The sequence below is a fragment of the Mustela nivalis genome (assembly GCF_964662115.1).
Source record: "Mustela nivalis genome assembly, chromosome: 8".
NCBI lineage: Eukaryota > Metazoa > Chordata > Mammalia > Carnivora > Mustelidae > Mustela > Mustela nivalis.
In genome coordinates this window covers 102,724,735-102,796,511 of record NC_139027.1, presented here as the reverse complement: position 1 = coordinate 102,796,511, position 71,777 = coordinate 102,724,735, and the positions used below count along the sequence as shown (strand labels likewise).

At 46.0% G+C, this 71,777-nt stretch overlaps 2 protein-coding genes across 7 annotated transcripts in view; one reads left to right on the top strand and one right to left on the bottom strand.

Annotated features, from left to right (window-relative positions):
- The window catches only part of RRBP1 (ribosome binding protein 1), a 61,882-nt gene extending 60,869 nt beyond the window's left edge, over nt 1-1,013 (bottom strand). For 3 of the 6 annotated variants that reach the window (XM_082743206.1, XM_082743208.1, XM_082743210.1), the window contains exon 1: nt 637-918. The gene's annotated coding sequence lies outside the window, so the exon portion shown is untranslated. Of the gene's footprint in view, nt 1-636 lie in introns of all 6 variants that reach the window. The other 3 variants (XM_082743209.1, XM_082743211.1, XM_082743207.1) reach the window with 3 other exon arrangements.
- Nucleotides 1,014-15,872: 14,859 nt separating this feature from the next.
- BANF2 (BANF family member 2) lies at nt 15,873-49,091 on the top strand. The gene is made up of 3 exons (XM_082743213.1): nt 15,873-15,982; nt 41,028-41,156; nt 48,728-49,091. The coding sequence occupies exons 2-3, from the start codon at nt 41,031-41,033 to the stop codon at nt 48,872-48,874; spliced, it is 273 nt and encodes a 90-aa protein (XP_082599339.1). The 5' UTR covers nt 15,873-15,982; nt 41,028-41,030; the 3' UTR covers nt 48,875-49,091.
- Nucleotides 49,092-71,777: the final 22,686 nt, after the last annotated feature.

Sequence of the window (71,777 nt, the reverse complement as noted above, 5' to 3'; positions counted from 1 at the left end):
AGCCCCGAGTCCTAGGCCCGCCCTGCCGGGGGCCGCCCGTCCCCCCGCCGGAAGCGCCTCCAGGCCGCAGCCCGCAGGCGGGCGAGCTCGGCCCGCGGGCCCCCCATTCAATCCCGCCCTCCTCCCCCCGGCCGGCCCCCGCCGCCTTCCGCCCGCCCCCCCCCACCCCTCCAGCCCTGACTCCAGCCCGGCAACGTCATCCAGCCGCTTCCCGAAACTTAACCCCTTCCTCCGCCAGCTGTACGCCGCCCCGCCCCGCCGCCAACTTTCTTAGCCCAACTTCGGAGCGTGCGGGCCGCCCCGACGGCCCGCAGGGAGGGAGGCGTCGCCACGTCGCGCCGCGGAGCCGCCGCAGGTCCCCCCCCCTCACCCGACGGCGAGGGCTGTGAGGTCCACACCGCGGGGCGCGCTCGGCCGCCGCCCCTGCACGGGGTTCGCCCGGCACACGCCCCCCGGGGCCCGGCCCGACCCCGAGGGTCGGCGGCCGCAGCGACTGCAGGCGGCAGGCGGCGCCGCCGGGGGAGGGGCCGCCAATGAGACGTGTCACTCGCGGCGCGGCCGGCTCCGGCCCCGGCGCCCCGACGGCCCGGCCCGCGCGCCGCCGCCGCCGCTGCAGGGCCCGGCCAAGTTTCTTACCTGCAGCCGGAGACGCGGGAGGAAGAGCGAAAAGGCAGCAGCCGCCGCCGCCGCGGAACAGGGAGAGAGGAGCCGGCCGAGCCTCCGCCGAGAAGCCGCCTCCGAGCAGCTGCAGGCGCCGCGACCCCGACGCCGTCCGCCCCGTCCGCCGTCCGCTCCGGCCGGTCGCTGGCTGCGTGCGCGCGTGTGGAGTCGTGGCACTTTCTGCCTCGGAGCTGGCGAACGGCCCCCTCCACCGGGATCGCCGCCTCCTGCCTTCCCCACCCGGGCCAGCCATTCATCGAGCCGCCTCTCCCCATTGGCCTGCGCCCCGCCACTCCGCGGGTCGCTGGCCAGTCAGAGAGCAGGCGGCCCAGCCGCGGCGGCGGCCATTGGGCAGAGAGGAGGGTCTCCGCCTCGGCCAATGGGAGAGGGGAGGAGCTGCGGGGAGCCGCGGGGGGCGGGGCCGGGGAGGGGCGGGGTCGCGCGGTGCGGCGCCCGGCCCTGCGCGGGGGCGGGGCGGGACCGAAACGCCCCGCCAAAGGGGGAGGGGGGCGCCGGTCGGCCCCGCCCACTCCAGGCTCGCGGCGCCTCTCGCTGTGGCTGCCTTGGGGCTGCCCAGGCAGGCTGAGGAAGGTTTGAATCCAGGCGATGCCGAGGCTGCGCCGGTGAATCTCGGCCGGCCGAGGTCGCGGTGGGTGTTACCCTGAGCGCGGTTGCGCAACCCGCCAACAGCCAGGAGGGAGGAATGCCTTATTTAAACCCACTGACTTCCCCCAAGCAGTGGCGCCTCCAGGCCCCGGGGTGTGAGGGCAAGTTCAGCTGGGTGTCAGCCCCGAGAGAACGAACTCTAATCTTCGAACAGATGGCATTCAGTACCAGAAAGGATTTTCTTGAGCAAATGGAGGAATTGGGATTGAAAGGCCAGAAGGTGCTCAAGGAGTCAATGGTGAATGTGATTGTACCCATTTTTAGGGGTGGTACAACAGAGTACAGTCTATTTGAGTTACTTGTACAGAGAGCACAGTGGGCAGAGCAATACATATGATCCACCCTGTGGCATTTTACTCCTTGTAAGGAAGAGGGTGAGAGGCTCTGACCCAAGCAAACTCACCCGTTTCCCAGAAAACTGAGCAAATAGTATTTTTTGTTATATGGTCTCCTCCCCTCAGTATAAGCCAACACTGTCTTTTCATAACCAAATAAGTCTTTTACTTAAGATAATTTTTGGCCTGGTTTTTAACCATTATATCAGGGTCTCTTAAGCCCAACTCTTTGGACTTGAGCCAAAGCCAGCTTCTTTCAAAGTAAGGTTTCCAAAAAGCCAACAGCGCTGCTACAGCCTGATCTGCTTCACACCATCCCGGGCCCCCTGGCTACAGAGTCCTGTTCCTAATATGTATTTGTTGGACAATTTCACATTATCATTACCCCCACCCCCATCACTGGTACTGTACTAGTGGTTGTTAGAAAGATGTGGAAAATACAGGCTGTGGTGAGGGAGTAGAGGGGCTGAGCTGAAGTTAAACCGCTCATTCCTATTTTTAATCTCAGCAGTTCCTTAACACATTAATGATTAATCAATGGGAATTAACCTGGATTAACTTTCAACACACAGTCTTTTTCCAGTGGTGATTCTCCACTTGAAATAAAAATCCAGAATCTCAGCCTCTGGCTGGTGTATCAACTAGTTCTAATTGACCACAGGTAAACTAGTTAACTTCTCTGAACATGGGTGTACCCCTCTAGGACTATCTGGGTTTTAGAGAGGGAATTCATTCGTTCGTCATTCATTCATTCACTGGTGTTTGTTGAGTGCCTGGTATTCACCAGCAGGCTGAACAAGCAGCCTAGAGTGATAGGCAGACCCAGTAAAGACTGAACTGCCCTCGAGGACCTTGCTGTGGGCAGAGACCCTCATCTTATTCACTACTTAGGTATTGCTAGAAAACGTGCCTGGAGGGTCTGGAGGGCTCGCAGTCATATCTTCTATGCAACTGTGACCCAGAGCCTGTCATGGCACCTACGCAGAGTAGAGGTTCAGTAAACACCTGGTCTGTAAATATGTTAAATAAATTACAGGATAGCAAAGTTCCTAGACGTGAGGGGTACTTACAAAAAAGGGGCTCTCTATTCCTTCCCATAATCTAACGTTGGGTTTGGCCTCAACACAATATATGTTTCAGTATGGAGACGTGGCCTGGCCTAACCCTTCGCCTCTTTCCTCCCTCCCTGCTCCTTGTCCTCCCTCTACCAGGCTCTGCTAGGGCCAAAGCAGGTCCCCACCCTGCCACCTGGCCTGGCCTGACTCTCACAGCCACTGATGTGCCCACGGACCCCCATCCTTGGTCATGCTCAGCCTCATCAGCGAGTTTTGGCCTTGCACTCTCCTAAGGTGTGTCTGGGAAAAACAGGAACCACCCCAGGTTTAGGAGGACAGGGGTCCTGTGGGGGAGATGAAGTGGCATAGTGGGTTTTAGTTGTGAACAAACAGAATGTTTTTTATTTTATTTTATTTTATTTATTTATTTGACAGAGACACAGCGAGAGAGGAAACACAAGCAGGGGAAGTGGGAGAGGGAGAAGCAGGCTTCTGCTGAGCAGGGAGCCCGATATGGGGCTTGATCCCAGGACCCTGGGATCATGACCTGAGCCGAAGGCAGATGCTTAACTGACTGAGCCACCCAGGCACCCCACAAATGAATGTTCTTCATAGGAAAACCTGAATATACAAGAAGAATCACTTAGTGTGGTCCGTTCACTCATGACCGTGCTTTGTGTTCTATTACTAAACACAGATAGTATTTTAAAAGAGTAGGCTGCAAAGATGAGAATCTCTTACAGTGTAAAAAGAGCTTTTGCTTTATCAACAACTAGGAAAGGGTGATAAATGACACACAGAATAGAATGTCGTCAAGTGGAAACAAAGCCATCGTGACAATAAATAACATTTTTACATCCTGTCACGCACCAGGCACTGTTCGAGATGCTCTATGAGTAGGTAAAACTATAAATAGTTAAAACACTCAGAACAACTCAGTAGGAGCACAGTTATTATCTCCATTTTAGGGATGAGGAAACTGAGGCACAAGAAGGTTGTTGTCTTGCACTATTCAGAGGAGGAACACTGGGCTTCAGGGTGCATGCACAGAACGCCTGCACTTGGTGCTAGATACCGAAAGGCACGCTGGATTGGGGCAGGGGATGGTGACTTCAGGGAGAGGTTTGTGATCTGACATCACTCTCTCAGCACTCTCTTTCCAGTAATAGTGATGCTCAGCTTGGTTGGCGACCCACTGGGTTAGGAAAACCATCATAACCGGCTTGAGAACGGGGCTATGGCAGAAGAGAGAGTGCAGTGATACTTCGTGAGGGGTGAATAGGAGGTGAAGTAGGAGAGGGTTGGTGACCATGGGTTGTGAGGGACAGGGATCTGCCTCCTATGAGCCCCTGTTCCTGGCCCGAGTGACACCACTGGGGCAGGACCCACAGGAGAATGAACACGTAGGGGACAGGAATTGGGGAGGATGTTGCATGTTTATTGAGGTGGAATTTGAGGAGCCTGAAGGAAGTCAGATTAGAGATACTGTTTCTGTGACGCTCAGGTGCTGAGGCCAGTGTGGGTAACACAGACTGGAAAGCTAAGCCCATGAATGGAGGTTTGAACCTTAAGGACAGAGATGATCGCACCCAGCATATAGAGCTGAAAGCTGCATGTGGACAAGGACAAGAGAAAGCCAGTACTGGAGTCCTGGACAGAGAAAGGAAAACCCACAAAAGAATCTCTATCAATCAGCTATTGTTGCGTAACAAGCCACTCCAAAACTCAGTGGCTTAAAACAAGGCTTGAGGCTCAGCTGATCTTGGCTGGCCCACGCATTGGTCTTTGGGTGGCCTGGGGTTGACCTCAGCTCAGGACCTACTATGTTTCAGACCCTATTCCAGGTGATGGTGAGACAGCCAGGAACAGGGCAAAGGATTTCCTTTGATGGAGCTCACTTTATAGTGAGAGACAGAAAGTAGAGAAGTCAACGAATAAATAAACAAGATGAATCAAAATGGTGCGAAGGGCTACAAGGAAGAGAACAGCCTCTAGCGATAGAGACAGGCAGGGATCTGGGAATGAGGAGGGATGTGGTTGTAAAGAATGTAATCAGAGAAAACCTCTCTGGGGAGGTGACGGTTGAGTTGACACTTGAACATGAGAAAAAGCTGATCTTGTCTTGGAAAGGAGTAAGAAGAATTAGCCAAAAAAAAAAAAAAAAAAAAAAAAAAAAAAAATCCTGTGGTGGGGAGGAGCTTAAGAGGTGGTTCAAGGACCGAAAGAAAGGCAAGAGGTGAGCAAGGCAGGAAGGTACCTACATGCCACCCACACTCCCTAGGAGGTATTAGGAAGCCAATGGGGTTGAGGAGCTTTAAGCAGGAAAGTCTTACAATCTGATTTACATTTTTAAAAAATTAACATTAGTTAAGATAGCAGAATGGTGCATCCCCACACCAGCTGGGAGGGTTTTGCAAGATTCCAGGCTAGATAAAACCAGTATGCAGGTAAATATTTAATATTTGGTTCTGGAGGTAGAGGCGAGGAAGTGTTCTTAATTTGCAGCAGTTGCCAATTTCCATGGTGTCAATACTCCTATCATAGCTGGTTTTAAGCTGCTGAGTCACTGAACATAAAGGTGGGAAGAAATTTGCAGTAATATGCTATTATATACCACAGAGATAAGCTCATAAATAATCTCCAGTGTGTATGTAATAATAAAATGTAGTGAAATAATTGGAAAGAGATGATGTTGAGTATTTATTACTTTTGTTCTTCACACAATCTGTTTCTTTTTTAAAATTTTTAAGAGTTGGGGCTCCTGGGTGGCTCAGTGGGCGCCTCTGCTTTCGGCTCAGTTCATGATCCCAGGGTCCTGGGATCGAGCCCCGCATTGGGCTCCCTGCTCCACAGAGGAGCCTGCTTTCCTTCCTCTCTCTCTGCCTGCCTCTCTGCCTACTTGTGATCTTTGTCTGTCAAATAAATTAAAAAAAATAAAAATTAAAAAAATAAAAATAAAATTTTTAAGAGTTTATTTATTTGAGAGAGGAAGACAGAGCGAGCACGTGCACGAGTAGGGGGAGGGACAGAGAGAGAGGGAGAAGCAGACTCCTCGCTGACCAGGGACTGCCCCCCCGCCCCGCCCCAGGATCATGACCTGAGCCAAAGGCAGATGCTCAACCGATTGAGCCCCCCAGGAGCCCCTCGTACAATCTATTTCATTGTAAGTTTATATCATTACATCTTTAATAATGGCTATGTTTAATGAACTACTTGAAAAATTCTTAAAAATGTAACAATCAGCTATCACAAGCCAGCTGGCTCCACACCACTAAATATAATAGTCTTCTGGACTGGAGTGAAAGGTGTGTGTCTATGTGTGTACATGAGAGAGAGAAAGTGAGAGACCCAACAGGATGGGAAATTGTACATGTTCCTGTTGACATTTCTGGACTGTTGACATTACTTGTCTGGATTTCTGACTCATTGGGGTCGGGAGCTCAGTCTGATACCTCATGTTCCCTGAACACCTACCCCACTGCCTTGATTCAGGTATGCACTTGGCTTAGGTTGGGTCTCCCCAAAAGAAGACATTGAGGAAAAAAAAATTTGAGTGAAGGCAGTTTTTCTTCGGAAGGCGATCCCTGGAATCACGAGGAAGGGAGAAAAGAAGTGAGACCAGGAGAGAAGACAGCTGACAAGCAATGTGTCTTCAGCAAGTGTCCTCTGTAGGCAACTGAAGCCCTATTCCATCAGAGAACTCTGGGCGATGGTGTAGAATATGTCTCAGCATCATCGGAACTGAAAAGCCAGGAAGCTTGAATACTTATTCACTAACACCCCACCATCACTGGTGGGAGGCTGCTTCCGGTATTTCCAACCCACAAAGTCCACAGGGCCCTGAGGAAGAAGATCACTGTGGAGCTGCATAGGAATAGAGGACTGGATGTTAACAGACCACCAATAGCCTTGGTCCGAAACTCATGAACACTTCTTGAATGAATGAATGAAGAATGAATGAATGAACAAACGAATGAATGAATGTAGGGCTCTTTGAGCTCCTTCAAACACAAATTTAAGATCTAGAAGTTTTAAAAGAGAATGCAGCTTCTTCTCCTCCACAGGTAGCATATTTAAACTTTTACCAAATCTAGAGCAGAAGCCCTATGATACATCCCAGACAGTTTAAGTTTTGCAGTAGTGTCACTAAAGATCAAAGTAATTTTATTATACACTTGAAGAAAAATTGCTATAGACAGACTATAACCAGTGTCAAAAGGAAAATCAAATTTATGCAAAGAAATCGGACAGTAAGTGTGAACCTAAAACCAATTTTTAAAAAAGTTTTATTTATGTATTTATATGACAGAGAGAGTGAGAGAGCATAAGCGGGGGGAACCCAGCTGAGCCGGGAGCCTGATGCGGGGCTCAATCCCAGGACCCTGGGATCATGACCTGAGCTGAAGGCTGAGGCTTAACCATCTGAGCCACCCAGGTGCCCCCCAAAGTACCAGTTTTTATGGTTGCTGGTAGAGGTAACAGCTCGGAGTTAGGAGTCTTGCAAAAATGAGTACTAACCCAGTGGCTGGCTCTGAGTCCCCAAAGAAAGCAAGTGGAAAAAAATAGATGAAAATAAAAAATAAAAATTTTTAAAAAATAGATTCATGTTATATATCCAGTGCTTTTACTATTTCTAAAGTGCCTTGCAGATGATCCTTACCAGAACCAGAAGAAGAAAGTATTATTATTGTACCCTTCGTAGCAGATGAGGCAAGGGACTTTACACTTTTGACAAAGTTAAATAAACCTTGGAGACTCCAGAAAGGGCATCTTTCCTTAACACACTCCTCTGGGCTCTGGAATCACACTCGTCCATCTCAGAAGGGAAGTACCAGTCATGAATAACATATTGAGGTCCTGAGGTCAGCTTAGCAGCTCTCGCAGGACCTCTCGGGACAAGGTCTGAGAGCCGCAGAGTCAGAAGCACAATGGGGCTTCATTTTTCCAGCCCTGAGTGGAAAGCACCCCTCACCGGCCTAGCTCGTTAGACATCTTGACTCTTCTCTGTAATTACCAGAGATGAAGAACTCAGGACTCCAGAACTTTGTCCCCCATTCCTGATTTACTTCTCTCATTCGATAAATATTTATGGAGCATTACCGCACGCTAGAGTCTATGCTAGGTGCTGAGAATTCAGCAGAGAAGGAGCCCATAGGACCCTATGCTCAGTGAGCTTACAGTCTGGTAGAGATGGGGGCAAGCAATCAATAATTCATTAGACTAACGTTCAGCTTGTGGCAAGTGCTCCAAAGTAAATAGAGTGAAATGGTATACAGCAACTGTGAAAGACCTGACTGTCTCCCTTTTTGCTCTTTTTCTTTCCAATCCATCCTGCTTACTTTTAGCAAACTTAACCTTCGCCAATGACGACTCCCGGCCTGTCTTGCCTCCCCCTCACGAGCCTGAAACCATTCCCCACACATCAAATCTCCATTTCTCTGCCTGACTTTTGTGGAATTCCATCGCCTGGCGTCCCTCTCCCTTCGCCAAGCTCTGCCTTTCTCTGTCTGTGCCCACCCTATGCCTCTGCCCAGAGCAGGCTCTCCCCAGCTTTAATCATTCCCTCCCGATGCACCTTTCAAGAGCTGCCCTGGGTCGTTCATTCCAGAATCAGGCACTAAGTTTGCCCAGTGGAAGGCACAAAGCTGGATGGGACTTGCTTTCTCTCTGTCCCTGTAGAGCCCATGGAGATGCTTCCTCCACAAAACCTCCGAATGCATATTTCCCCCATTACCAACTCCACGTAGAGGTCACTCTGACACGAATGGCCCCAGAGTTCACGGTCAAAATCTGTGCACAGGAATGACGACTCTTCAACAAAGATAAAAACTTACGAAAGGCCTGAGTCATACATTTTCCTTCTGAATTCCCTGTGATTTTGGAAGTCCTTTATTCTGTCTTAAATCACTCCTACCTCACCGTGTCCTCGTGTACTCATTTCTTAAAGCCTTACTCTCCCTGGCTCTAGGGCAGAGCAAAGGCTCCTCGGCTCAATGCACCATGTCTGCTAAGAGTTCGCCTATCGGTTGATTAGTAAGTGCCTGGCACTTAAAAATTATTATTCTAGACCCTCCTCTGGGTTCTTCCCTCCAGACTTAAAAAGTGCAGCTCCTTCAGCCTTTCTTCCACGTCTTTTTCCAACCACTTAATCATCTTGTGGCTCTTCTCAAACTCTGTTAATCAGTTTTTTTTTTTTTTTGAATCATTAGTGAGACTTCTGAAGGTCTTTAACCAGAAGCCAAAAAAGTATAATAAAATTCAGAAGGAGCCCGCTAGGGCGGTTGGGTTCAGCTCTCAGGTTTGGCTTTGGCAGGCCCCCTAACCAGCTCGTGGATCAAACAAACTGGCTCAGCCCAGCACGACACCTGGCCTCTGATCTGAATGTGCACTGCAGAAAAACTAGATTTGGTGGGACGAGAACATTGCCTGTAGCTCCATTGACACGTTTCTTCAGACTGTTATGGTCACTGTGGTCCAAAAAATCCAGGCCTGCTCAGAGACTTGTAAGCCAGTTTAAATCAGACAACTTTGGTTTCTTCCTCTAGTGTCATCTTATTGTGAGTCCATGAATTCTTGTAGAGTTTAGGGGCTATCTGTGGTCTGCTGTCTGTCTGTGTGTGTGTGTGTGTGTGTGTGTGAGAGAGAGAGAGAGAGAGAGAAAGAGAGAGAGTGCAATGAACTCAGACTAATTCTCACTAAAGTATTACTGACTTACCATGTAATGTCCCTCAGATATTTGCATCAAACTGCCTCTAAAGACAAGGAAGAGTGAAGGCAGATATTGTGGATGGGGTGTTTTGGCCTCTAAACCATCTATATCAGGAAGGCTTTCAGGTTTAAATTAATATCCATATAATTATTGCATTTTTTCCAAAATATATCCACAGGAACAGACTTTCTAAAAATGGGAATCATTGTATTGTTATTTTTATCAGCACTATACACACACACACACACACACGTGTGTGTGTGTGTGTGTGACTACCTTACATGATGCAGATAATATAGGAAAAAGTGTCATGAAAAATATTTTAAAAATTATCTGAAGTCCCAGCCTCATAGGTAACATTTTTTCACCTTTTTCCTTCTGTGCTATTTTCTACTTGTAAGTATATATTGTTTGTTTTCATATAAGCTTTTAAATGATCTACCACTCTGTAAAAAGATTCTGGTTATTTATCCGGTGACATGGAGATCCACGGCACTGGGGACAACCCATCTATTTTCCAGTTTGAAAAACAGGACCTCAGGAGTGACCCCTTCAGAAATCAGGCACATTTCAGAAGAGGGAGGAAAAGAGAGGCCAGAAGAACTTTCTGGAAATGTATGGGGTGGGCACTTTAAGGGGAAGTGGGGGTGCATTCCTGCCTCTGTTAAGGTCTCCCAGGGCCCTGGCCTGCTCTCAGCTGGTGGGCAGCGGGGGGCCATCGGTGTAGGCAACCCCCAGAGGTCTTTGCAGGCCAGTGGGTGCTGTGCAGTGGGCTGGTTTTCCCCTAAATGACCCACCTAAAAACCAACATTAAACTTCTTTGCAGGCAGTCCTCACCCTTCTTCAGCAGAACGCTAAACACACCAATTCCTAAAGAAGTGTTTTCTTTCTTTCAGGCAGGAAAACTAATGAGCTCCATCTTTGGCATGGATCAAAAAATTCCACTGTGACGCTGGCAGAGCTTACACCAGCACTAGCACTTTACAGAAACCTCATATTGAGAGCTACGAGGAACAAAGGTAAGGTTGATTGGCCTGATTTCCTTGCTCACAGTCAGGGAAAGAAAAAGGGAGAGTAGAAAGGAACAAAGTACCTGGCAGGGAGAGGTGTGTCCGGTCGGAGGGAGGTACTTTCCCGAGCTGTTCTTAGAACCATCCATCTCCGTGAGCGACACAATGCCCTCCTTATTCCCCGCGTCCTCACAACACGGTGGCTGACTTGGAGCCTTCTCCAGCACAGGTCGGTGGCAAAAGTTCAGACCTGTGGCCGCCGGGCACACCTTGGGCAGATTCCTCCAGCCCCTGGGGTTGGTTCCCTCTCTCAGCAGAGGTGGGAACAAGCTGTGTTTGCCTCACAGTCTCTTGTTTTTGGAAAACAGTTGGCAGACTGAACTGAATAAGTACAGCATGTCGCCTACTTACCAATAAGTATTTGTTTGTTTGTTCAGTAAATGACTCTTGAGCACCTACTATAATCCAGGGGCTAGAGATGCGGCATGAACAAAAGGGATGTAGATCCTCTACACATGAAGGTTTGGGATGGGAGGTGGGCTATCAGAATTAGACAACCAAGTAAAATAATTTCAGATATTAAGAACACAGGGTGGCGAGATAGAAAATGATGGTGGGGGGAGGCTATTTTAGGATGCTTAAAGAAAGCCTCAAGTGACACTGTAGCCAAAAGCCGAATCACCCAAAAGAACCAGCTGCCAGAAGATGTAGATCCAGGAGTCTTCTAGGGAGAGAGAATAGCATGTGCAAAGGCCCTGAGGCAGGAATGTTTTTGACAGGTTCAGGGAATTGAGGAAATAATGATGAGGAAGTCATGGTAATGAGCAAAGTGTAAAGGCAGGGACCGGATTTATTAGGAGAATCATCACATGTAAACTGTAGAGTGTGTTATAATTTGCACAGGGTTTTGAACACACACTATCTCAATTCAGTCATCCCAACATTCCTATTAACTTCCTCAGGGTCACAAAATTAGGGACTAGGCAGACAGGGACTCTGACCAAGAACTCTGTTTGCACAACTCCAGAGGGCACTATCCATGCAGCAGGGGGAGCCATTCATATCATTGCTTGGAGTTCGAAGAGTACACAGCCTGTGCCACTGTACATAGCGACCCTGTGCTCCTTAGGTCTATTTTCTGTGCTTTTTCTGTGCTAGGGACTGTTGGGAATACAAAGAATAAAAATATTATTTTAGCCTTTGGTGAACACAGGATGCAGTTAAAAAGAAATAGTATGTGACGAGATGGTGGGTGGTATAAGACAGTTTTTGTCTCTGGCAAGGATATTATGAATAATTTAGTAGGGGATGCAAGATTCAAAACTGGCTTGAAGATTTAGATCAGTGGACATACAGAAAGAGAAATCCATAAGAGTCATCACAGACACATGCAATAAAAACCTAGTATGTTATAGACCACCATGAGACTAAAAAAAAAAGAAGAATGTTTATTATCCTATCATGTAAAAGAGAACCATACAGGTAAAATTTTGGCAACTCTAAGAGAAAAAAAAAATCATCTATAATCTCATTAATGAAACACAACTTCTTTCACATTTTAGTGTATTGCCTTTTGGTTTTTCCTCCTAGGCAGGCAATGTATAGGGGTGTGTGTGTGTGTGTGTGTGTGTGTGTTTATCACATGTATGTGAATTTATGCATATGTCATACATGTATATACACCTACCACAAACATACACACACACATATTCTTATCATTATTGAAGTATAATTTACATGCCTTAAAATTCACACATTTTAACTGTGCAGGTTGACAAGTTTTGGCAATCACAAGCACCTGAGTAATTGCCACTATGTTAAAGATCTAGGACATTCCTTTACACCACAACTTCCCTTACCCCATTAGTCACTCCCCTACCTTACCCTACACTCTCCTCCAGGCAATCACTGAACTTTTTTTCTGTAGCCTTAGACTAGTTTTGCCTACTCCAGATGGAAGGAAGATCTCTGTCTCTGGCCTCTGTTGTTCAGCGTGTCTCTGAGGTTTATCATGTATATGCAGGTACCAGGAGTTTGTTCCTCTTTGATGCTGACTAATATTCCCTTATAAGAATGTATAAGAATTTGTTTATTTTTTCACCTGTTAATGAACATTTGGATTGTTTCTCATTTGGGGACATCATGTATAAAGCAGCTGTGAACATTCCTGTACATCTGTGGAGGTGTTTTCATTTCTCTGGATAAACTCCTGGGAGCAGATTCGCTGGGTCAAACTACCAAGCACTTTTCCAAAGTGGTTGTACTATTTTACAACATAGGGGAGTTCAGTATTTTCCATGTTCTCACCAATATTTCCTACCAATATTTCTCTTTAACTGTAGCCATTCTCATAAGTGTGTGGGAATTTTAAATTGCATTTCCTTCATCACTAATGATGGAGAGGATTTTTTTCACAGGCAAGCGTTTCCATAGTTGTAATTCTTTGTAGACTCTGCTTTTTAAATGTACACTTAATATCACCATTCTTCTCTGTTTCCCTGTAGTCTTCGTGACTATTATATCAATGGCTCCTAATCCTCCAACATGAGGAATCTCTACAATTTATTCAATCATTCCTCGTAGACGTTTAAAGGATTTCCAATTTCCCACATTTCGAAGTAACACTGAAATAAACACATGAAGGTCTATGTTTCCCCCATATTTTTGATGATTTTCTTTAAGTTAATGACAAAAATAAGATGATCGGGCCCAAGGCATTTTTTTTGGCTTTGGGAGTATAAACCGTGAGGCGGACATTGAGGCTGCTGTCTTTGAAGGTACAAAGTGAGGGCCCGTTCTCTTCTCTTAGCTGAGGTCTCCGCATCGGGCTCCTTCATGCATGTGATCCTTTGGTCCAGAGGTGGGGCTAATAGCCATGATTTTTTGAGTCCTGGGTAATGCCGAAAAGGTTGATGCTGTCTATCATCGACATAATGATCCAGAACAACAGGCTTCGTTCCCCCTCTAGCCAAGTTGAAATGTGAGGCAAGAAGAACTCTGGGGTGCCTGGTCCCCTGAGAATAATCTGTGAAGGTCCCCAGCCAAGTAGCGCCTGGGGCCATTCACTGGCATTTCCACAATTTCTGTACAGGAAGTGTCCGACTGAAGGGGCCAGAACTTGATTTGAAGAGTGTTTTGATGCCATGTGCGGTGTTTTCATTTGGATTGTATGTTTGTAGGTAGGAGAATCTCTGGGAGGACTGATACTGACGACGGAAAGGGGTACATGGGAGGAGTTGGGGGACCACACCTACTGCAAAGACAAGAGAGGGGTTGGATCGACCCTGCCATAGTGCAGGTGTGAAGCTCGACACAGACATCGCATGGGTGTGGGCATCTAGAGAAGCATAGTAGTCCTATCAGGTTAGCAGAGACCCTTATCAACTCCTTTGCAAGTGTCCAACAACACCCCAAACTTAGCAAGGGCCGTATTTTATATGGTTCCAGGTCCACCTCTATATTCCTGTTTCAGGAGGAACTGTCCAGGGAGAGAAAACCAAGAAGAATTTGCACAGCAAATCAGTCCCCTGTGGGTACCCCATTGAGGCATGCTTATATGGAAGAAAAGGCCTTTGGGCCAGGTTGCCAGGGCCCTTCTTCCCCCGGCCTCCCTCTGAGAGTGTCACCTGAGTTCTTACATTTCCTCAATGTGCCCTTGATGACCCTCCAAAGGGCAACCAGCGGAATTCCTCCATCTGCCTGGAGACCTGACACTCACAAGCAATTTCCAGAAATTCCTGATTGTACTAGTGCCTCCGTATGCATCTTTCCCCCTCTAAATGTGAACTTACCAAGGACAAAAACCATTCCTTATTCACAATGTCTCAGTCTGGATTCCCCTAGAAGCAGACCTTGAGAGGAGGATTCAAGGGCAAGTCGTTTATTTAGAGGCGATCCAAGGAAACTGTAGCAGAGGGCTGGAGAACTGGGCCAGGAGAGGGAGGGCAGCAAGATAGAGTGTGTTACCGAGCCCGTTGCCCCTGTGAGCAACTGAGGCTCAATCCCATAGAGGCCTCTGGAAGATCGCACAGAGCATGCCTCCAATCTGCTCCACCCGAGTGGGAGGGAGCTGGGGTGTCTATCCACCAACCACTTACGGTCATGGTTGAGGAGGTTCCCAGGGGAGACTTTGATTCCTGGGCTCCCAGCTGCACTGCCTGCAGGCAGAGTGGGCTCCAACAGCTGGGGAAAGCCCCCAAACCATGAGACGTAGGGGCTGGCATCTGGAAGTCAGGCCACCTTTGCACACAGAAGTGGTAAAGCCAAGAAGCTGCGGGGAGGGCACAGACATGAGCTGTGTTTCCCCAACATGGCTCAGCACTGGCAATGAACAAATCCTCAATAAAGCAGGTTGGTGGAACCCAGAGGACTCAGCTGGCTTTAGCTCCAAAGCTATAGCTTCTTTTTGCTCTCCAGCAACCCCTGAATACTGCCATCAGCTGGTTGCATTATTTTAGGATCAAACCCAGAAGACCAGTGAGCACCATTACATTTTTGAGCAATACTTTTTATAAAAGTGTAATCCCTGGACCAGCAGTAGCAGCAGTACCTGGAAATTTCTTAGAAATGCTGATTCTTGAGGCTTATCCCCAGACTTACCGAAGTCAGGAATTCTGGGGAGTAAATCTGTATCTTAACAAGCCCTCCACATGATTTAAATGTACCCTAAAGCTTAAAAACCACTGTTTTAAGCTCTGAAATTTAGGATAGTGTCCAAGGCAAGGCCCTTTGCTCTTTGGTTAGACTGCTTCCTACTCCCAACCTCAAGCACCAGAGAAGCAAGGGGATGGAACTTTTAGAAACCTTTCAGACCCCAGCTCCTTTTGTCGTTTTTCTTTTCTTTGCGGGGGTCTTATTAAATAGAAATTGTACCGAATTACCAGTCACCTGTGGAGGAAAGCAGCACAGGCATATGAAACTATAGAAGGCACCCTGAGAGGCATCTGTGTCTGGTTTGGCCAGGGAGAGAGGGTGGGGGAGATTTACATTTTCCTGTTTGTTTTCTGAGCTAATATTTAAATTCTTCTGTTTGCCTCTGAACACAGCAGGTGGGCAGTAGGGGAAATGTCATGGGTCTGCTTCGATTTTTAAATCAATCATAGAAAATGGGCAAAGGAAGAGTTAAATGTTGGAGGTATCCTCCTTGAAGTCAATTTGTGTGGGAAAAATCCAGAGAGGCACTTGGTTCACTTGCGTTGACCCAAAGCAGGCCGGAGAGGGGATTCCCAGGACTGGGGTCCCAGTGCCCCCCTCAGGCTGGTAGCCTCTAGTATAACAGCTGCTTTTCCAGAAGGGCCAGCCAGAACAACTCCCAGAGGTGCTATTTCTTCAGGAAGGACTCCCTGCACCCTGATACCAGGAGTGACGGTGGGCCTTGCAGGGGACCCCAGTGGTGTGACATCACAATGTGTCCCCATTCAGGATCTCAGGACAGACTTGACCCCTAGCCCAGAAGATAAGCTTACCCTCCTAGGACTGACCTGCACTTCCAGGGCCACGGCAACTGAGACAAGTTGACCTGCGGCGTTGATCTGCCCGGCCCACTTGGTGAGTATTCAGACACTCTGAGAGCCAGGGACAGAAACACAGCGGGAGCTAGCCTAGTGCCTCAGGGTCCCACACCCAGAGCAGCAGACCAAATCTGGTGTCCAGCAATGCCCCAGGACAAGCCTGAGCCCTTCCCGGGGAAGTGGGCTCACCCGACACAGACACCCCTCTCCTGACCTTGTGCGGGTTGCCATCTGCAGGAACTGATACTCTAATCACCTGCCCTGGCTCCCTGGGCAAAGGTCTTCTGGGTGCTTGATAGAGGCTCTGCGGCAGGGAGGCCAGGCTCTTAGGTGGCGTGGCCACTAGAGAATGGGCTCAGTGATAGCCTCATAGCAGCACGAGCCAGGAGGGTCCATTGTTCTCCACCAGCAACAGCCCTCATTTGGAAAGGGAAGGAACAAACACTAAGCATCTACTAGGTATCAATTAATTCCTTAATTCTTAATTCCTGACGTGAGGAAGGCAAAGTAGGTGTTTTCCTTTCTTTCTTCTTCTTCTTCTTCTTCTTCTTCTTTTTTTTTTTTAAAGGATTTTATTATTTATTTTAGAGAGACAGACAGAGATAGAGAGAGCACTAGCAGGGAGGAGGGGGAGAAGCAGGCTCCCTGCCGAGCAGGGAGCCCAATGTGGGACTCGATCCCAAGGTCCTGAGATCATGACCTGAGCCAAAGGCAGATGCTTAACCAATTGAGCCACCCAGGTGCCCTGAAGTAGGTATTTTCACGCTCATTTTATAGATATGAAAACTGAGAACAATGTGTGTTCTGGGTGCTGCGTTTTAAGAGGGACATTAACCTAGAATCTCTATACACTCCATATACAGATGAGCATACCCACAGATTAGAGCACTCTGAAAATAGAATGGGCTCCTTTGGGAGGCCATGAGAGTGCCTTTGGAAGCATCCGGGCAAACTGGGCGTCTTCCGTCAGCAGGGCTGGGACAGGATCCTTGTGATCAGTCGGGAACTGAACCAAAAGCTCTTTAAAAGCTGTTCCAAATCCCAGATTGCAGGATCTGGGTCTCAAAACCGTGCTCACCTTCCATGTTTGAACCCAAATGGGTCAGGCCTTCCAGGGGGGCTGCAAACTTTGTTGGCAGGGAAAGCTTGGAAGGAATCGTAAAGACTGGCTTCCCCAACCTGCTGGGCTGCAGATAGGAAGCAGGTGGCCGGGCTGGTTCTGCGGGGTGGGGGAGAGGGGGGCGGTGATCAAAGGCCATGGAGCCAATTCCCAGCATGACTGTGTTGAATGAATGAATGAAGGCGTGACAGTGCCAGGACTGGAACTAGCCTGAACGCTAAATCAAATCTCCCTTAGCCATCTCTTTCCTATGAAGATTATGATTCAGCCAACACTTACTGAGCACCTACTATATGCCAAGTGTGTTCACTGAGATGATTTCACGTAATCTGCCCCTCACCCATCAAGTGGGTGTCATCATCCACATTTCTCAGACAAGGAAGGTTGTGTAACTGCCCCAAGGGGTGGAGGACTTACGGAGCCACCACGAACATAATGACAGTACAGGTCTCGCCAATTCCAAGAACAGGCACCTACACCTGCCGCTGCCCAGCCTATGCAGGGAAGCACCTTCCTATTTAACCTTCCTAAGGACAAACCGCTGGTGACTTGCCCAGCTGCTCAGGGGCTATTTTGCCTCCTCTTCAGCTTGGTCTTGGCTGCTGTTGGGCTCCCCACTGGCCCGCCTCATTCACGCCCGTGCCTCTCGCCCCGACGGGACAAGACGGAGTGACTGTTTCCACACCAGCAGATGTTATGCGCCAAGGAAGAAAATATGCTAATCAAAATCAGCTTTGGCTAATTGTAGCAATTTCCCTTCTGCGCACTGCCCTGAAATAGTAGCCACGCTCTGTTCTTTTTTTCACATCAGGGAGCCCCAAATTGGCAGCTTAAATGAGGTTGCAAAGAAGTCAGTTAAACAGGCCTTTTTGCTGCCAGTTACCATGGATGAAGTGTTGAACATGCTCTCCTGGTAAGACCTCAGTTCACCATTCATGGCCTTGGCATCTCGCTGTGGATCATTCAGACGCACTGTCAGGCTACAAGAACCTCATTTAATCCCTGGGCAAAGCAGAAACTCAAGGGATTTAATGAAGCGCCAAGCTCAAGAGCACATGGTCTGACCTTGAACCCTGGTTTGCCCGTGGTTTGTTCTATAGCCAGTGCGGGCTGATTGCACTTTCCCCACTGAGGGAGATATTCTCATTTCTGCGCTCCCGTATGGTCGCCAGGAGCCACGTGTGGCTATGGAGTGTTGGAAATGGCTAGTGGGACTGAGGAACCGAATGTCAATTTTAATTTTAAAGGAAGTTTGACTTTAATAGCCTTTGTGTGGCTAGTGGTCACTGGACCCGACAGGGGGATTACAGCCGTGCCAACTTTTGTGACTTCATCTCTTGACCTCGTTTCCCCTCAACCCCCCATCCTGGGGCCCCTCCTACTGCATTCACCAGACCTTCAGCCTATGCCTCCAACAAGTCACGCTGTTCCCTGGGGGCTTTGGCAGCATCGCCCTGCCCTCAGGTCATTGTATGGTGTGCCTCTGTCCACTGTCACTGCCTCAGATCCGGAATGTCTCCTCAGAGCACCTTTCCCGACCTTGTCTGATATCGTTGTACCCAGCGCCGCTCCCAACTGCTGCTGATTTCTCCCTAATTATCATGTGTCTTAGCTCAGATTGCTATAACAGAGCATCACGGACTAGTAAACTACTGAACGCATCTCACTGTTCTGGAGGGGAGAAGTCTGAGATCGGGGACAGCATGGGCAGGTTCTGACCAAGATCCGCTCCCGAGTGGCGGACAGACCTTTCCTTGTGGTTGCCTCATGTGGTGGAAAGAGAGTTTTTCAGGGTTCCTTTTAAGGGCAGCTAATCCCATTCGTCAGCATTCCACCCTAATCACCTAATGACCTAATCACTTCCCAAAGGCCCTGACTTCTATGACATCACTCTAGGGGTTAGGAGCTCAACAGACGAATGCTGGGGTGGGGGTGGGGGCACACACATTCCAGCATGGCATTGTGTTTGGGTATTTTCCTGGCTACTGCCATCTTCCTGGACAGGAACTTCAGTCTTGCAAGAGCAGGGATACTGTCTCCCATGATCACTCTACCCCAGACCCGGAACAGAGCCTGGAAGAGCACCTGGCAGGTGGAAAGTGCTCAGCATAGTGTCTAGAGCGAGTGAACACTATGCAGGAGGAAAGACAGTCATTGCCTCAGTAGACTTGCTGTGGAACCCAAAATGTAGGGGTTTAATACAGCGATGATCAATTATTTCCCCCAGTGCCCTCGTCAGAAATTTGGGTAAGGCTCAGCTCCACATGGCACAGGCCAGTGTCACTCTCTCATCCTTCTGGAACTCACATGGCCTCCAGATGACATCTCAGTGTGGTTAATCAGACTTGACGACAGCTGGCTTTTGAGGGACGAAGCAGGCTTCTTGCGGGCTAAGCCCAGTCCTGGCCCTACCACCTCACCACTTTCTGTTGGTCCAGGCAAGTCCCGCGCAAGCCCGATGAAAGCGTCGGGGAAACTGTCCATCCTCCCCTTCAGTGGGCCGGGCATCCGGAAAGGAAGGAACTGGTGGCAGCCATCTTTAATCGCTGCTACAGTCACTACCAATAACCCACTAGTGGTGGGGTTCTAAAACTTAATGGTGCACAGGCACTACTTGGGCCTTGTTAAAATAGAGATCCTGATTTGGTAAGTCTGGGGGTTTTACCAAGACTAAGTCTGGTAAGTCTTGGGTAAGTCTGAGATTCTGCATTCCTAACAAGCTCCGAGATGCCACTCCTTGGGTCGATGACCATCAGAACCACAGGCAGGGTTGTATTAGAGTGCAATCCTGTCAGGGCTGGCCTATGTTTAGGTTTGGCCCCTAACACAACCACTGGTGCATCATTTCACTGGGTTGAGAGTTATCCATTATCAGCAGGGTCCATGTGGTCAGTTCTTTCTCCCCTGGTCCCCAGGCTTTGCCCACGCATGGCCACCATTCCATTCCATTTCCCACATGCTTCCCACGCATTGTTTTTCCAAGATCTACTGCTCCTTCCTCCTTTTCTCTAATATTGGATTCCCAGCACATCTCTTGTAAAATTGGTGGGGTGGAGTTCTTTCAGTTACAGGTAGAATCAAACTCAAATTAATTTAATGGAAAAGGATTGTTGGGCATGCTTTGGCTTCAGGAATGGCTGGATCCAGCCTCTCAGTGATTTTGTCATTAAATTTTCACCATCATCAGCTCTGCCTCCCCTTGGAGATCTCTCTGTAAGGCTCTCAAAGTGAAGGAAGAGGAGTCCCCTGCTTTGCAATCACACCAGGAAGAAGGCACCATTTCTTTCCTAATCATTCCAGCAAAAATGCCAGAGTTGTTTCTTCTTGATCACACTGGAGTCTCTTGTCCACAACAAACCAATCAAGGCGACCAGGAGGATGTGTTACCTCAACAGCCAGGGCTAGGTCATAGGTATGCTCCTGGAGCCAGATATTAAAGCCAGCTCCTCCCAGGCCTCACGGAATGGGGTCAGGAAAAGTGCAAAAATCAGAAAGGAGAGAGAGCTCTTGAGAACCCAACAATTCACCACAGTTTTCCATGAGAACAGATGTTCTGTGATGGCTGGGGAAGCAGAGGGCAGGGGCCGTATCAATTCCAAGGAGCCCACAGCCAACTAGGCCTCTTGGCCTCCAGCACAGACTCAGAGGGGTTGAGACCTTTAGTACCAAAAAAGCCTTGAAAACTGACCAAGGCAGGTTCCACAGGACTGTGGCCCAAGGGATTTTAATTGATGTTACTTAAAAGGCTGCATGGTTCAGGAAGTTTAGGAAACTGTGGGTTAGGCCAAGATGGCAGTTGCCTTGCTGTATAGGACTTGTCAGGGCCTTGAATAAGTTAGAGTACACTGAATCCTTAAAGAGTGAAGGGAAAAGATGAAGGCTATTGTTCTTTTGAGAACATTTTGGAAAATTATCAACCTAATGCCACCTCATCCATTTTATAGATGAATCCACTGAGGCTGAGAAAGGGAACATAATTTGGGCAAGTTAATATAACTTATTAGTTTGGAGCTTCTCTCCTACTGTGACATTGACAAAACTGATGAGGTGTTGGAAAATCTGCCTTGTAGCTCAGGGAGGCCTGTGCCCCCAAGGCTGGTTGTTTTCCTTCTCCGTGAAGGGTGTTGGTTCTCCTCTCTCCCAGGCATCTCCTGCAGTGGCTCTTAGGCTTCCCATGGCATGGCCCCTGTGAGGGGCTCCAGCCTCCCTAAGTGCTGACCCCTGCCTGGGACCTGTCCCTTGCTGCGCCAGCCTGATGGAACCACTGACCTGGCAGGAAGCCCCATGGGTCTGGACTTAGAAAAACACAGCCAACTGCCCAGCAAGATGGAAGCATTCCAAGGCTGAAGAGGCTCCAAGGTTGGCCAGATGTGGTAGAACAGCCACAGTCAGGGCACCGGGAGTGCCAGACAGAAGGGGTCAGGAGAAATCAGGTTCCTGTGGCCAACTGTGCACTGGAAATCCAGACAGAGATTGTGCGTCAGAGCCATGGCATAGGGTGGTGGCAGTCACCACAGCACCTCTGAGGGTCTGTCTGGTGTGAACACTTCATGTGTGGTGCTTTCTAAGCCACTCAATGGCCCACATTTATAAACAATAGAAAGTGGCCATTGGTCAGTTGGAAGAACTCACAAGTGTTAACTCAATTGAAGGATTCAAGCTCCTCTCTTTGCCAAGTAGACAGTCGTGGATGTGTTATTAACCTCACTAAGCCTCAGTTTTCTTATGTGTTAAATGGGGCTAAAATGACTTCCTGCTTCATAGTTTCGTTATGAGGAATGTGTGTGTGTGTTTCGAGGATTCCATGTGACTTGTCTATCCATAGTAAGGACTTCTTATGTGATGGTGGTAATGGGGAGGTGGGCTCAGATCCAGGCTGCCAGCTAGCTGGGGGCAAAGCCAAGATCAAACACAGGTCAAACCTTAATGCCCTGGCTTGGCTCTTCTCTGCCCCCTGCACTGTCACTCAGAGAAGCAGAACAGAGCCCAGGGCATGCAAAGGGCTTTTTCAGGTCTTCCTCTGTCTGAGAGGGTGGTGGCATCTGTGTCTTTTTGGTCACTTCCAGGTGACCCTATCCAAAGACCAGGTGGAGAAGCTGATGTTGTGAGCAGGTGGGGTGTATGGATCTGACCCACGAGAGCAGAACCAGGGCCAAGCAAGACTTGGGTGGGCACCTCCCATCAGCAGTCAAGGCCCGGAAGGGAGGAGATTGGGTACCATACCCTAGCATTTTCAGCCAGGTCTACATGGACTGGGAACCATGTCTCCACCAATGGATGCTTTTTTTTAAACTTTTAAATTGAGCTGTAATTGACATATACAATGCATTATATTCATTTCAGATGGGCAACATAATGATTTTAGTATTTGTATATATTGCAAAGCAATCACCACAATAAGTCTAGTTAGTATCCAATACCATACATAGTTAACAATTTTTTTTCTTTTGATAAGAACTTTTAAGATCTACTCTCTAAGCAACTGTCAAATATACAATACAGTTTTATTATGGTCACTAGTCTGTAATTTATATCCCCATGACTTCCTTATTTTATTTTTGTTAAAAGATTTTTATTTATTTATTTGACAGAGACAGAGAGCATACATAAACAGGGGGAAAGGCAGAGGGAGAAGGAAGGGAGAGGGAGAAGCAGGCTCCCCACTGAAGAGGGAGCCCAATGCAGGGCTCCATCCCAGGACCCTGAGATCATGACCTGAGCCAAAGGCAGTTTCTTAACCACTGAGCCACCCACTCAGGTGTTCCTTCCTTATTTTATAGTTGGAAGCTTGTGACTTTTGACTCTCTTCTCCCATTTCACTCATTCCCATCCCTCACCTCTGACAGTCACCAATCTGTTCTCTGTATCTATGAGCTCAGTTTGTTTTTTATTTGTTTGTATTTTAGATTCCACCTATAAGTGAAATCATATGGTATTTGTCTTTATCTGACTTATTTCATTTAGCATAATGCCCTCAAGTTTCATTCATGTTGTTGTAAGTGACATGATTTCCTTCCTTCTTTTTTTTTTTTTTTTTAAGATTTCCTTCCTACAGCTGAATAATATTCTATTTTATGTGTATGCCACATTTTCTTTATCCTTTCATCCATCAGTAGACACTTAGATTGTTTCTGTGTCTTGGCTCTTATAAATAATGTTGCAGTGAACATGGGGGTGCAGATATCTTTCCAAATTAGTGGATTCATTTTCTTTAGATAAATACCCAGTAATGGAATTGCTGGGTCATCTGGTAGTTCTATTTTTAATTTTTTGAGGCACCTCCATACTGCTTTCCAAAGTGGCCACCATTTGGTTGCATTCCCACCAACAGGGTACAAGTGTTCCCTTTTTCCACATCCTGGCCAATATGTGCTATTTCCAGTCTTTTTGATACTAGCTTTTCTAACAGGTATGAGGTGATATCTTATTGTGGTTTTGATTTGCATTTTCGTGATAATTGAACATCAGCAGATGCCTTTGAGATGAACATCCCAGTGTGGACTTTGGGGAAGATGCTGGGAGTAGTGTCTGGCCACCAAGTGGGAAGATGGGAAGTAGAGGTGGGAATGCTGGTTGTCTGTTTGTACATGACCTTCACTGGGGAAGGTCAGAACATGTCCCCAGGAAACCACATCCAAGTTTGAAGATGAGAACCACTCACCCAAGTTGAAGGTTTTATATGAGTTGAAACTTGAAGTCAAAGGTTCCTAACCTGGGGCCCTGGTCTACAGACTTCTGAAATTTGATGTCGAATTGCATTGATGTATGTGGAAAGTCTACAGCAGGAGAGGCCAGCTGGTGGTATGGCTTGTTTGGCTGGGTTCACATTGTATTACAGATATTTGAATTATCGTCCAATATTTAAACAATGGGAGATTGCACATAAAAATCTACATTTTTAGATTCTTTTGAAATAGCCACCATCTGGCCACCAGATCTGGCCACCTGGGACCCACGTTCCTGAGAGACAACTACCTCCTTTTGGTGGGGTGTGATACCACCCGTACCTTTTGTGTCCTTCCTGAGCAATGCCAAATGTCAGTCCCTGTTTATCTTTGCCCTCGCACTATTTTTCCTCCCTGATTTATTTTTTTCACTAGCCTGGATCCTTTTGATTTATGTTTGTCACCCCTCATCTTTTAACTTTTAAGGAATGTTCAAGAGGGTGTCTGATTTCAAAGGGGTCATTGAGAGTGAGGTCCCTTTTTGTTTAAACTCTCCCTTGACAATCCAGGATTGAGACTGAGCCTTTGTCAGAGAGGAGCACTGCCCAGACCAGGGAACTCAGTCTCTTCCCCCTAAGGAAGGTGGTTATGCTCCATGTCCAGGAGTGTGTTTACAAATGGGCAGGCTTATCTTTTGATGGCTACAAAACACCAAAAGGTCTCTGGAAATGACTGAAATGCCTTTGTGTAATCTCTTCAAAAGTCCTGTTTACAATACAAATAATTCATTATCTGCTCACATAAATAATGTAATAAGTGAAATCAATGGCAATCTTTGGGAAATCCTTTCTTCATGGCCATGAAAACCTGGCTTTGAATGGAAACAAACCAGAGAGAGAACAACACAACTCTCTGGTTGAAGCCGTCCCTCCCCACTCCCATGAAGCCAGAGCCAAGAAGGCTAGTGATTTTTTTGGGAAAGAGTCTTAAGTAGGTCTTTGCACTTGGGAAAATCGAGTAGGTCTTTAGGGCCAATTTCTGAACTAAAACATACAGAACCTAGACACACACCCTCACAAGAAAAGATAGGCAGAATAGGAGGAGTCCTTAGAAGGTACTGGAATGGCTCTGCTGAGGACCAGCAGACAAGGGCAGGTACCTAAAATGTGAGCAAAAGTAATAAGGGAAAGTTGAATTGGGGACTCAGAACTCTGCCAAAGAGCAAGCAGAAGTCACGTAGTGTGGTGACTCCGTATATCTCAGGATGGAATCAATGCTGTGCTTACAACACCGCTCATTTGCACAATTCCACCTCGACCACGAGATGTCCCCTTGCTGGCCAATGGCCAGCTGCCCCAGTTTGCATTTACACCCAAGTAAAGGAATTCAGTCAAGAGCTGGAAGGAGAGAAAATGACTACCCAGAAATGGAACCAAAGCCTCTCCTGGTGACTCAGAGTTTGGGAACGCATATATCAGTCTGAGGCTTGCTGGGTTTGGATGTCCAGCAAGACCTTGAGTCAGTGAATCTGTAAAATGGGGATCATCACAGAACCCACCTCCTCGCATGCAGACAGGTTAAATGAAGTCATGAGTGGGAAAGAGCTTCACGTGGAGCCTTGGGAAGTCTGGGGAGGCACTAACTGCTCTAAACTGGCTTTCCTGATCACCAACACTGAGAATCAAATTTCCATGCAAGTGATTAATTTGTGAGGGGTCCGGGTCTTACAGGTAGGAGGGCAAGGAGGCAGAACAGGATGGGACAGTGGCCACTAACTGTTCACTAGCAGGTTGCTCCCACGGGTCACTGGGACTTGAGCCCTCTAGGGACATCTGGGAACTGTCCCACTGGAGCCATGCCAGCACTATGCCTCTATCCACCCTCTGTCCCCCATCAGCTGCCAGGAGAGCCACAGGTACTGGCTGAGGGAACCGTGAACCCCAGAGGATGTGGGCAGGCAGGGACAGCACCTGCTAACCTTGCTGTGGTTGCTCTTCTGATTTCCATCCTGGAGAGGGAAGAGCCTGGGCTTTGGAGCCACCTGGGCCTGAGCTTATGCCCTGACATTGCCTTTTACTAGATATGTGATCCTCGTTGCCCCCTCGGGGCCTCAGTTTCCCCATATCTCAAAATAGGAACAATTTTGGGTGCTGCCAAAGGAATTTGGAGGATTACGTGGGACCATAGACAGACTGAGGCCAGCAACGTCATAGGTGCTCAACAAACGTGAGCCCCCTTTGGTTCCATTTCTCCTAGTTGCCCGCAGCCCTGGTGTGAGCTCTGCTGGCACCAGATGTCGTTTCTAGACGAGCAGGGGCACCCTGACATCTGAACTTGTGTTTGCCTCAGAGGGGACTTCTGAGTGGCATGTTGTCCTACAACAGTTCTCTCCCTAGCCATGGATTCTCATGCTGTGTCGCCTTGAGCTATGAGCCTTGTGAATTTGTGGCTTTCATCAGATCCAGAGAGGGAGGCAGAAGTGGAATAAGATCCAGGAAGGAAATCCCAACAGGAAGAATTTCTGACTCGGGTGGCTCACCTGGGAGCCCAGGGTTTGGGAGTGTGGGCCCTGTGCAGGGGCTTCTGCTGAGTCAGAGGTGGAGGAGAGAGCTGCCAGAAAAAAATGCAGGATGCCCAGTTCAATCTGAATTTCAGGTAATCAATGAATAACTTCTTTGGTATGTCTGATGAAATATTTGGATCATACTTAGGCTAATAATATATCGATTGTTTATCTGAAATTCAAACTTAACTGGGAAATTTGTACTTTGTATTTTTTTTAAGGATTTTATTTATTTATTTGACAGAGAGAGACAGCCGGAGAGGGAATACAAGCAGCGGGAGTGGGAGAGGAAGAAGCAGGCTTCCCACTGAACAGGGAGCCTGATGTGGGTCTTGATCTCAGGACTCTGGGAGTCATGATCAGAACCAAAGGCAGACACTTAATGACTGAGCCCCGCCAGGCACCCCAAGTATTTTGTATTTTTATCTCCTAAATCTGGCCACCCTATTCTGGGGGAGCAAACCCTTGGGACAGCGAAACAGGAGAGTAAGGACTGAGTAAGGCTGTGGTGCCGGCTGGAACCAGCTTCTGCCTAACCCCATGAACATTCTGGAACACGCCTGGGGTCAGGGAGTTGGTCCCACCTTGAGACAAAGGGATGGGGCAGCAGGGTTTCCTACTTTGAGGCCGGAGGTCTCTGGCCTCCCTCAGGCAGGCTTCCGTTGCTTCCACTGCTGAGATACTGTTCTGGGGGGAGCCTTCCCCGTAACCATCAGCAGCCACACAAGCAGGTGGAGCCATTGGGATCTACTTATCTGTTTTCTCAGTTGCAAATTTTAAAGAGTCTCTTTTGTAAAGTGTGTCTCCTTAGGGACCGTTCTGCCCCTTACTACTTTCCCAAAGGACCTTTGTGGCAGTGGAGGTGGGGCGGGAGAGGTGTAGGCGGGTCCTTCTGGCAGTGAGTCCTTCTAGCATTGAGCGCATGGAATCTGCAGGACAACAACTGGATCCTGTGGCATGAAGCTGCTCTGGTCCACACAGGTGATTAGCCTGACTTTTAAGGACATCTTGGCAGCCTCTTCTGGAGTCTGTGGCTTGGGCCTTTGCCCTGGTTGGAAGGTCCCCACTCATGGGGTCTCTTTGTTCTGAATTGTGGGCTTCAGCTCACCCATCAGCCCTCCCAGCATCTTCTGGCCCATGCTCAGGCTCTTCCCTCTAGCCAGTGGGTCTCAGGAAGCATTTTCCTAAGCCAGCCAGCATTCTGGACATTACCCTCTGGAATCTAGCATGTCTGCTCATTTGGGGATTTTTTTGTCCCAGAGGGGGAAGATCAAGTCCCCTGTCTCTGTGACCTACTTTACAGACCTTTTCTTCTCTTTTGTGGATAATGGAGCAAGCTTCCTCCTTCCTCTTCTAGAATCTGTGGGGCAGATGAAATAGACTCTCCCTTCATTTTTCCCTTGTCTGAGGAAAATCCTCCTCTTTCCCAAGACGATATTGCTTTCCCCCTCTCAATAGGGCTATAACAGCAGAGACAGACAGAATCAAACAGCTCTACCCATGAGGGAATGTGAATCAAGAAGTTTAAAAATATACATGATAGTGTACCCAGATTCATAAAAGAATTACCCACTATAGCCAAAAGGCGGAAGCAATCCAAATGTCCATCAATGAATGAATGATGATAAAATTTGGTATATACCCACAGTGGAATGTTTTTCAGCCATAAAAGGAAAATTCTGACACATGATACAAAGTGGATGAACCTTGAGGATACTATGTTAAGTGAGCTAAGCCAGTCACAAACAGACAAATGCTGTCTGAGTCCACTAATGCAAGCTACCTAGAGTCATCAAAGAGACATAAAGTAGAGACATAGAGACAGAAAGTAGAATGGTGGTTGCCAGGGGCTGGGGGAGTGGGGAATGGGAGGTTAGTGTTTAATAGGTATGGAAAAGTTCTGAAGATTGTTTGCAAAACCACAAGAATATACCTAACATTATGAAATACACACTTTAAAGTAATTGAGATGGTAAATTGAGAGTGATGAGTATTTTATCACAATGAAAAATAAAAATGAGTGAAAAAAATTTGGTTAGAAATGCAGATGTCTTGTCCAGGGAGGGGAACTAAAACCCTCATCCATTCCTTAGATGATTTATTTCATTAGCTCAGGGCCTGGTCCTTTGCAGAGAATGGGGTCCCAGAGGAAAGTGTATGTTTTGATGAAGAAAAGAGGCACACCTCAAGAGTCCCAGTTAGAACCACTATGAAAACAGGATATCCAGCACAGATGGGAGACAATTCTATTCTGGGAGAGAGGGTTAGGGACAGCGACAGAGCCTTAGTGATGTGGACAAGAAAGGTAGAGTGTGGGCAAGCTGGGGAGATAAGTGTCTTCTACAGGACGTTATTGTGGGGTGTGTCAGCTGCAGGCACAGTACTTAAAAAGTGCTGGTGCTAGAACTTTTGGAAAATTCAGATATTTTTTTTTTGAATTTCAGAAAAGCAATATGGTGCCTCTTGCGCATATTATAGAACATTCCTGGTGGAGTCTGGCTTGGTACACTGTAAACGAGCCCATTAATATTCCTGTGGTGAAATGTATAAATATTCACACTAAGTGGGATAATAAAGACTATAAATAGCTTTGTGTTGGTCTAGGCCAGGTTTTGCTGCCAAATAAGTTAAAAAAAAAAAAACCTTCTGATTTTCAGAGATTTGGGGATCTGAAAACGGCAGGATAGGGACTATGACCCTTTATGAATTTTGTATCATCTAAAGGTTGTAAATTAACAGAGACACATGATGTTGGGAGGAACTAGAACAACAAGATCCAGTTAATTCAACATTCTGATTTTATACCCATGGAATGGAAGAGACTTGCCCAACATCATACTGCTGGCCACAGGCAGAGCAGACTCAGGTTCCCTACCCCCAATCTGGCATACTCTGGAGGGCTCTAGTAGACCCACCCTGACCTTTGGAGTCTGGAATTCATGAAGACAATCCTTCCGCTCCTTTATGGTTCCCCAAAGATGTGACCTCATGCCTGTGGGAATGTTCCCCTCATCACTGAGGTTTTCTCTGACAGGAACCTACAGAAGACTTTGTCCTCTAGGTTCACTGACTTCAATCAAGGGCTTGTAAGAGACAATGTTCAGTAAGGTTCTGAGAAATCATTGTATTTATTTGGGTATTCATCACATGCACCAGGAGAAAGATTTCCAATTAAAGGGTCATGTGTAAGACAGCCACCAAGGAGGAAAGGAATCTTGTTTGTTCTTATAGAATTGGAGTTCAGGGCCAGGGGAAATATTCCTTTTATTTGTGAATGATCAACATTAGTGGTCATTGAAAAATGTTTTTTTTTCCATCCCTGACACCTGCCCATGGGATTAATCCTGCCACAGGCTTCTGGGTGGAATGAAGATGCTTTTGTGCTTTGCATTGTGCTTGGTGCATAGAAGGCATACCACATCATTTGATGAATGAGTGAACAAATATGGAGGGGGGTTAGTTAGGATCTTTGTTACAGATTGCACAATCCCAAGCTGAACTAAACAAAAGTGGAAAATGTTGCCTGATACAATTGAAAAGTTCAGGGGTAAGGCCCTTCAGGCATGGCTAGATTGAGGCCTGCAAGTGAGTCCTGGGAATGTCTCTTTCCTTCTCACAGATCTGCTCTCCTACCTGTTGCTTCCTTCCCATGCAGGTTCTCCTACCTGTTGCTTCCTTCCCATGCAGGTCACCATCTCTGTCTCAGGTGATGACAGAGATGGTGACCAACAGTTCTGCACTCACATCCTGCCAGCTGAACTTGGCTTGGGCTAGGGAACACACCACACCCATATCTGAACTAACCCCTGAGGCCAAAATGATATGCTAGTTTCGTTGGCCAGGCCTGGAGCAGGGTGGGGTGGGGAGGAGAGGTAGGAAGATAGAGATTAAGGTTTGGGGAAGAGTGAGTCCTTAAAGGGAAGTAGAGGTGCTGGTCCCAGAAGTAGAGAGAGCCAGTGCTGAGCAGGGGTATACAATAGGCGACTCTTACAAGAGTGGATGCCAAAGGGTCTTTCTGTGGTATGCAAAGCACAGACAGGCTCGTGTTTTAGAGGACAGAGCTCACGCATCATTAGGGAAATACAAATCAAAACCACATGAGATAACACCTCATATCTGTCAGAATGGCTAAAATTAACAACACAGAAAACAACAGATACTGGCAAGAATGTGGAAAAAGAGAACATTTTTGGTGGGAATGCAAACTGGTGAAGCCACTCTGGAGAACAATTTGGAGGTTCCTTAAAAAGTTAAAAATAGAGCTACCCTATGATCCGGCAATTGCAGTACTAGGTATTTACCCAAAGGATGCAAAAATAGTGATTCATAGGGATAAATGGACTCTGATGTCTCACTGTCTTCTGGACACTGAAGGTCAAACTATGGAAAGAACCCAAATGCCCAATGACTGATGAATGGATCACACACACACACACACACACACACACACACGTGGAATATTACTCAGCCATAAAAAAGAATAAAATCTTGCCATTTACAGCAATGTGGATGGAGCTAGAGAGAATAATGCTAACCAAAATAAGTCAGTCAGAAAAACAAATACCATATGATTATGTGGAATGTAAGGAACAAAACAAATGAACCAAAGAAAGAAAGAAATTAAGTAACAAACCAAGCAATGCTAAGTGAAGATCTAGAGAGTATAATGCTAAATAAGTTAGTCAGAGAAAGACAAACATCATATGGCTTTACTCAAATATGGAATTTAAGAAACAAAACAGATGAACAAAGAGGGGAGAAAGAGAGAGGGAAACTGGAGCGCCTGGGTGGCTCAGTGGGTTAAGCCTCTGCCTTCGGCTCAGGTCATGATCTCAGGGTCCTGGGATCAAGCCCCGCATCGGGCTTTCTGCTCAGCAGGGAGCCTGCTTCCCCCTCTCTCTCTGCCTGCCTCTCTGTCTACCTGTGATCTTTCTCTCTGTCAAATAAATAAATAAAATCTTAAAAAAAAAAAAAGAGAGAGAGAGAGAACGGCAAATTGTAAAACAGATTCATACCTACAGAGAACAAACCGAGGGTTGCTGGCAAGGAGGTGGGCAGGGGAATAGGCTAGACAGGTGATGGGCATTAAAAGGAGGGCACTTGTTATGATGAGCACTCAGTGTTGTATGTAAATGATAGATCACTAAATCCTACACCTGAAACTAGTATTACACTGTATGTTGACTAACTGGAATTTAAATTAAAAACTTGAAATAAAAACTTGAAATAGAGGAATAAGAAGAAAAAGAAGAAGCAGAAGAAGAAAGAAGAGGAAGAAGAGGAGGAAGAGGAAGGGGAAGAGGAATGGGAAAAAGGAGAAGGAGCAGAAGAAGATAGTGCTTAGAAGCAACAGGAATTCACATGACCATATACAACCATAGAGATTTGGATAACAGTAGGCTTGGGAAACCATGATGCAATACAACCCCAATGAATTGGCTCACTTGCAATGGTGCTTACTCTCTCCAGACAGGGCACTGCACATTTGACATTCAGTTAACTCATCTGATCTGCACAATAACCCTGTGGATGGTTGACATTCATTATGCCCACCGTATGGACGAGGAAACTGAGAGTTTGCTTCAGAAATCCTCTCAAGTCTCCCAGCTAGTAAGTGAAGGACAGATATTTGCATCCACTTATCTCTGACTCCCTAGCTTGGGCATTTCTTCTGCCCATCTACAGATCTGCTTTTCTCTATATTGCTTCCTTCTCAGGCAGACTCTCCGTATGTGCTGGTAAAGATGGCCACCAGCAGGTGTAGAGCACGCCAGCTGAGCAATCCTCACAGAAAAAGCCATTCATAGGTGTGCCAGGATGTGGCCTGAGAAGGTGGAGTGTGGCCACAGGCCAGCCACAGGACACTGTGGTGAGCCTGATAGGCCTTGGAAAGTAATTCCTGAGTTCTGTACAAAGTGGAGCCCGATACCTTGAGGCCATGAACTTCTGTCCAAAAAGGGAGGCAACCTTACAGTGTATCCTCAGACCTTTAATAGTTCACAGGGGAAAGAGCTCCTCAGAGTTGGAATTCAGTGTCATAGGAACATTATCACCTTTCTTTTTATTCTTTATCTAGGAGTTACTGAGAGGGAAAGTTCATTTGAAGGGAAAAGAGATAGTTCTGAGGAGTGGGGTAAGAGTGTACAGAGCTAGGAGTGGTATTTGACAGACAACATTCCCTTGGATCCCGAGGGGTAAGAAAATGTGTACTGTCCTCCTTCCCTCCTGGTCCAACTCTATTGTCTTGCCATCTGCACATTGGAAGCAAGGGTCTCCCTAAGGATAATCTTGAGATTATGCTCACCCTTATTCTCTTGCCTTTGCTTGGTGCTACAAGGCTGTAGGTTCTGAGACCGTTGGGATGGACCCTGAATTTTTCCATAAATCTGCTTAATTTAGGAACTATTTTCATTCTCCATATCTTTGAGGCTTTGAGCACATAATAAAGCAGCATAATTTAAATAGTGTGTGAGTACTCTGAGCACATAAATTCAAGTTGTAAAGTAAAAGTAGAAAGAAAATGAGGGCATCGAGCAGAAGCAGCAAATATGATAAATAGGAAGGGAGAGAGGTTTTTCTATGCTAATTTCTAAATGTGGACAATAGGTTTAGCTCAAAGCTTTCCAGTAGATCGAGTAAAAAGAGAAATATGTTTACAAATTCTTTTTCTCTTAAAGATAGAAATACACCAATTTTGAAAGGTATACTTTTTTCTTCACATTAAAAAAAGATTTGCCATGGGGGTCATTTTCTAGAACAAAATGTGGGTAGTAGTCCTCTCAACAATGTATCCACACATGCAGGTTTCTGTTCTGTGCCCCTTCAATAAAAGGGGAGAGCAAAACATGAAGCTGGAGCAGCATCAACATCTCAGTTTCCTGGGGTTGGCAGTACCACATATGTCCAAATATAAAGCAAACAGGAAAATAAGAGAACCTCTCATTTGCTCAATTAGAAGACCCCTCCAAAAATGCTTTCTTTGACCATGTGAATGTATAAACTCAGGGCTGGAGATAAAGTAGTTTGCTTATACCTTTTTCTTTCATAATTTCATGATACACATTTAAAATCACGTCTTAGGCAAAGTAACATATTTAGAAATATTACACTTTTCCATGTTGATTTCAAGGAAACGATAATAGTCTAGCTAGGTTCATGTATGATCCACACCAGCGTCTCCATAATTGGGGTCAGCCATTGTGTCATCTTACTTGGGCTCCAAGAATAATGACTTCACTTTCAGCTAATGGTTGTTGAGAGATGTCACTTTTGGAATTCGCGTACAGTGCCCCCACTGGAAATCTGATCCTGAGCCCCAAATACCCATTCACAAGGCATTTGAACAGTGCCCCCCACCCCACTGCATTTATCTGATGGGATGTGTTTGGGATTGCCTCTTCACAGAGACTTACTCTATAGATTTTTAAATGATCTTTAAAGGATGTCAAACATTTGCAACTGGAAGGTCATTCCTTTGGGAGTCATGATGAAATTCCATTGACCCTCTATTCCTTATTTAAACATGTGAGTGACTTCTCTTAGCTTCTAAAATCAGACTCGGATGAACACATTTCCGGCCAATGCATCCTCCCCATATAGTACTTTGTGGTTCAAAACAATGTAATTAAGAGAATGCCCTGGAACACAAGACTCTTTTATGGGACAGGACTATGTCAAGGCATTTGTGATAATTTCACCATGTGATGGCTGAGTGCTTGATCTGACCATAACATAGCCCACCCTGGAAATGTCCCGTGTCTTAGAAAGAGTGCTCCCCTGGGAAACAGTCAACCTTGTTTTGCTAGGTGCAGAATCTTGAGCAGGTCACAAATTCTGGGGCCTTGGTTTTCTTATGGGTGAAATGAGACGTATAGGCTGGATCAGACAGGGGTTTGAAGCAGGGGCACAAGGGGACCATGGGGATGGCTCTGTATATATGCCGGGGAAAGGTTCTGGCTCTGGTGCCCTCCCCTCATTGATAAGTCAACAGAGTCATTCTGCTTTGATCTATTTTATATAAAGGGATTCCAGGTAAAATTTTCTTTGAAGTAAAGATCCTTTTTTTTTTTAATTAAAAAAAAAAAAGGAGTAAGCCATTATGGAGGCCTGTCCACTCTGAAGTTGTCTTGACTTCAAAGCCATCAGGGGGTCATAGTTAAATCCTATTGATGGCTTATGAGGCTATGATGTGCCTGGGGAAGAGGGGGACAGACACTCCCTGCTAGTTGGTGAGCATAAGCCATCTGGCAACATGGACATTAGACAACCCACTATAACGTCCCACTTAGTTGGAATCCCATCATCCTAGAAAACCTGCTCATAATTTTAATGAAAAGCAAGACAAGGAAACAGTCGTTCTCCAACTTGGCGGTATATTGGAATTACCTGGGGAGTCTTTGAAAATTCTGATGTCTGGGTCACACCCCGTGCTAATTAAGTCAAATGCTAGAGGAGGGACCCAAGCTTTGGTTATTTGAGTCTCCCTGTGAGTCTCATGTGTGGTAAAGTTTAAGAATATACAGCGCTGGTCATTGTGGAAACTGTTCGTTGGTTCCTCCAAAGATTACACACGGGATTACCATATAATCCAGGGATTCCACTCAATCCAAAAGAATTGAAAGCAGGATCTTGAGATATTTGCACACCTGTGTTTATAATAGCCTTACTCACAATAACCAAAAGGTAGAAACAAGCCAAGTGTCCACTAATGGATGAATGAACGGAGGAGATGTGACATATACATGCAGTGGAATATTATTCATTCTTAAGAAGGAAGAGGATTCTGACCCATGATACAACATGGTTGAAGGTTGAAGACATTAGGCCAAGTGAAGGAAGCCAGTCAGAAAAAGACAAATACTTATGATTCTACTTAAATGAGGAATCTGAAGTAGTCAAATTCATAGAGACAGAAAATAGAGCGGTGGTTGCCAGGGGCTAGGGGGAGAGGAGGGTGGAGAGTTGTTATTTAATGACTTCAGAGTTTCAGTTTTGCAAGATGAAGAGTTCTGGAGGTAAGTTGCACAACAATGTGAATATACTTAACACTACCTAATTGGACACTTAAGAATGGCCAAGACAGTAAATTTTAGGCTGTGTATATTTTGCCACCATTAAATATAAACTATAAAAAGAAAAGTGGCATCATGTAATGCCTTGCTACTCCAAGTGTGATCTCTGGGCCCCAGCGTGGGCATCTTGTTAGGAATGCAGCAGCTTGGGCCCATCCAGGTCATCGACATCAGAACCCACATTTTTAAACCACCCCCTCCCTCCCACCCAGGTGGTCCATGTACACATTAAAATTTGAGAAGTGGTTGTTGTGATGGAATGAACATTTGACCAGGTTGAAAGACATGGTGGACTTGGTCATTAGCTACCCAGCATCCACCTCGTCTCCTGACATCCTCCAGAACCTGGCATTCTCTGAGCGGCCATATGTCCAGTGGGCTGACCTCATGCACATCCCCACACCAGTCCCCTGGCCAGTGACTGGATTCTGCGTGGGCTTGTGGCCTGGTTTTGGCCGATGCAACAAAGGCACGTTCTACTGGTGAGGTTCTGGGGACACCCGAGAAGAAATGGCCTGTCCTCCCTTTGGAAGTTTTCAGGTCTGGAAGGGACCTGAGCAAATTCTGTTTACATCTTGGGACCTTGGACACAGCAAGCCTGGTCCTTGACGCACCGACAGACACACACAGACACTGATTGACAAGACCCTGGCGTCTACCTCACCAGTGGATTTCTGATTATGTGAGATTAGAAAAGTATTTTTTTTTAAACCATCTGAGTCAGGTTTTCTGTTCCTTTTAGCTGAGGGATTTCTCAACCTTGAACCTATCGACATTTGGGGCAGGGTAATTCTTTGTTGTAGGAGGGTTGCTGTGTGCATTATAGGACGTTAGGCAACAGTCCTGACCTCTATCCCTTCAATGCCAATAGCATTCCCCCCTCCCTCAGTTTTGACAACCTTAAGTGTCTCCAGACAGATTGCCAAATGTTTGTGGAGTTTGGAGCGGGGAGGTACAATTTGCCCCCATCTGAGAACCACTGCCACAGAAAAAGGCATCCTAATGAATGTGAAGGCCTCTATTCAGGGTATCTTCAGGAGGGTAAAAATTGCTGCTGTCTATGCTCCAGAGTGTTCGAAGGATCAGAGCGAGATCAGGTGTGTGAGAAAAGCAAATACACACAAGGTGTTGCTAATCGTTACCTGTCTTTGATGCTGCTGCTGCATTGATAGCAATGTTGGAGTTTCCATTTATTCTTTTAATGGGCAGAAATGTTTAACTTAACAGATGGCCAACGCGGATAGCAAATGGAATTTTCCCCCAGCAAAGCCGGTGAACCCAGGACACTCTGGGGCTCTTCCTCCTTCTCAGAAACCCTGATCTCCTCTAGCCTAGCCCTGAACTGGACCCCCAATCCTGACTCCTCGTCCCAGGAGGTGATGGGGGCTACAGAGCTCACCCATTAGCATGTTTTCACAGATTAAGAGAGATCTTCATATTTAGCTGCTGGAGAGATGGATGCCCCTCCCCCATGAGTGTATCTTCACAGCTCACACATCTGTGTATTTGAGACCTGCTGTACTGGGGTCCCTGAACAACTGATCATGCCTTACACTCCCTTTCCTCAAACTGGCTGACACATCAAGGTCTCTTTCCTCAGATGCCTCTTGGCTCCTACCATCAGTGCCTTCAGATTGATCACTTCTTGGAGAGTTTGTGTCCCTAAGTGTCACAAAATGTCCCCGGGGGAGGAAGGCTTATGAGGGGAGCCAGACTTTAGGCGTGGAGATTTGGGAGTGTGGGAGCAGTGAGGGGACCAGCACTGGAGGCATTTGAAAGCAATGGATGGATCAGTCACATAAGTCTTGGGAGTGCTTGCTCTGTGCCAGGCTGGGGTGGGGCTGGGGAGCAAAGGGTGTTGTTGTGATGAGGCTGTGGTCCTCATGACCTACTGGGGCATATGTGGTTGCTCTCCTGGCCTTGTCCTGTATCATGGTTTGGGGTAACTACCCCCATACCAGGGCAACTACCCCAACTTTGTGCTGCATTCCCACCCCTGCAGCCGACGTGTTCCGTAGGTCATTGACTTGCCTTCTGATCCAGAGCTAGGACATATATCGGGGCTTGGCATATGAAGATCTGTGCTGGAGATGGCATTCATTGACAGCTTCTAGGAAAAAATAGTTTTCCTTTGAGGGAGGGGGGTCGTGCCTTGCAAAAGTGATGCTGGGTCCAGCTACAGCCCAGTTATTACCACGAAGGAGTCAAGCTGAGGATTGAGCCTGTTTATAAAGGAAGGCTGAGCCAAGAGAGTTGCAGGGAACTCAAGCTGGAGCCTTGATCAAGCATGTGAGCCACCTCTGAACTTCTTGGTGGTTGTTGTTAATAAGACCTCCTTACTGCATAAGCCAGTTTGAACTGGACTTTTCTCTTCCTTGAATTACAAACTGTCCAACCTGACCCAGAGTTTGCTACCAAGAAGGGGATGCTACTATTAGAAAACCTCAAATATGGTTCGGCTGAGGAGAAGTATTCACATGGAGAGCAGCAAAATGTCCTTACTAGGAAGACGCTGATCCCAGGCTAGCAAAATAGCTGCTTCTCCCCATTTTACCCTGGGATACAAACCCTATGTGTAGAGAGATAGGACATTTGGAGAGAGTTGGTGGAAAATACTCAGGATGTTGGGTGCCTCCAGCAGTCTTTGTTAAGGTCCTAGGAGACTCAGGGCATCTGGGTGGCTCAGTGGGCTAAGCATCATCCTTCAGCTCAGGTCATGATCCCAGAATCCTGGAATTGAGCTCTGCATGGGCCTCCCTGCTCGGCGGGGAGCTTTCTGCTTTCTTTCTTTTCTTTTTTTTTTTTTTAAAGATTTTATTTATTTATTTGACAGAAAGAGAGATCACAAGTAGGCAGAGAGGCAGGTAGAGAGAGAGGAAGGGAAGCAGGCTCCCTGCTGAGCAGAGAGCCCAATGCGGGACTCGATCCCAGAACCCTGAGATCATGACCTGAGCCGAAGGCAGCGGCTTAACCCACTGAGCCACCCAGGCGCCCAGCTTTCTGTTTTCTTCTCCCTCTCCCTCTGCCCCTCCACCCCACTTATGCTCACTCTCAAATAAAATAAATAAATAAATAAAATCTTAAAAAAAAAAGGCCCTGGGAGACTCAAATTTAGGAGGCGGGTAGCACATTTGAAAACGGGGAGGAATAAAAACACAGCTTGCTGAGAGAGGGCCTTTCTGCCTGTGTCCTGTGGTCCGAAGTGACTAGACTTTGATGAGCAAGCCCCGCTGGGTCAAAAAAGCTGATGTAACTGGCTAAAGTTAGAACACAGGCAGCAATTCAGGTGGTCAGCAAGAGAAAAGATCAGGGCTCTGGAAAAACAGTGTTCCCAGGTCTCTATGGAGCATCTTGTCTTAGGTACCTCAAGCCTGGTGAAGGGGACAGCTCACTCACTGTGGATACACCTGGGGGGGGGCAGGAAGACAATGTGGGGTACCTTCACATCAGAGGTGAAAGAAGATGCCACTAATCTGTGGAGCAGGGCAGTGGGCAAGGCACAGAGCCCTGTTGCTTAAGGATTCTGACCTGAGACCAACTACCAGCTCACAGACTTAAATGGAAGAGAGCCAGTAGATTCTTAAGAATGCTGACTTGCCAAAGAAAGCGACCAAGCAATGTCTGAAATTGCCCATCCCACAGGGCAACCCTTGAACTTGTATCCACCAGAAAATCTGTCGTTAAAGCAATGACTCTCCTTGAAAGACACATGCCCACTAAGATGTTGGCTAGGCAATGGACAGGGCAGCTACACACAAACACAGAGCTGGGGACCAAAATCTTGGCTGACTGAGGGACTTGTTTTACTATCATGGTAAGGAATCCCCAATATTTCCTCAAGACTGCATGTACCATTGGCCAATGACACCTGAAAGTGTTTCCCATGGACTTCTCCAAATGGAGAATTCCCCTTCTGGAAATTCTTATTGCAGATGTACTGCCCCCCCCAACCCTACTGACTGTATTGATGGTAGTGAAATTCAGAATTTAGTTCATAGTTTACCATCCTATGAGTTGCTACTTCCAGACATGATGGAGAGTATGAGGCATCTTCCAGAAAATATGAACTTGAACCCAAGTCCAGTAAGGGATGAGTCATAGGGCTTCACCCACTGGGGGAGGAGGTGAGTCTACATTAGCCAAGTGTGGGTATTTCTGATGATTATGTAGCATAAGGAGGGTGTACAGATGTTGGATTACCAAAAGGGTAGACAATAGGAGGATGTTACAGTCACTGTTTAACACTCATCTCCCCTCCTCCAGATAATAATCCCGATTTTGTTCTGTAACTACGCTTGATCTCACAGCTTGTATGGTTTAAAGAAAGCTAACTCCCCTCCCAGATCCAGGACCAGAGTGTACCGCCAACACTAAATTCACACTGGTGACCCTATGCAGACCTTCAGGACTGGATGGGGCTCTGCTTGGAGTGCCTCGGAGACAACGTTCTCTCTCTTTCCTCCTTCTTCTGGGGTAGGGTGTTGGGGAATATAAGTCTTGAAGCAACCATTTCGCTACCATGAGGGGAACCAATTGTGACCGAAGCCAACACAAGGAGGAAAAGTTGAAAGAATCAGAGATAGTGGAGCTGTGGCCCAGATTGTACCATACCCATCATTACCCTTGGGCTTTGGAGATATATAAGGTCTTCTTTGATGTTTGATCCAGTTGAAGCATTTTCTGTTATGTGTCACTAAACAACCATTACAGAGTGTGATAAATGCTAAAATAAGAATATGAAAAAGAGGGTGCCTGGGTGGCTCAGATGATTAAGCCTCTGTCTTCACTCAGGTCATGATCTCCTGGGATTGAGTTCCGCGACGGGATCCCTGCACAGTGGGGAGCCTGCTTCTCCCTCTGCCTCTCTCTCTATCTCTCATGAATAAATAAATAAAATCTTTTTAAAAGTATGAAAAATAGTAAAGAGAGGAGGTGGGTTAATTAGCGAAGAGGAGCAATTATTTCTTTTTTTTTCTTTAAGACCACTTTATTGAGATATCTTAGACTTAGAGAAATTGTTTATATTAAGATGTACAATTTGATTGACATAGAGACACCGAAAAGAGCACCATGATCAAGCTCAACAACTTATCCATTAGTTCTATCTACATAGGTATTCTTTTCCATATGTGGGTGTGGGGAGATGTAATTTAAATCTGCCCTCTTAGAAATTTTGAAGCATGTGATACATTATTGTTAACTATTATTACAGAGGTGTATATTAGATGTTCAGAATGTATTCATTCCATGTAACTAAACTTGGTACCTTTTGACCAACATATAGTCATTTCTCCAGCCACAATTCTGCTCTCAAGAAACAATGTTCCTTTAAGCATGGAGGATGGGAAGAGCAGCAGAGATAAACCCATCTCAGTTCTTAGCATTAAATGCACCTCTTTGGTGGAATTAACTGGACTCATCCGGGGCCATGATTGTACATTTCTCAGCCCATCCAGGTGGGAAAGGATGTGTTGAGGACTTTAGGGCAAGGATGTGTTGAGGACTTTAGGCCGCTGACATCCCTAAGTCCCCAATACATACTGGGTGGTGGAAGGAAACCTTCCATCTGTTGCCTCCATCCCTCAGAGGGCAGTCCCCCAGCGTCCCCCCTCACTGTGAGCAGCCAGCCACCACCTAACCCTGTTCTCCCACTGCTGTTACAGAAGATGGATCACATGTCTCCCAGGCTGAGAGCCTTCCTCTCTGAACCCATTGGAGAAAAGGATGTTGCCTGGGTGGACGGGATCAGCCGTGAGCTTGCAATCAATTTGGTCACCAAAGGTTTCAACAAGGTAATTCATTTTTTTCTTATTGCCCCAGCTTTGCTCTCCGGCCTCCCTTCCCCTAGCACTGCCAGATGGCAGCCACAGCTATGTGTCCCTTCAAGGGGCCATCACAGAGCAAAGCCGCCACTTGGCAGAGCGCCACTTGCTTCAACACTACCGACCCCTCATGCTTGGACAGCCCTGAGGGCCAGTAGATGATGAGCAAATTGAATGGCTTTGGCTCAGAGCAGCTGGGCTGGGCTTGATTCCCTTGGCGTTCAAACACTCAGAGGTCAACAGAAGCGAGCCAGCCGCCCGAGTCTGGGGCTGAGCTGTCGGGATGGATGATTTGCCTACACTTCCTACCTCCTGGAAGAGGCTCATGGGGTTCTCACCTGCCCTACCAGGGCATCAGCTTGGCAACGGCAGGTGGACTAACCGCAAACTGGGGTCTACACCAGAGTAAGAGGATGTCAATTGTTCTAAGACGTCACTCACAGCCCAAGAATGGCCTCAGGGGTATCCAGTGGAATCTGAACATTCTTTTCTGTGTAGTTATTTGTTTTTTTAATGGTGCTCTTAAAGCTGATGGAACTTTAGGAGAGAATGAAGAACCCAAGAGTTCCCAAGGAGAGTGAGCACACACACAGGCAGATGCGAATTCACGCGGAGCATTGCACTCTTGGTCGAGAGATCTCGCCCACAGCTCCTTCTGCTCCTCTCCGGTTTTGTTCTTTTTTTTTTTTTAAATCCCCTCCGGTTTCTAATGTCAGTCTATACTGTGGTGCGGGGAGATGCTGCGGAAATGCCTGCCGAGGCGGGGACTGCTGCCCGCACGGCTGACGATCAGGAAGGTGTGCAGCTACCCCGTGCCCGGCTGTTTCCAGGGGGCCTCTGAACTACTGGGCCTCTAGTTGTCTGGTTGAACCACTGCTTAATACCAGTTTTGAAACATTCTGAATATCACCCCAATCCACGGACCCATTAATATCCACTGGCTGGTTTTGCCAGAAAGCTGGAGCTCCATGGCTGAGGTAGATTGGATTCTTTCCTCTCAGATAAAGGAGCTGGGACCCTTCCCAAGCAGGTAGTGAAGTAAGCAAGGCTGGTTAGGGAAGGCATTTTAAATTAACAATTCCGTTTTTGAAGGACCTGAGTGTCTCTTTTTCTTTTCTGTTGTGGTGTAATGCACCAACATTGATATGAAGGGTCCGGTTCAGTGCATTTTTACATACACACACACACACGTATTTTTTAATGTATATGTATATATTTGTATATGTATAAGTATGTATGTATTTATATATATATTATATATATATATGTATATGAACTCATGGAGGCACCCCCAGATTCAGTGATTGGATACCTCCAGAATGCCCAATGATCGCCTTGTGTCTCTCCCCCACCAATGCCATCCCCCAGTCTCAGAAGTACCCCATTGTTCTGGCTTCTCCTGCTTTGATTTAATGTTGGTTTTTGTTCTGTTTTTTGGTTTTTGATTTTTGTTTTTTGCTGTTGTTCAGCCAGACTCAGCCTCTTAGAAATATTTTTGTTCACACGCAGTGAATTTCATGAATTTCACCTTTTTTAGGACACAGTTCTGCAAGGTTTGACAAATGGATGCGGTCATGAACCCACTACCACAATCAAGACACGGAGCAATCCCAACACTTCAGAATGTTCCTTTGTGCCCTCTGTGCCCTTCATAGTCCCCATCCTCAACCCCTGACAACCACTGATTTGTTTTCTATCCCTAGAGTTTTGTCTTTTCCAGCCTCACTGTGTTTAAAATGAGGATTATGGGGGAGGGGGCAAAAAGCATATTTAAGATAAAGGAATGAATGAATAATGGGTAAATTTCAGGCACCCCAGAACTTAATACACAGAGTCAGAGCTGTAGAGAAGAGGAAACTGTTTGCCTGTGTGTGGCCAGGCCCCTCTCACGTTCATGACCTGCTGGTGAGCAAGGTGACCAGCACACCACCTCCAGGCCTTACTCATTCCTAGGGTCGCTAATTTCAAGCACTCACGTAGGGGATTTCACCTTTCTCCTTTGCTTTGAGCCCCTGACACACCTGCGAATGAGATTAGGGGTTCCTTATCTCCACTTCACAAAGGAGAAACAACTCCTCAGAGTTAGTGTCTTGATCAAAGCCCCAGGTGAGGACAAGAATGGCGGTAGATTGCGTGTTCACAAACCACACAGGAAGACCTGGGTCCCGGTGGTTACCACGGCAGGGAGGGGGCCTACCCTGGGATTCAGTGGTAAGACTCTGTTTGGGCTGGAGCCTGGCTGAACCTGTGAAACGATCCAGGAGACCCGATGTGGCTTCTACAAAGAAGCCACTTGAACAAAGCACTTGAACAAGTGCTTTGGGGTGAGAACTGGTCAGTGCATAGGACCAGCAGGAAGAGCCTCCAGGACAGGCAGATCCTGCAGGGAAAGGGTCTCAGATTCAGCATATAAAAATGCAGGTGCTTTTATATTTTTGTAGACTTTTATTTTAGAGCAGTTTTAGCTTCACAGCAAAATGAAGCTGAAGATGCAGAGATTTCTCATGTACCCCCTTGTCCCCCACCGACATGAACATCCTCTCTCATGAGCCATACCCCTACCAGAGTAGTACATCTATCACCATCAAAGAACTTACATTGGCACATCGTAATCAGCCAGGGTCCGTAGCTTATATTAGGGTTCACTCACAGAGTTTCTGTCGGTTTGGACAAATGTGTGATGACATATATCCCCCATTTTAGTAAGCTGTTTCACTGGCCTAGAATCCTCTGAGCTCCTGGATTTTTATACTCTGCGTGCAGGAGACCTTAGGGAGGGACAGCTTTCTGGGTCTCCTGCTATCTATCCTCCGTCTTTGTGGGCCTCTGCTGAGGCCCAGTTGTCCCCTCCCCCAGCTTTGTTATGACTTTGAAAACTATTGCTTCTTCTGTGGATTCACCCAAGTCTCTTCCGGACCTTGACAGTCAAAAATTTGACTGCATTCTGTCTGAGGGATTTAGTGCCTGCCCTGCTCCCGGGCAGTCAGCCTTGGTAGATCTAGATCTCTGAGAATCTAGATCTCTGCTATCTGCTACGGTGGCCAGTGGCCATTGGTACCTGCGGAACACCTGTCTGAATAGAGATGTATTATACATATAAAGTACATACTGTGATTTCAAAGATTTAAGATTTTAAAATACCCCCTCCCAAGGCAAAGTTGTAATTTTGTTGTTGTTGTTGTTGTTGATTACATGTTGAAATTTTATTTTTAAAAATGTGGGAGAAAATAAAGCATATTATCAGAATGAATTTCACCTGCTTCATTGCCCCCCCTTTTCCTGTGGCTCCTGGAAAACTAAAAATTATATATGTGGCTGGCTCATATTAAGGTGTTGGTCTAGACTTAACAGCAGAAGGGCCTGAAGAGACAACAGAATGCACACCGAAGCCAGACAGTTCATGAAGCACAAACACAGATGGGACCACCTGCCTGCAGGCCTCTCTTGAAATGGACATTCACCCCCTCCAGGACTCCATTCGCAATGAACCTTCTCCAGGAAGAAAGCCTTCCTTCCGCATGCCCACCCCAGCCTAACAAGGTTGTGCTACTGAACACTGAGTATTCAATAGGACCCCCTGCTGGGACATCTGTCCCGTTGACTATTCTTTCCACACACAACCCACACTCATGCTAGAGAGACACCGCTTGCCTTTGGGGCTCTCCCATGTTTCCCATGAAGCCCAGGATGGTTCTATGATCTTTGTGCTCCTCTTTTCCCCGTGAAAACCCTGCCCAGGGATGAGTGAATTTCCAGGCACTCAGTAAATTCAGGGACTTTGAACAGTGCCCTATGGAGAGGGTGCAAAACCGGGAGGAGAGCCCTGAAGTCATTCAATCCAGAGAATCTGGTTTGGTTCAATATTCTTTGAAGATGTTAGAAAGTTCTATCCTTAAGCCCGAATCTTCCTCCTGAAAGATAGTTGGAAGATGGGGGAGGGGTATGTGTTCTGGGTGCCCACCTGCTCCCTAAGGCTCTCCTAACAGCAGAATTTGTGCATGATGTTTGTTTTATGTCAGGCTCTGTCCTCAGAAAATCCTATAAGGTATATATACTGTTTTACTGATGGGGAAACAGGCACAGAGTGGCCACATGACTTGCTCAAAGTCTCTCCGGGTGAAAGCGGTGATATTTGCATCTGGGCAGACAATGTCTGGGGGTGGTGGGGGTAGTCATGCAGAGACCCCCCCACAGCCCGATGTCTGGACCCTGCAAGGAGACAGTCATGCAACTTTTGGGTTACCCCACCTAGGATTGCCAGATGAAATCAGGGTCCTCCTTCATTAAAGCTGAATTTTAGTTAGAAAATAATTTTTTAGTGTACATAAAGCCCAGGGAGACATGGAGAAGAAAGAAGAAGAGGCAAGCCCTGCATCAGATCAAACATTTGCCCTAGAGACAAGGAGTTTTAAACCAGAAACGATTGAGAAATACTGGATTTTCAAGATTGTCCCTGGCTACTAGCGGTGGTGAAGGCTGAAGAGCCAGCATCCGGTTAGAAGAAAAGAGAGTCATCGATCCCACAACAAATTCTTGTGGCCACCTAAGTGCACTGACTCTAGGCTTGGAAGAGCTGGCAGCTGCAGGCAGACATGTCGGAGAAGCCGGAGAGTCAACAATGGCTAAGACCATGGATGGTCTTGTGATGGACGGAAGGTACAATCCCTTGTGAAACATGCAGGGTGTCAAGGAAACAAATGAGTGTCAGCTTTATGCCAATAAGAAAACAGTGACCAAAAGAAAAGAAAAGAAAAGAAAAGAAAAGAAAAGAAAAGAAAAGTCCAGGTGTCACGGTGAAGACAGAAAATTTTCACTGGCATGAACCAGGCCCAGCCAGCTAACCCTACAGGAAGATACAAGGCCCCTTGGTCCCTCTACTGGGGGCTTCAAGATGGCCACAGCAGAGCATTAGGCCAAGGGGACCTCTGTCCAGGGTGGTGGGGGTAACCACGTCTACTCAACATTTCCACATCTCTGCGTCACCCTCCCCGCAGCCAGATTTTTGTGAGCTTTGGTCCAAGAAGGGAGAGGTGGGGGGTTTGCTCCTCCTTGGTTAGGGGCTTGCTTGCTGGAGCCAGAGGAGAAACAGAACAGGCTTTGGGCATGGGGACCATGACGATGGCCCCCCTTGGGAACAGGGTTGAAACAGGCTAACTTTTCATCCCCACCACTGGAGGGTGGCAGCGTGAGTGGACGAGGGACAGTCAGGTGGCAACTTCGTTCCAGAGGGCCTTCTTCCTGTAGCGTTCCTGGAAAATTTGCCTCTGGTCCTATATGTCATGTGTTCCTGGCTTCCTGGCTGCTGAGGCTGATGGGGGTGGAGAGGCTCTGATCACCCAGCCAGCTGATGCCAGCAGCAGGGCCTCCGAGGCCAGATGCAGATGGTCAGGATGGGCAAGCATGGGGCTCAGGAAGACAGATATCAACCTCTCGGATTCTCAGTGACCCCCATCTAGAGAATGGGACAGGGTTAAAACGTGCCAGGGGTCTGGAGCCCGTCAAAGGCATTCACGGGCCACTTACTATTATCATTATTACTATTACTTATCATCATCACTGATGTTTTTTCTCCCTGTACAGAGCCACCTTGCTCCTTGATCCTGTTATCCACGTCTGCAACCCCCACCCCCACACCTACTGGGGCACCTGGCTCAATTAACATTCAATAAATGTTTTTTTTTTTCCAATTTCCAAAAAAAAAAAAATTTTTTTTCCAATGTTGAGTTAAAAAACATCTCCATAAAATCACCACTGAAAATACGAGGATACTGATGATGTAAAATGAGATTGTTCTAAGCAACAATACGGCTTTTCTAGAAAGACGATTCAAAGAGCACTTGAAAGCGACCATGACAACCTGGATGTTTTATTTTAAATCTTTTCAACAACTGGACCATGACTAAAAATAAGAAACCCCAAGCTCCAACAGCTTGGGTACATTTTACAACTGCAATTCAGCGTTTAATTTCTTTTTTTAAAAGAAAAATATGTTCTCTTTGGTTAAGATGAAGTTTGCTTTGTTTTATGTAACTGAAAGTAAACAGACAGCAGCAGGTTTTCCTGGAGAAGGCCCAGGATGGCAGGCGAGGACACTGGTTCTCACTCCCTCCAGGCTGGAGAGCCCCCACACCAGCCACGAGAGACGGGCATTTATGTGACCTTAAATCTCCAGGCTTCACCATTTAGTGAGCAACTGGGTCAGTATGTGGCCATGTGGTCTTGGATGTCCCTTTCCCCAGGTAGCCCTTGCTCCTAGTCAGTAATCATGGATAAGATTATCAAAAGACCAGTGAAAAGCTGAAGAGTAGTAGTTACAAAACGAGAGAATCCCGAAGAGCTATCAGTCCTGGTATACTTAATATTACTTACGTTTTTTCACACACGCAGACTCTTCAGAAGGGAAGGATGGGCGAGGTTTATCACATGTTAGGTTCCATGCCCGTCCCACCGGCTGAGCATTCCAGGACAGTCTCCTTAGTTTCTCACATTGAATCCACGCCGTTCACTTAGCAAGGTGGGTCAGGGCACGTTGTGTGGCTTTAAAGCGATGCAGAAACTGAAACCTGGATTCTCGGGGTCCTCGCTTCAGCTTCTGAGAGTTGCCTGTGGTCACACAGCTGGTTTGCAAGAACAAACTGGTGTTAAGATGCCTTTCATCTACCAGGCCCACATGCAGCAGCTCTTGGTGGAAGGAGCTTTTGTTCCTAAGGGAGCATGTGGCAGTGTCTGGAGGCGGTTATGACCGTCACCATTTGGGGGCATCTAAAGGGTAGAGATTGTGGATGTGGCTAAACTCGCTGTGATGCACCCCAACAGCACAAAATTATCCACAATGTCAACAGTGATGAGAGTTAGAAACTCTGCAAGATCGACCCGAGAAAGCAATGGAGCGGGGAGCATCTCTGAGTCCTCTTCTTGTGTGCATGCATGTGTGTGTGCATATGTGTGTGTGTGTCAAGAAGAAATACTAAGGGCGCTGGCTGGCTCAGTTGGTGTAGCATGCCACCCTTGATCTTGGGATTGTTAAGTCTGAGCTCCACGTTGGATGGAGAGATTACTTAAAATCTTAAAAAGAGAGAGATTGATTTAGAGAGAAAGAGAGAAATGTTAGATCAGGGATTAGAATGGAGTATGCTAGGCTGTTGCTACTCAAAATATTGTCCCTGGACCAGCACCAGCTGGGGACATGTTCAAAATGCAGACTTCCAGGCCCCTCCAGACTTCGTGAGTCAGAACCTTCCTTTTGACAAGGTCCCACATGATTTATGCACTCATTAAAGTTGAGAAAGACAGGTTCTGGTTTACCCCAGGCAGGACACACCACCTCCCAACCCCAGCCCGAGAGATCTGCATTTCACTTGGCTTCCCATCTCACCAAGGTCCAGTCCCAGAATCCCCATCACCCAGGTGCTGTCCTTGGCCCTCAAACCTTGCCCCTTCCTTCCATGTTCACGTGAGTCCTGGTGTGGGAGAAGAGCAACTCTGAACAGGTTTATTATAACCTTTCCCATTTTTCTCCCTGCCTTTCCCCGGCCCCACAGGCTTACATCCTCTTGGGACAGTTCCTTCTGATGCATAAGAACGAAGCAGAGTTCCAGAAGTGGCTTATCTGTTGCTGCGGCGCGACCGAGTGTGAGGCCCAGGAGAGTTCTCACTGTCTGAAGGAGTGGTGCTCCTGCTTCCTCTAGACACACACCTCCTTGCTCTGATGCCTGGGTAAATGGCGCACTCTGTACTGGCACCCAGGCTTGGGGTCATTATTTTTGTGTTTAACTGTGCTATTCGCTCATTATACAAAGTAGTTCACGAAGATAAAAGAGGATAGGCAAAAGACGACAGGCCCCCAAATTTCCAACCTGGAAACAACTGTCACTCACCTCCCATGCATGCCAAACATCTCAGGCATAAATTTATATAAATCAAACTTTTATTTTAAAGTGGAGATTAAGTTTTAAACTGGTGTATTGGTTCTATGTGTTGCTGCATAGCTTGTGAACCCAAAGCAAGGAGGCTTAAACCAAAGAATTTTACCTCACACAGCCTCTTAGGGCCAGGAAACTGAGAGTGGCTTAGCTGGGTGGCTCTGTCTCCAGGTCTCCCACAAGCTGGGCAGCTGGGCAGCAGTCATCTGAAGGTTTGACTAGGGCCGGAGGATCCACTTCAAGTCATTGCACTCACATGGCTGTTGACTGAAGTCCTCCGCTGTGCCTTACGTGGGGCTACTCACGGTGTGGCATCTAGCTTCCCCCAGAGTGGTTCACCCAAGAGGGAGTAAAAGAGCAAGCAAGAAGCCACAGTGCCTTTTACGACCCAGTCTCTGACTCACCTTATATCACTTCTGCCTTCTTCTATTTTTAGAAGCAAGTCATTAAGTCCTCAAGAAAATTAAACTTTCTTGAAACAGCAACTAATACAGCAGACATATTTTTCAGAGCATTGTAGTTAGGTTTCTGAGATATAAGTTATAGTCACCAAAACTTGCCCTTTTTAGGTATGCAGTTCTATGACTTTTGACAAATGCATTGTCCCATGACCACCTCCAGAATCAAGACGGAGAACACTTTCTTTGCCCCAAAGAGTTCCCTAATGCCCCCCCATGCCCCTCCCCAACCCTACCCAACCAATGATCTGGTTTTTGTCCTAATAGTTTTGACATTTCCAGAAAGCCAAATAAATGTAATCACACAATATGTTACCTTTTAAGAGTGGCTTCTTTCACTTAGCATAATTCAGTTGAGATGAATCCATTATACAGGCTTTATAAATTCAAGAAAATGTTGGCAGATGTTGTGGGTGCATGACCCCATATCCTTTGGCATTCACTGTTATAACAATGCCCAGTAACTTCCCTCAGCAAGCAACTGAGTAGCCTCTGCCAACAAGGACCTCTGGCTGTAGGAGTGGGGATCCACCCAGGCACAAGGCAAGAAGGAAGTGCCTGGGAGTTAACACCCGGTCATGGGTGGAAGTTGATGGCTAAATGCCTCAGCTTCCTTGTGCTTTGCGTGGGACAGCTCTCAGGTGGTATCACCCAGCTTCCTTGTGGTGTTAAGCCCAGCTGCCCACAGTGGCCCCCTGCCCTTTTCACACCCCTAGGCATTTGCTTTCTTCCCCTCCCACTCTGCTACCAACGGTTCCTGGGCACACCTCTCTAGGAAATAGTCAATTTTAGTCTCAGTCTGGTTCTAGAAAAACCCAACTTAAGGCAAATTGCTAGAATTTAATTTTATTTCAACAGAAGAAAGAAAAGTGGAACTGAGAGAATTAATTGAACTTCATTGAATTTTTTTCTTCATTACTAGATATAGTACTTTCTAAATAAATTTCTTCCAAGTGTAAAAAGTAGTAAGAGAGGGGTTAGTGTCATTAGGTATATTTTAAACTCTGTTTTTCAGTATTAGATGGTATAAATTTCCATTTTTAAAAAGAGAAATAAGAGTAAAAAAGAAATTAGCACTCTTACTTCTCATTTTTAAAAAATTGGCTTTAATATTATTTTTAGTTTGTCAAGGTTTGTGGCATTTATATGCTTCCCATAAACTTAATCCCTGCAGTTGTTCAGTCTCAGTTGTATGTTTATGAGCTTATCATCAACCCTTGTTGGTATATTATTTTATACCTGGCTTTGTCACTCCTGAATTCTTTGTTTTGATACACTTCTCTGTTGGTTGAGTTGGGTGATTATATTAGTCAGAATAGGTCAGATTATGCTGCTTTAACAAACAATCCTCCAAAGCTCAGTGATTTAGCCAGCAAATGTTGATTTCTCTTTTAGGCTTCATATCAAGTATATGCCATCAGGAGAGTTCTGTCCATTGTAATCACTCTGATGGTTAGGTAGATGGAAATTCTCTTTCAATACATGCTTGAGGTACCTGGCTAGATCAGTCAGAAGAGTGTGGGACTCTTGATCTTGGGATCATGAGATTGAGCCCCATGTGGGTTATAGAGATTACTTCAATAAATAAAACTTAAAAAAAATGTTTCTATGAGTACCACAGTGGTGGCAAAGTGCCATGGTGGATTACACACTATATTTCAAAGCCTCTACCCAGAGTGATATATTCCACATATGCTCACATTTCACTGTGAACAAAGCAGCATTTGTTCACATTTTATCATGAACAAAACAACAAAGCAAGTCACATGGTCAAACCTAACTGCGAAGGGTCAAGGACTCTTCTGAGCTCAGAAGCAGCAGAAATATTTGGTGATAGCACTAATCAAGACCACAGTCATCAGTTTGATTCAATGCTTTTTCCCTGTATGCTTTACAATGTTAGATTTCCTAAGTTCATGATATGACTGGGATATTTCCATTGGGGTCTGTTTAACTCTTTCTAGCTCTGCTTCTCTAGTTGTCCCCAAGGAGAGCCAACTGGCTGGCCCAAAGACTTAAAAAGCTCCATTTCCTAAGGCCTCAGGTTCTGACCATCCAGAGCCCTTCTCTTGCTCCCTCCTGTACAGCCCATCCTTGCATTAATTCCCTACTGAGATAGTTGTGAGACTTAGAGGTCACTCATTTTCTTTTCTTAAGATTTTATTTATTTATTTATTAGAGAACACTCATGCATGAACGTGCAAATGTGGGGTGGGGGAGGGTGGGCAGTGGGAGAGGAAGAGAGAATCTGAAGCAGATTAGACTCTGAGCACCCAAGCTGAAACCAAGAGTTGGATGCTTAACTGACTGAGTCACCCAGGTACCCCAAAGTTACTCATTTTCTAAGACAAGAGCTTTTGGCTCTAGGGAAAGGAAAGTGGGAAGTAGCCTTTTTCTTCCCTCCATTTTCACACACCTCCCATATTGCTGAAATTTGTCCCTTTAATCGGGTTGATGTCTAGGATCACATAGGAAGATTAGGGAAATGAGAAACTTGGAGGAGATGGGCTTCCAACATTAAGAAGCCTCAATAGGGGACCCTAGCACAGATAATTGAAAACCAGGGTACATGTTTTTTGTGTAGTGTAACTGGAGGGACACTGAGGATGAATCCTGTTCTCCATTATTTTCTCTACAGACATTAGGAATGCTCCCCATCATCCATTCATTCTCCTGTGTTGATTTTTTTCTCATAAATAAAATTATTGGCCCCAATTCTTCACCCTCCTGTATTTTCCACCTTTGTCATGTGATTTTGCAGTCCCTCCCACTAGAGGCAGAATAACTCTCAGTCCCTTGACTTAGACTTGACCATGATTTGCTTTGGCCAATAGTATAAATTTGAAATGGCAGCATGCCAGTTCTGAGCTTCATTGTACATTTCCACTTGCTCTCTCATATCTCTGTCAACATTGGAAGAAGAGCTAGCTCCTTGGATAACTGCTGTCCCTTCAGGGTCCTAGAATGAACCCCAGTGAAACTGATGTGAGCCCAATTGGCAGCAAGGACCCGAGGCCAGCCAGACCTGCAGCTTGATGGAAAGTTGTCCAGCAGAGCCCACCCTAAATCAGCCAACCCTCAGCCAACTCACAGATGTGTGAGCAGGAATAAAGGATTGCTATGCAAAGCCACTAATGTTTGGGACATTTTGCTATGCAACAATGTCTAACTGATACATTCCTTCTAGCCTAACACATGTCCTCACCCTGGCAAACAGTGCTGCATTAAAACCCAACCAAACCTTTCAGTGGAACAGCAGTCCAGGATGGGTGAAAGAATATTGCCTCTGAAGGTAGCCAGGCACAGTTGTGAATACCAGCTCTCCCAACCAGCACCTTATCCTGAGTAAGCTACTCAGGATAAGTAGGGTTTCTTTACCCATAAAACCGGGGCAGGAAGGTGATTACTCTGCCTTGAAGGTTGGACTACTTGAAATAGTATGTGTTAGATACATGGTTCAGAGTAGAATCTCTGTCTCTGTTATTGGGCTCTCCTCTGAGCCTGACCCCCTGAGTGCTTGGTCATCCCATGACACTTGGGAAAGAATTCATAACTCTGAGCTGGAAGCGAGCCCAGCTATCAGCTTATCCCATTCTGTTCCACCATATGAGTACAGGACACTGTACATTATACACTCGTTAGGGAGATGAGTGGATAAGAAAGGACAAGCAGTAAAAATTAGATTTTGACCGGGATCTTATAGGGTCCCATCAGCCACTGATCCCCAAAGGCATTTTCAAGGACACTTAAGAGGGCACATGTGTCCTCAGCCATGTCAAAGGTTTATCTTCTGCTTGACAGGAGAGTTGTTTCAATGACTTGGGAAAGGATTGGTGCCTGAGAATATTTACCAATTGTCACAGATTTGAGTAGCATCTTAATCAGGAGCCAACCATATGCAAGGAGGGGCTGAGTATCGACTCTTAGCCCAATATCTGTAGTTTGAGGGTATCTGTGAATTAATAAATGATTTCAGTTAGTATTTATGGAGCGTCTAAAGTTCTTTTTTTTTTTTTTTAAAGATTTTATTTATTTACTTGACAGACAAGAGATCACAAGCAGGCAGAGAGGCAGGCAGAGAGAGAGAGGAGGAAGCAGGCTCCCCACTGAGCAGAGAGCCCGATGTGGGGCTCGATTCCAGGACCCTGAGATCATGACCTGAGCTGAAGGCAAAGGCTTTAACCCACTGAGCCACCCAGGCGCCCCGCGTCTAAGGTTCTATGCATGGTTAGATGCTAAGGGAAAGGCAAAGGGAATAGCAAGTTTCGAGTAGCTTACAGCTTAACAAGAGATGATTTGAAGATGGGGTGGGGGGGGAAGCAGCCAAGTTGTTAGAAGGTGTATCTTAGCTTGCACAGTCCCAAAAGTATACCTCATGACAAGGGTCTAAAGGAAAGTAGTGCATTCAGGAATGTTCCCAGGAAATGACAGTCGGGGAATGGGCTGTGTGACAGGAAGGAGAATGCAGCCAATAAAGGTGTTCGTTCCATCTCCGCACTGTGGGCAACTGACCTCAGTCCTGCCCAGGGGATTCTGGGAGCAGCGTAGTGCAGACACCTCACCCTGGGGTAGCTTAACACCTGCTCTTAATAGTCATTTATTGAGGACTGCTCCCACAGGAAGTGAATCCCTCAGCTCTTGAACTTGCCACATGGGGAAATTGAACCTCACCGAGAGGAGGTCATGTATTGACAGCTCAAGGTCAGGCCAGCCGCATGCATAGGGGTGGTAAAAGGTGAGGGCGCATGCGGTGTGGGGTGCCCATAGTTCCTGCTAAAGGCTGGATTTTGGAGTAGGACAGGTCTAGCTTTGAAGACAGTCCATCCCTTACCACTGGTTATAAAACCCTTTGGAAAGTCATCCTGTCGGCCTCACTGCCCATCTGTAAAATAGCGATAATAGTATCTGCCCAAGAACTGTGAAGATTAAGTTTCCTGGCACCCAACAAGAGCTTCATGCATAGTAACTCTAAAAACCTAAGTATTAAGATGTGAAGCACTGAACATTTATTGTAATTTTTAGAAAGGAGAGGTGGAAATTAATGAGTGGTCAGGGAAGGCTTCTTGGAGGAGGTGACATTTGAGCTTGGTGTTAAAGAGGGAGGTCAGGATTAAACAAGCTGTGGATGAGGAAGAGAGTGGGAAAGAAGAAGGGGCAGGAGAAGGAGCTATGAGAGGAAACAAAAACCCAGACGGCCCAGAGAGAGTGAGTTGTGGGAACCTGTAGAGTCCCTACAAGCTCTCTGTCTTAGCCAGGTTAGTGCTTGGCAGCAATGTGTGGGGATGGGGACCTCAATGGTGCCAATAACCCAGAACAGGGCAGCTTCGCTCCCTGCATCTAAGAAAGATCTTGCTTTACAACCAACAACCCTTTACTCTTCCTTGTACCCACACCCTTTACACAACTTTGTAGCTCCTCCTGCCAAGAGGCAAAGTCTACCTCCCTTCCTGTTGAATCTGGGCTAACCTTGGGACTTGTTTTGGCCAAAAGAATATGACAGATGTGACACTGTGACAGTTGTGAGCCTAGGCTTCTGCTTGCTCTCTTGTACCCTTGGGATGATCATGCCAACAAGCCTGAGCTAGCTTGCTGGAGGGTAAGAGACACACGGGCCAGTTGTCTCCATTGCCTTGGTCAACAGCTAGCCAACAGTTGGCTATGAGAGTGAGGCCACCCTGGACCAGTCAACCCATCAGCTGACCTCAGATCCATGAGTGAGTCCAGCTGAGATCATCCCATGCCTGGCCCAGAGCCAGAAAACCACCCAACGAGCCCAGAAATAAATCCTATTATTTTAAGCCGCTATGTTTTGGTGGTAGTTTGTGATGCTGCTAGAGCAAATAGCAGAATGTGTGACCCTCAGGGCATGGAGCATCTCCAGGTGTAAGATGGGAAACTGCTTATTTTGCAGAGGGCACCCTGAGTGATATCCTGGCAAATGGTGATAATGGGAGGGATCCCATGGTTCATACGCAAAAGCCAAGCAATGGTGATGGTGTGGTGTGGGAAACAATGGCAGCAAAGATTTGAACTAAGTATTTTGTAAAGAGCGTGGCTCAGAGTGGAAGAAGGTAGGATAAAACTGGGACAATCTCAGAGGGCAAGGCAAGAGTTATCAATGGTGGGGGGCAGGGTGATTTATTCCTGGAAATTTCTGAAAATACTGAGTCATGGGAATAAGCCTTTAGCAAGTATTTTTGGAAATATGTGTGTATATGGATGTGTGTGTGTATCTATTTACACATATGTGTATATACGTGTGTTTGTATGTATATGTGCCACTTCTGTGTGTCTACATACATGTATGTATATGAGTATATGTGCATGTATGTGGGTTTATATATGTAGATACATAACTTTTCAATGTTTGGTGCTCTAAATACAGAAATGCAGAAATAGGAATGTTTGAGCACACACGGCACCAGGCTAGCACCCCAAATCCTCCCAGGGGGAGTGTCTCACAGATGAGAAAACTGAGGACCAAAGAAATTGATTCTGCAAGTCGCTTCACTCCAGGTCTCCCTCTATAGCCAAGCCTCTGGTTTATCATTGAACACACTCTGCTGTTGTATTACTTAACTGGGCCCTGTGACTGGATCTTTCTGGACCAGTATTAGGGGCTACTGGATAGTGCCACTGAGTGGGTGTGGGAACCACAACAGACAAAGCACCTGACTTGTCTGTGCCATGAGGAGAAGGTCTGATTCCCCTGTCTCCCAGCTTGGCTTCGAAGAGAGCTCAAAAATAAACATAAAGTGGAGAAGGGAGTTGAGGGAAATTGGAAGTGGAGGTGAACCATAAGAGACTATGGACTCTGAAAAACAATCTGAGGGTCTTGAAGGGGCGGGGGGTGGGAGGTTGGGGGAACAAGGTGGTGGGTATTAGGGAGGGCACGGATTGCATGGAGCACTGGGTGTGGTGTAAAAACAATGAATACTGTTACGCTGAAAAGAAATTAAAAAAAAAATAAACATAAAGACATTTTAAATATAAAAGGAGGTAGGAAGCCTGACAGCAGTGTGTTGGGTTGTTATTACCCTGTTTCGTTCCGGACAACAGCTATAGATGATTAATGGTGGTGGTGCCTCTTTATATCTCATGGTTTACACACAGGAGTTGATACCAGTTGGGCTGGGCTGTGACTGAAAAAAAAAAAAAAAAAGTCCACAAAGCTTTCTGTCCCACTTACCTCGTATGTTCATCTCGGGTCTGCTGGGACTGTTCTGTGTTGCTGTGACTCTAGGACCCAGGCTGACGGAGCAGCCCCCCTCCTGAAAGTTCGAAGTTTACCTCCACAGAAAGAGCCTTGGGGATGGCTCACTCAGGTGGGCAATAACATGCTCCAGCTCGGAAGTGACATGTCACTTTCACCAAAAAATCATTGGCCAGAACGAGTCACGTGGTGCCATCCAGCCCCAATGGGACCAGATGGTGCTGTCTGCTGGAAAATTGGAGCATACGTCACAAATCACTGCCATGGTGGGTGAGGAAGGTGGAAGAGATTCCCAGAAGGTCCCCGAGACAGCTCTGTTCCATGCCATACTTGTCCCTTTTCTTTGTCATTTTGCAAACTTGCCACTATTACTGAAACAGAGGAGAAAATCGATAACCTGCTCCCCTACCCTCCATAAATACCCTACCATCCAATATTTTATTGTATTCCTTTTCAGTCTTTCTTCAGTGGCATGGGTATATGTTCATTAAGAACAGCTTTATTGAAATATATTTCATATGGCGTAAAATTCACCCCTTTAGAATGTACAATTCAGGAGTTTTTTGTATATTCACAGAATTATGCAAGCCATCACCACTATTTAATTTCAGAATATTTTTATCACCCCCAAAAGAAACCCCATTAGTAATGAGCAGTCACCCCCCCCCCAGCCTCTCATCTACTTTCTATCTCTATAGACTTACCTATTGTGGACACTTCATGTAAATGGAATCATACAATATGGGGTCTTTGGAGACTGGCTCCTTTGACTGAGCATAAAGTGTTCAAGTCTCATCTGTGTTGTAGTGTGTCCATGTGTCCATGTTTTTTGTGTGCATTTTTAAAAAAACACATTGAGGGCACCTAGGTGGTTCAGTTGGTTAAGGGTCTGCCTTTTGCTCAGGTCCTGATCTCAGAGTCCTAGGATCGAGCCCTGCATTGGGCTTTCTGCTCAACAGGGAGCCTACTTCTCCTTCTTCTGCTCCCTCTGCTTATGATCTCTCTCTCTCCCTTTGTCCAATAAATAAATAAAATCTTTAAAAAAATAAAAAACAAATTGAGATCCTATCAAACATCAGTTATCCTGTTCCCTTTATATGTTTTGTTTTCCCTCCTCAATCTTTGGAAAATAGTTTTTACCATTTCTACAGCAATTCATCAAATGTATGTACAATACTGGGTTGAATTATGCCCCTAGTTTTGGGCGTTTCGCTGTTTATTGGCTTTTTAGAGCCAAATAAAAACAAAGCTTTTATGAGTAGCTATACATTTTTTTATTGAATGAATGAATGGATGGTTGGATGGATGGATGGATGGATGAAGCCATAAATACAACATTTCTCATTCTTCCCTTAAGGAAGATGGCTAAAAATGGGTCTAAATGGGTGAATAAACAGGGACATTTTAAAAGTGTTTTAATCTTTTTTTAAAGATTTATTTATTTATTTGAGAAAGAGGAAGAGAGAGAGAGAGAGAGAATCCCAAGCAGACTCACTACTGAGGTAGAGCCTGGTGCTAAAATCAAGAGTCAGTGCCTTAACCGATTGAGCCACCCAAGTTCCCCTAAGGCTTTTGATTCTTAATGCTAATGCTTATCTAGAAAGCTGAGTCAGTCTGCTAAACATGGCTTTGAGTTAGCTGGACCACATGTCACTCAAAGTAAACCAATTCCTTACCGTGGCCCAGTATGCCCTGCACAGTCGGAGCCCATTCCTTCTCCAGCTGCCTCTTCTCTGCCCACTGACTTTCTCCGATCTAGCTGCTGGCCTCTTTGTTGTCGCTTAAACACCTGGACCCACTCCCTAGCAGTGGGTTCAATGGGCTTGCAATGGCTGTTTTCTGTGCCTGGAACACGTTTCCCCAGTCTCCCCATAGCTCACTCACCTACTTCCTCATTAGAACCTGGCCCAGTGCTGGGCCTGGGTGGGAGCTCACTAAGTCTGTGTTGAATCATGCTGATGGCTAGCACTGAGAATCTTTCTTATAAAACCGGTGGCTCGCTGCACCCTTCTTCCTGGACAGCAGTGGCAGCTCTGGTCTTTGAACAAGTCCAATAAGGTAGTTCCTTCTTGACTCACCTCTGGAGCAAACTAGACAGGTGTCTGCTCCCAGAACAGTTTGTTCTGCCCCTATAGTGAAACCTGGAAGAGGTGAACCCTGACACAGAAGCCCACTGGTGACTGGGGAGTACAAAGATGTGCTTCTGAAAGGAGACCAAACCTTCCCAGAGCCCATGTAGCAAAGAGCCCACCAGTGGCCCAGCCAGCCTACAGCCCCTGAGCTGCTTCCTGTACAGACCCAGGCACTGGGATCTCACCAGCACCTCCCAAGGAGTAGGCTCCCCGCGCCCAAAGGCGAGGGACAGTGGCCTACACGCCCCCACAGAGTGGGTGGTTTCCTGCATGGCCCAGACTGCCATACAGGCAGGAGTCAGGAGAGGAAACTCACAGGAAGCCGGGAAATCCCTTCTCTGGGCCCCTCTGGCAAAGCAGTAGGGAGTCCCTCAGGAGCTCCCTCCCCTTGTGGGACATTTCCGACCAGGCTCCTGAGGTTTCTGCAGCAGGCAGAAGATCAAAATTCCCAACCCCATAAGCAGTGTTTTTAAAGGGTCTGTAAGTCAATGCACAAACAACGTGCCATAATTAATAATAGGTCTGTCTCAAGAAAGCCAATTCAGAACCAGTCATGATCACAGGGCCATTCCTAAGTCACCTCTACCAGCAAGAAGGCCCACCTCAAGGACCAAAGAGCTTTTCCTCCTAATTTGCCCTACCTGAGCCACTGGGTAGGAGTGGGGGCTACCCATTACTGGCTCAGAGCATTCTGGAATTCCTCCATTAGAATGGCCACTAGTGTCCAAAATGTTTTCTTAAATATTCCCAACATGGTAAATCTCTGTCTTCTAAAAATCCATTTGAATTTTGGCAAGAATGAGGTTATTGAGAGCAAAGTCTTATGAATATGATGGGTAATCAAATTATGGAACACGATCTTTTAAAAAAAATTTTGTTCAAGTGTAACAGACACACGGAGAGGTATACAAATCATAGATTAGCCACATGAAGAATTTTCAGAAATTGAATATTACCAGGTGACCACCACCCAGATCAAGACCAGAATATTATCAACAGCTCAAGGCCACTCATGCCCCTTTCAGACAGATTTACCTTCCCTATGTCTGTTGTACTGACACCCAGCAGCAGAGATTGTTTTGACTGTTCTTGAATTTGACATGATGGGCACCTGCAACATGTACACGTCTGTGTCCAGCTCTATCCATGTTTGTGAGTTTTGTGTATGATATTCATGTATAATGTTGCAGACAACAATGGCTGTATACGATTTCATTGTATGAATAGACTAGTCTCTTTATGGACTATTGCAAATGATGCTCCTGAGAATATTCTTGTACTTGTCTTTTGGTGGATGCCAAAAGAGTGGAATCACTGGCTAGTGGTGTATATGGAGCTAAGACAATAAGTGAAGCAGCTGGGTGTCAGACAGTAGGGAGCAGTGGGGAGTGTGGCAAACTGGAAAGGGAGCAGCTGGCTCTCAGCTCCCTGCTTGTGGTGGCCATGTTGTGATCTCCTTCAGTTTTTTAAGACTTGCCGGAAACCCAGATTTTCTTGTGAGATTCCCAATTTTTCAATGTTGTAACAAATTCAAAAAGTTTGAAAAATATTTACAGGGAAAAACATGTTGATAGCTGTAATCTGCCTTATAGTCAGGAATTTGCCATCTCTGGTAAACTAAACAAAGGTGTACCCTGGGAGCCCAGGGACCCCAGCCCAGTTGTGGTCAGAGGGTGGAAGAAGAAGAGGAAGCTTTCTGAAAGGTGTGATTCCTGAGTGGAGTCTTGAGAAGGAGAAGCTAGGGGGAAAAAGTGGGGAAGGAAGAAGATAGAAATGTCAAGCAGCGGAAAAGGTAACAGTCTGATCTTTGCTTGGGGAATAACAAGAGAACCTTGGAGTTTGGGGGGATGCTGTATCTTGAGTGCAGGATACATGTGGGGATGGGGACTTCTCCATAAAGATGAGAGTGACAATGACAATTCACCATATGCCCGGCATTTTTCACTGCACTTTCATAACAGAGGTAAGAATCATTGTTTGCTTTGTATATGGAGAGAATAAGACACAGAAAGGTTATTTGCCTAAAGTCACACTTGGAGTCAGTAAGTAAAGCCCAGACTCAATTGGAGCCTTATTGCAGCTACCTGAGGTGAGACAAAATCAGCCAAAACCTCATGTGTTATGCCTGGATCTTTTAATTTTGTCCTATGATGTGAGACACTGGAAGGTTTAAGCAGGAAAGGTCATGTCACTATGATTACAGCCTGGAGAGGGTAGGGGGAGGGAAGGCAGGGTCAGAGGTAACTGCAGGAATCTGGATGAGACAGAGCAAGGTCTCAGCCAGGACAGTGTTAGGGCATAAAATCAAGGAAAGAGATTTAGGAGATATTCTGTACGCCACTGCCCTCCTTCCCAGGACTTGGGGAAGTGGTGAAGGTGAAGCAGAGCAAGAAAGAGGTTTGTAGGAGACGCTGATAAGTTCCCTTTTGCGTGCATTGTGCTGGAGATGTCTGTGCAGCATCTGAGGGTCAGTGTTCTATAAGCAGATGGCCCTGTGGTTCTGAAGTCAGGAAGAAGAGGAAGAAGGTAAGAGATGAGCTTTGGGGGTCACCAGAACATAGACTGAAGATACAGATGGAAGAGAGGTTGGTGGGAAGAGGAGACCAAGTGGGACAGAACTGGGGGTGACTGCAAGTTTTCAGGGCAAGAGGGTACAGATGGACACGTTCATACACCAAGAAGGAGCATGTGGCAGGGACACTGCAAGAGAGTGGTTCCATGGCCAATCGAGAGAGAAGAGACCTTCCAAAAGGCAACATCATTTTTTTAGAGGCTGAGCAAGAAAATAACCAAAAAGTGCTCTTGCGGTTTGGCAACAAAGATGTCACTGGTAACCTTAGTGGGGTCCCTTCAGTGGGGATACAGGCAGACTGGGTTGCACTAGGGAGGGAAGAGGAGGTGAGGGGGAAGGAAATGATTAAGAAGCATAGGGACCAGAAGCCTGCCTCACCCAGGATCCCTCAGGAGGCTTTGATGCTGGAGGTCTTTCAGCTTTCAGTTCAATGCCATGTTTTATTTTTTTTTTTAAAGATTTTATATATTTATTTGACAGACAGATCACAAGTAGGCAGAGAGAGAGAGAGAGAGGGAAGCAGGCTCCCCACTGAACAGAGAGCCCGATGCGGGGCTCGATCCCAGGACCCTGGGATCATGACCTGAGCTGAAGGGAAAGGCCCTAACCCACTGAGCCACCCAAGTGCCCCTGATTTTTTTTTTTAAGTACGTATGTATTTGTGTTTCAACCTCCATCATTTGACCAGGTTTGGGGAAGAAGCCTCTCCATTCCTTTACCATCTTCTTGAAGATTGCTTGCAACTGCTTACAATGCTTGTGTTCTCTTGATCTCTTGATCCATCTCTTGATCCAATTCCAGGCTCAAGTTCTTTTTTTTTTTTTTCAGGCTCAAGTTCTTAGGATGGTTTTTAAACCCTCATTGTGGAGAGTGGGAGTGGAAAGGATCCACACCTTTCAACTTTTCACATCACGTGAAGTCTGGGAGAGCTATATGTCTGTTCCAGCATCTGCCATCAGTGGCTTAAGAAGGAAGTCAAGGGGTTAGAAAATTCAATGCAGTAACTCATGTCCTCACTCACTGGTTTGTTCATGCAGGCCAGGGGAGCAAGAAACAGAGCAGGCAACAGGAAGGACCTTCTAACTAAATTGGCATGGAGGAAAAATGTATTTATATAAGTGCTATCCTTTGGAGAAATTGCTCAGTATTGGCTTTGACTTCAATGGTTGATATATGAGACCAATCACCTAGGCATACCCTAATATATTTTCATTCATTTTTTCATTCATTCATTCATTTAGTTTTTTTAATGACTACAAATTATTTTACATTCCTCCCATCAAAAATGGGATATAGAGTCCCATTAACTGCTTTGATCAACAGAATATGGTGGAAGCTCTGCCTTGTGACTTAGGCTACAAAGCTCTCGCCCAGTTCACTGAAAGGCTAAACCACCATATAAAGAATCTGATGACCCTGAGATCACCTGGCTAAACTCCAACAAACGTTCTCAGCTGAGCCCAACCTCCCAACAGGTATGTGAGTGAGGAAAACCTCTTGGAAGTGGATTCTCTAGCCCTAATCCAGTCCTTTGAGATACCCCTAACCACTCCAATTTTCCCAGCTGAGCCTCCAGACATTATGACACAGAAACAAGCTATTCCTGCTGGGTCTTGTCTGAATCTGTGGGCATAATTAAATGGTGTTATTTTATGTCTCTGGGTTTGGGAAAACTATTGTGCATAATAGATCAGTATTATCTGGGATAAGAACCATTGTGTATTATGTGCTATTCCAGGCACTGCAGATATGCAAAAGCAATAAGCAAGATAGGCAAAGTCCCATGTGGGGCTAACACTCCATCTGGGGAAGACAGATAATGTAAATAAACACAGAGTTGGTAACTCCAAGATTCATAAAAATAAAACGAGGGAATGTAGCCATGACTGTCAGGCTCTAGTGGGGAGTGATATCTCCAGGGAAGATCTATCAGAGGAGGTAATATCTGAGCTGAAAATTGAGTGATAACAGGAGGATCAGGGGAACAGCAAGTACGAAAGTGCTAAGGATACTTAAAGAGCAGACCTAAGCGAGTGAGAGTGGAGTGTGGTTAAGGAAGGGCATGAAAGGTGGAGATGAGGCCACAGAGACAGGTTGGGTCAATCTGGCCAGACTTTGTGGGCCATGATGAGGAGGCTGGAGGATATCCTAAGAACAATAGCAAGTGACATTATCTGTACATTAGAAAGGTGGCTTTATCTGTTGTGCAAGGAATGAATTGCAGAGGAACAAGGGAGGAAGCAGGAATACCAGTGAGGAGCCCTGGCTAGTAATCCAGGTCAGAGATGATGGTGGCTAGGATAAGGAGGTCATATTGGAGATGGTGAGAAGCAGATGAAATGAAGCTGTGTTTTTGAAGTAGATCAGACGGTCTCACAAAGGGGTTGGTTGTAGAAAGCAAGAGACAGGGAAGAATCAAGAACAGTTCCTAGGTTTCCCTATGCCCATCTTGGATAGTGTTCTAGGTGTTACGGATGTGATTTTGTGGAGACTCTGGATTCTGTTATACTCCTCTAAACAATATTGATGCTTAAATTATCTGTTTGTTTTATAAAGCAATAAACTTGGCTAGATTCAAATTGCAGACTCTGCCTTTTGGGAAGAGGCAGAACTAGCTCAAGTCTCAGTTCAGTTCTCTTAGCCTAGCTGGACTGTTGGAAGTGTTTCCCACACATGCATGGTTCAGAGGTCAGCCAGAGATTTGGACAGCACTAATACACAGAGTAGGAGACTGATCTTCTGAGAACTCTCTGGGTTCTCCTCCTCCTCTTAACAGCTGTAGTTGCTCACATTCTGTCTCTGGTTCTTTCAGCCAGAAAAACTGCAGACTTTCTATTGGAGTTTTAGTTATCTCACTTAGTTCAGGCTGAGAACTGTTCTCAAAACCATAGAAATATAAAATGGGAAACTCTGCCTATGTCATTCCTTTATTTCCAAGTATAGTGGCCTCTCCTGTTTCTGCCTGCTTTTGTTCACTCTCATTTAAGCAGGTTTTTTTTTAATTAACTTCATATGTTGAGATAATTATATATGCATATCCCAATTGTAAGAAATAACAGAGATATCCTTTGGATGCTTTACTCAGTTTCCCCTAGTGGCAACATCTTGCAAAACTATGGTACAACAGCACAGCCAAGATATTGACGTTGAGATAGTCAAGATATATAACATTTCCATCATTATAAGGGTCCTTGTATAGCCATACCCATTGCCCTCCCCTCCACACCCCTTCCTTAGCTCCTGATCACCACTAATCTGTCATTCATTTCTAAAATTTCATCATTTCAAAAAATATTATATAAATGGAATCATACAGTATGTTACCTTTTGGAGATCTTTGTGTTTGTTTTTATTTTGTTTTACTTTTGCCTAACATAATATCCCAGAGAGTCATCCAAACTGCATGTATCAATAGTTCATTCCTTTATTGCATGGCATGGATGTATCCTAGTTTTTTCTTTGTTTGTTTCCATTTTGTTCTTGACCATTCACTTTGTTGAAGCACACCTAGGCTGATTCCAACTTTTGGCTATGACAAATAAAGCTGCTATGAACATTTATCTATAGGCTTTTCTGTGGACAAAAATATTCATTTCTGTGGGATAAATGCCTAAGAATGCATTGCTGGGATGGATGGTAATTTCATGCTTAGCTTTTAAAAGAAATTGCTAAACTTTTGTCTGACATGGCTGTACCATAATGCATCCCACTAGACATGAATGAGGGATCCGGTTTTTCTGCATCCTTATCAGCATTTGACATTGTTACCATTTTTTATTTTAGTTATTCTGATAGGTATATAATAATATCTCATTGTGATTTTAATTTGCATTCCCTAATGGCAAAAGATATTGAGCATCTTTTCATGTGTTTATTTGCCATCTGTATATCCTCTTTGGTTAAATGTCTGTTCATTTCTGAGCTTTGTCTTTTGGAAAGCAAAGCAACACATGTCATCCTAATATCTGTGTTCCTGCAAGGCTCCACATTTGCAGCTGCCCCATATTCCACCAGCTGAGGCTGTCATAGTCAGGGCATTGTTACTCTAGGGTCCAGGAGATGATCATGGGTGTAATCACCCATCAGATCAGAGAGGAGATTGGGGAGAAAGGAGGGTGAGAGCCAACTTTGTGGTGTCCTTAAACAGAGAGATGTGGATAGGATTTCTTCTCTCTCCACCTCTTTCCATTTTCTAACCAGAGCAGAGGTCCTGACCCATTTCTCAGAGTACCATCCCTTCTATATCTTCCTGAGGCATCCCCTTCCACAGCCTCTCTCAAAACCACAAAAAGCTGATCACACTGTGTTGTACCTAGTAGATGCTCCATAAATATTGAGGCTTAGTGGATTTGGTCTCATTGGAATTTCTGGTGTGCACATGACAGAAATCCAGTTAGAGTTTGCGTGACCCAGAACAGGAGTTTGTTGGAAGGAGTCACTTCTGAGGTATAGCCAGTTAGTGTGGTAAGGGCAGGAGCAAGCCTTCCCATCACTGCTCTCCCTCTGGCTCTCATCTCTGTCTCTCCGTCTCTGTCTCTGTCTCTCTCTCATTCTGCCTAGCACCTTTAGTCCCTCTGAGCACAGACTTCAACTTCCACAATGCAGGGAACATGGTTGCCACCAACCCTGGAGCCTCACACCCATGGCACCCAGAAACAGAGGGTCTAACTTTAACTGTAGTTTTAAAAGTCCTGGGAGAAGATCATGGTGGACTCAATGGGGGCCAAAGGGTGGGCCACTGTGACTGGCAATAGAAGAGAAATATTTCCTCAAGGTGGAAAGGTCTTGTAGACCTAACCATTAGATGCCCTTTCCAAGTTTACTGCCAGCTTTGGGGGTTCAAATGAGACCACTGGAAGGCACACAAAGTTCATACTTTCCTTTGTTTTTCTCACCTCCCAACCTGGAACGTCTGCTGGACTCCAACCCAAATGCCACCCAAGCTTGGGAGCCTATTTAGGTCAGCCTCCTGTGGGACCTCCCTTCTGGGATTACTCTAACTTTTGATGACTTCCTCTGTGAGTTAGGATAATGCTGGCTGCTATAACAAAAACCTTCATCGTGGTAGGTTATATAATACAAGTTTTTTTCAGGCTCATTTAAAAGGGCAATATGTGTATTTGAAGTGGAGGTTACCTTCCACATGTTAATTCATGGATCTAAACCCTCCTTCCATCTGGTGGATCCACCCTTCCCTGCCTCAGAGTCCTCTGTATTCTGCCAGGAAGATGGGAAATGATAGAAGGGGAAAGACACACCCACTTCTTAAATACCTCACATCTATTCACATCCTCATTGGAGGTAACCAGTCACATGACCCTTCCAGAATAAATGCGGTGATGGGAAATGCAGTTCCTGGCTGGATAACTGCTGCTCAACCACAACTTTATACTAGGTAATGAAGAAGGTACAGAGATACATTACTTCAGAGATAGTGCTGGTTTGGTTCCAGATCGCCACGATAAATGAATGTGACAATGAAGTGAGTCAAATGAATTTTGGGGTTTCCCAATATATATAAAAGTTCTGTTTGTACCATACTGCAGTCTACTAAGTGTGTAATAGCATTAGGTCTGAAAAAAACACATAATGCACATACCTTAATTTTAAAAATACTTTATTAGTAATAATGCTAGCCATCATCTGAACTTTCAGTGAGTTGTAATCACTGATGACAAATCACCATGACAAATATAACGAAAATGACAAAGTTTAAAATACTGCGAGAATTACCAAAATGTGACACAGAGACAGAAGGTGAGCAAATGCTGTTGGAAAAATAACACCGCAAGGCTTGCTCAATGCAGGGCTGTCACATAACTTCAATTTGTTTAAAAAAGAGAGAGAGAGAGAGAGAGAGAAAAGAAAAAAAAAAAAACGGTGTCTGTGAGCACAATCACATGAGGGATGTGTATGTTTCGGAGGGCTGTTGATTATCTTGCCACCCCTCCCCCACCTATGCAATCGGCCACCCACAGATGAGTGTCTCTTTGTCCTCTGTCTCCTGTCTGCTAATCTCAATGTCCACAACACCTGGAGCCTTTGTCTCTTGCCACTCCCAGAGACACAGTTGGCTGATGGATTCGTGAAAGAAGATGGTCAGCTTCACCCAATAGTTTTTTCAAAGAAAACTGGCAAACTGTGGTCTATGGGCCAGCTGCCCGGTTTTGGAAATGAGGTTTTATTGGAACCAAGGGAGAGACTAGGGACAGGTGAGTGAGACAGGGTCAGGCAAGGAAAGGATTAGGTCCTGCCTTCCTTTGAAATTTTGACATTTTGATCATCAAGGATTTGGGCTCAGGGTGAGTGCTGTCCCTTGGCGCCCCCTTTCCCCCTCCCCCGTTCCTCCCCCCTGCCCCCACCCCCATCTGCTCTGGGGGGAGGGGCATGAATAGGGGAGGTTGAGGGCAGGCAGGGCTTCCATTCACCTAGTTTGAATGGCAAAACTGATCGTATTAATTGGAGTAGGAGCTACTGGGGAGGGGAGAGGAGAGGAAGCACCCTGAGTGCTAGCTGTACAAAGACCTAGGGAAGAGCACTGTGGAAGAAGGCAGGATGGAGTTTAAAGAAAGCAGGCCAATGTGCCTGGAGCAGAGGGAAGTGAGCAGGGCAGACCCATGCAGAGAAATGAAGGTTTTATGCTCAAGCCCAGAGGACCCACCAGAGGGATTTTTTAATTTCTTCCCTATTGAAGTATAATTGATACATAATAAAATTCACCATCTTAAGTGTACAAGTCGATAAATTTTACAAATGTATACATTCATGAAAACACTAACAGTGCAAGACATAGGGTATTTCCAGGGTCCTAGAGAGCTCTGCTGTGGCCCCTCCCACTCAATAGCTCCCCTCAAAGATAACCACTGTTCTGACTTATATCACCAAAGACTACTTTGCCTGATTCTGATCTTCAACACATGAAACCATATAGCTATGTATTCATTTCTGTCTGACTTCCTTTACTCAATATTCTCTCGGTGAGATGCTCCTATTGGGCCACACGTAGTAACAGGTCATACCTGTTTGTTACCATGTAGTATTCTACTGTGTAAATTTATCATAATATGTTTATCCATTCTCTTGTGGATGGACAGTTGGGCTGTTCCAGTTGGGGGCTATTAGGAAAGAAGCAGTATGAATACTCTTAGCTAAGTCTAGCAGTGGTCCTGGGTGCCCATCTCTGTTGGGTGTGTGCTCAGGAGTGGAACTGCTGAGTCACAAGGTAGATCTATGTTGCCCTTAGTAGGTCCCATCAAAGAGTTCTTCGAAGTGGTTTGAGAGTTGGATGGAGGGCTTCAAATGGGAGCCTGCACAATCTGCAGTCTATGTATGACAAAGCAGGTCAGCTGCAGTGAGGTGAGGAGCTCGAAGGTGTCAGAGTGAAGGGGAGGAGACCAGTTAGCAGGTGATGGAATGATCCAGATAAGCAAGGATGAGCTACAGGTGTGACTGGTAGCCATGGGAATGAGGAAGACATCATCCCATTTCAATGAGATGGACACTGTGAGCTTGCTGCCCAAAGCCACACAGCAGAGCAGTGTCAGTCCTTGAAGCCAGAGATTCCATCTCAGCCCAGCCGAGTCTCTCTCAGCTCAGGGCCCTGCTCTCTCTTCAGAACTCTTTGAACTATGCATCCTGCGGCCCCAAAAGCTAATGAAGCTGGTATGGGAACTCAGAGAAAATAGACCTGCTGGGGACAACTGCCAACTTCCTCTCAGCCTGGAAGTCACTTGAAATCATGTTGGTTTTGCACATTTATTTATTTATTAATTCCCCAAAACCACATCTCTTTGGTTCTTCCTTGGGTTCTCTCTGGGGTAGAACCCCAATAGCAAACACCCAAAGCTTTCTCAAGCCCTGTCCACACCCTAACCCAGGGACACATGGTACAGACTGAGAAGCTAGCTCACTTGGCCCCTTTGGGCAGCCAGTGGTTATTGTTAGTGTTGCACCCATACTTGGCCAGCATTGAGTAAGGGCATGGCAGGCCTCCTTTACCTACAAAAATCAGAGCCAGGAAATGCCACAGTGCATGGGTTTCCTATAGGGACTAGTGAAAATTGTTCTACTCTCTGGACAGCCGGCTAATTGGAAATGAATCATCTTTATTACTCACTAGGTAGGGGTAATGAATCTTTACATGGTTTCGGATCCTCTGGGAATGTCAGTAAAGGGTATCACTAGGACTCTTTGAGAGAGATCCAGAAATCCATTTCCAACTAGTTTTAACAGCAGCACAACAAATTCATTGATATATGCACCTGAGAAGTCTAGAGATACTGGCTTCAGGAATAGCAGGCTCCAGGTGCTCAAAAATATCATAAGGCTCCTACTCTCTTCATTTTTCATCTTTGCTTTTCTCTCTGTTGTTTACCATTTCAAGCTAGCTCTCTTCATGTGATAGAAAAACATGGCTACCAATAGAAGAAGCATATGTCCTGTTTATTAATCTCAGCCCAAAAAAAGGTGCTCTTTATCAATATAGTTTTTAGGGTTGGTTTCCTTTAGACTAACCTGGGTCAGGTGTTTGACTTGAACCAATCACTGTGACCAAGAGTACTGATGTGCTGATTGGCCACCCTGGAGTCAGAGGGTGTACTCAGAGGTAAGGAGAGGGTCCCCCCAATGAAAAGTGGATGCTATTTACAGAATAAGAAGAAGTAGATAATGAACAACCCAAAAAAGATTTTAAAGCTGTACCTTGTTGCTTCAAATGCCTATATTCAGGAAATTCTGCTGATACACTCATTCTAGGTAGCCTGGGAAGAGTGGGTGGGTGGGTGGATGGATGGATGGATGGATGGATGGGTGGGTGGATAGAAGAACAAACAAATGCACACAGGAGCAAATATTTACTGGTCACAAGATTTTAAGTTACTTGAGAGCAAAAATCTAGCTGAGGACCTGGCACATAGCAGTAGGTCAAGGGTGGCAAATGTTAAGAGATGACTGTTCCCTTCCCTCTTGAGCCCAGACTAGCCTAAGAGTCCTTCACAACACAGCACTCCAGATGAAACTAAGCACCATCCTTTTCAAATATATCACCTCCCTCAGAACCTGCCCCACGTCTCTGATCCTGCTGGGCTCATTTGAACACAACAGTTTGTTAAATGAAAGCAGTTGGCTCCCCAGAGAGCTACCATCTTAGATGTCCGTGGAGACTTTCCGGAGATAGACTGATGTCAACTCTTCTCAGCTTAGGCAAAGGGAAAGTTGACAGGGAGGGGGATGCAGCAGACTGGTGTGTTGGTACACATCTAACAGCCCAGCTCTCCAAATAGAAAGGTCCCAATCTGCCAACCACCATAGCATAAATTCTCCCACTACAGTCAGTCTCAACCTTCCAAACTGAAGTCTCTGAAAATAGAACTGGGAAGGGATGCACACAGTCAGCTCTCGAGTGCTGACATGAGCTGGCTGCAGCAACCCACCAGCTTAGAGGACGTTGTGTTTCCCGAGGGATTCTAGAGCCACGTCAGAATTTTCTTTGAGGCGAGGTTTCACCAATGGTCACTCAAGAATATTTGGTTAGAATCCAATACGGGAACCTAAATTCTCATCTAGAAGTTAGAGCTAGTTCCAAAATCAAAGTTAATATTACTTTAGGCTCCAGGGTTAAATGTGCGGGGCGGAGATGGGGGGAGTGGAGGAAGTGTTGGTTGACTTCATTCATAAGACCTGCTGTGGGGTGTTGTCTACCTTCAGCTTATTCTGTCGTGTTCACATTTACTCCACTCTCTGACAATATAATAAGTTTTAAAGTTTTCCCCCAAAATCTCATATTGGAAATGTTGAACATATGCCAAAGTAGTATATGACCATTATGACCCAATTTCAATTATGATCAGCTCATGACCAATCTCACTGCATCTATACCTGACTCACTCTCTACCTCCTTTCCTCTATCACTTGGAAACAAATCCCACACATCATAAAATTCATCTGTAGAGGCACCTGGGTGGCTCAGTGGGTTAAAGCCTCTGCCTTCAGCTCAGGTCATGATCCCAGGGTCCTGGGATTGAGCCCCACATCAGACTCTCTGCTCAGTGGGGAGCCTGCTTCCCCCTCTCTCTGTCTCTGCCTGTCTCTCTGCCTATTCGTGATCTCTGTCTGTCAAATAAATAAATAAAATCTTTAAAAAAAATTCATCTGTAAAGATGTTAATAAAAAGCAATACTATTTTAATCTGGAAAACTCATTTAAACAGAGATGTAAGTAACTGAGGATGGTCTAAACTGTCAGCCTGCTCTGACTTGGTGGCATTTTTCACTGGGCCGTAGGCTGAAGAAGGGCA

Excerpts from the sequence above, each read along its gene's own strand:
- BANF2 (XM_082743213.1), top strand. The coding sequence starts at position 41,031 with ATGGATCACATGTCTCCCAGGCTGAGAGCCTTCCTCTCTGAACCCATT. Across the intron at positions 41,157-48,727 it reads TCACCAAAGGTTTCAACAAG|GCTTACATCCTCTTGGGACA; the intron begins GTAATTCATTTT and ends CCGGCCCCACAG.